Source organism: Erythrolamprus reginae, chromosome 2, assembly GCF_031021105.1.
Source record: "Erythrolamprus reginae isolate rEryReg1 chromosome 2, rEryReg1.hap1, whole genome shotgun sequence".
Classification (NCBI taxonomy): domain Eukaryota; kingdom Metazoa; phylum Chordata; class Lepidosauria; order Squamata; family Dipsadidae; genus Erythrolamprus; species Erythrolamprus reginae.
The window spans coordinates 19,258,713-19,314,309 of NC_091951.1; the positions used below are offsets into that span (position 1 = coordinate 19,258,713).

Here is a 55,597-nt window from a genome sequence, read left to right on the forward strand (position 1 = left end):
CTACTATTACTACTAGTTTTTTCTCATCATTCCTATCACCCATTTCCCCCAACATATGTCTGTATGACTGTAACTTGTTGCTTGTATCCTTAAGATTTTTACTAATATTGATTGCTTCCTCATTGCTTATTTGGCCCCTATGACAATCAAGTGTGGTACCTCATGATTCTTGACAAATGTATTTTTTTTAATGTACACTGAGAGCATATGCACCAAAGGCAAATTCCTTGTGTGTCCTATCACACTTGGCCAATAAAGAATTCAATTCTATCTTAAAATAAGATATTGATTTTGGATTGATAGAATTAAAAGTATGTATATGTAGAAACATAGAAGACTGACGGCAGAAAAAGATCTCATGATCCATCTAGTCTGCCCTTATACTATTTTTTGTATTTTATCTTAGGATGGATATATGTTTATCCCAGGCATGTTTAAATTCAGTTACTGTGGATTTTACCAACCACGTCTGCTGGAAGTTTGTTCCAAGGATCTACTACTCTTTCAGTAAAATAATATTTTCTCATGTTGCTTTTGATCTTTCCCCCAACTAACTTCAGATTGTGTCCCCTTGTTCTTGTGTTCACTTTCCTAACACTTCCCTCCTGAACCTTATTTAAACCTTTGACATATTTAAATGTTATATGTATATTATTATATGCTTTAATGTATGTGAGTGTTAACATATAAATTTCACCAGAGTGCTTAGGGAGTTGGGCAGCATACATACAAATAAAACAAACAAACAAATTGTAGAGAAAAAAAAACTTTGCAAAGAAAAAAAAGATCAGAGATCAGATGGGGCAGAGCGTGGGTGAAAAGGGCTGCTCTTTCCTGCTCTTCTTGAAGGCTGCAAGGTCACAAAAATTCCAGTTAGGCTTTTCATACATTTATTTACAATTATTCAAATGAGCCTTCTGGCCATCAGCTTCTTCCAGCAGCTCCTCCCAAGACCCCCCCTCTCAAAACTTCCCTTGTGCTTTGGAAAAAGTCTACCAAGGAGGGAGCTTCCACATCACAGCCTCTTCCTGGGCAAAATATAAAGCTTAGAAATTCTACCCATCTTTGTAAAGCAGAAGCAAAGTAAACATTAGCATTAAAAGAAAATATTTCATTGCTGACCCTTTATGCAGTTAAAAATAAAAGGATCTCTTGGGTGTTAAGAAAAAAAATGAAAATCCCGTTCATTTAAATCCTTTCTCCCCCCCCCAACCCCTCCCCTCCCCATTGCAAGGAGGTCAGTCTCTGTTACGAATCCGCACAAACGTTCTAAAGCTCCGTTTACTCCACTTTTTCCAAATGAACGTGAAGGATCTGGATGCTCGGAGATCTCCTGCTCTGACGGAACACAGAGAGAGTTTCTGGAAGAAACTTCCCACAAATCTCCTTCCCGGATCCAACCGAAGCCTCCCCCCCTCCGGGGGATCCTTGGCCGGGCGAGGAGCCCCCTTTGTCCCCCTGGAAGCTCTACTTACTCCCTGCAGGCAACGACAGAGTCGGATCTCCCGGAAAGCCCAAGAGGGGGATCCGCAGCTCCCTTCCTGCTGGCGGGGAGAAGATCTCCTGGCAGTAAGGGCGGCCTGGAGGCCAGCAGCCTTACCTGCACCGAGCGTGATCCAGTAGCTTCTCCCGGGGGATCCCGTTCCGGTCCTCCAAGGAAGCAGCAACGTTCACGGAGGGAACCGGAAATCCAGAGAGTATGAGGTGGGAGGTGAGACGCGAGGGCGGAGCTTCTGCTCTTTTCTCGGTCTCCGCCCCCTCCCCTCTTCTTCCCCTTCCGTCCCTCCTCTTTAATCTCCCCCCCTCGCCCCCCCCCCCCCAGCCAGGACCAAGTGCTCCGAAAGCTCCTCCGTTCCTTCTGATGGGCGTCAGTGTGGAGCGTTCCGCTGCCCATGGGAAGAAGAAGGTCGCCCTCTGCAGGCTGCAAGCGGGATTTCTTCATCCCCGAGACCCGAAGACAGGAAAAGGGAATGTTTGGGGGAGGAGCCCAGATCGCGTTCTTGTTCCTATGGAGACAACACGATACAAGAGGGAAACCTGGCAGCCAAGCCACTGCATAATGGAGAAATGATTTGTTTCTATTTGTATTTATCCGCCTTTGTTATTTTTGCAAGAACTCAAAAGAGAGTGAATATATGCCCCACATCTTCCTTTCCTTATTTGCCCCACAACAGCCCTCTTATGCCTCAGAGAGTGACTGGCCCAAGGACTCCCACCTGCCTTTCGTGACGAAGCAGGACTGGAAACCAGAGCCTCGAGCTTTCCTTTTATATATACAGTATATAGTTTTGCCCCATGTAATATTTTGCATGTCTATGCGACGTTTCGGTGAAATCACATTCACTATCATCAGGCTGAAGTTGTAAGCTTCGTGCTGCTGTAAATATAGTTTGTTTTCAACTGCCATTTTTTCCTTATAAATACTGGTGGGGGTGGAGATTTGGTTTGAATGTAGCAAATAGATTGGGTGGCTATGTTGTAATGATTTGATTGGTTGGTGGAATCACATTTAGTTGAAGGATTAACATGGTGATGATTATGATATGTCATACTGAGGGGGTGTTTTTCTATCTCTCTATATATATTCCAAAACAGAACACGTATATAAAAGAATAATCATGGAAGCCATAGAGATAGAAAAACACCCCCTCAGTATGACACGTCCCACCTACCAGAAATTTGCAAACCATCTTCAGGCTGGTGTTTCTGTCCTTGTTCTCAGGTGAACACAGCGAGACCTGAGCTGCCTTCCTTCTATAAATACTGGTGGCTGGGTGTGGTTTGATGGCTCAGCAATTGCCTGCTGTGTAGAAACTTCCTGGTGAGTCAGTGGGGTAACAATTGGGGTCGTTGATGTAGCTGAGGTATGCTGATTAGTTAATGGTTGTAAATTAGGTGTGATATCCTGAGTAGTTGGAACTTGGAGGCTGCTTGATTGTTTTACAATGTGTGTTCTGAGTCTGGTTTCTATGGCTGGGATATGTTTGAGGGCTGGTTTCCAGATGTCTGGTAAGCGGGAGGTATCATCCCGCTTGTTCATATTTTGGGGATGTTTTTCTATCTCGATGGCTTCCATGATTATTCTTTTGCTGTAGTGTTCTGTTTTGGAGATTAATTTGGTACTGTCAAAATCAATTTCATGTCCTGTAGTTTTGAAGTGTTGGAAAAGGGAGGAGTTTTTTTCTTTTTTCTTTAATGCATGCTTATGTTCTGCAACACGTGCATTTACTCTCCTGTTAGTTTGTCCAATATATGTGGCTGGGCAGATTTTACACGGTATTTGATAAACTCCCTGGTTTTCTAGTTGGATATTGTCTTTCGGGTTTCTTAGGATGTTGGCTATTTTTTTATCTGTACCAAAGGCTGTCCTGATATTGTGTTTGCGGAGAATTTTACTGATTTTATCTGTGGTGCCTTTGATGTAAGGGAGGAGGGCGATGCCATTGTCCTGTTCTGTGTCTTGGTTCTTGGGGGGTGTCTCTTTTTGGATTAAGTTGTTGATTGCCTGTCTTTGGAATCCATTGGAAATTAATACATTTGTGAGACTGTGTAATTCAGGTTCGAGGTGGTCTTTGTCGGCTAGGCGTTTGGTTCTGGAAATCAGGGTCTTGGCTACGGAATTGATCTGTGCGGGGTGGTGGTGGGATTTTGCGTTCAAGTAGCGGTTGGTGTGTGTCTTCTTCTGGTAGATGGTATGTCCTAGGGAGCCATCGGGTTTTTGTAGATTAGGACATCCAGGAAGGGAAGTTTGTTGTTGGTTTCTGTTTCCATGGTGAATTGTATTTGGGGGTGTAGGCTGTTGAGATATGTGAGAAAGCTGTCCAGTTTTTCTTTCCCATGTGGCCAAATTACGAAGGTGTCATCTACATATCTAAGCCAGAGTTTGGGTTTGTATTCAGATTTGTCCAAGGCATTGGTTTCAAAATATTCCATGTATAAGTTTGCGATGACGGGTGACAGGGGTGATCCCATGGGGGCTCCTTCTATCTGTTTGTATCTTTGTGGATGAAGTATGTATTCATCAGGCAATGGTTGGTCAGATCTAAGATGTGCTTCGGAGGGTTGTATTTGTTTTGGATGGCTGTCAGGGCTTCTTTGATAGGCACTTGGGTGAAGAGAGATATGACATCGAAGCTTACGAGAAGGTCACTGGGTTGTAGGTTTTGTTCCTTTATGATTTCTATGAAGTGGAATGAGTTTTGTACATAAGACATGATGGATTCTGCATAGGGCTGGAGTTGTTTGGCGAGGAATTTGGCAAGATTCTGTAGGGGTGAGCCTATGGAGCTGACTATGGGTCTGAGTGGTGTTCCTTCTTTGTGTATCTTGGGGAGGCCATAGAGCTTGGGGCATCTGGATGATTTTTCTCTGGGGATGATTCTTTGCTGGATTTCTTCACTGATGGGAGAAGCTTTTATTTTGGATTTGTTTTCGTAGATTTTCACGGGTACAGGTATGACGGTCTTGGTATATTCGGGTTTCTTCCCGTGTACGATTTGTGGTGATGAACACATCTGACTACCAAGACAAGCTATCCAACCTACTCCAAGACCCCGCTTACAAACCTCTAAGCACAGATCTTACCACCTACCTGGAAAAAACCACCAAATCCAAAATAAAACCTTCTCCCATCAGTGAAGATGTCCAGCAAAGAATCATCCCCAGAGAAAAATCATCCAGATGCCCCAAGCTCTATGGCCTCCCCAAGATACACAAAGAAGGAACACCACTCAGACCCATAGTCAGCTCCATAGGCTCACCCCTACAGAATCTTGCCAAATTCCTCGCCAAACAACTCCAGCCCTATGCAGAAGAAAAAGACACACACCAACCGCTACTTGAACGCAAAATACCACCACCACCCCGCACAGATCAATTCCGTAGCCAAGACCCTCATTTCCAGAACCAAACACGGGAAGAAATCTGAATATACCAATGCCGTCATATATATATATACCACCTCCGGACTTCTGTGTTTTTGTGATGCTGCAGGGGAATCCCAGAAGGGAAATCCCAGCATCGCAAAAATGAGCGCTTCGCTGGCAACGGAAGTCCGGAGGTGGGGTTTCCCAGTGAAGGGAGCATCAGTGAAATCGCAGCATCGCAAAAACACCAAAGTCCTCGAAATCCCACCTCCGGACTTTTGTGTTTTTGCGACGCTGCGATTTCACTGAGGCTCCCTGTTGCAACATACCCCTCCCTGGGAAACCCCACTTCTGGAATTCCGTTGTCAGCGAAGCGCCCATTTTTGCACTGCTGGGATTCTCCTGCTGGGATTCCCCTGCTGCATCACAAAAACACAGAAGTCCGGAGGTGGGGTTTCCCAGCGGCGGTGGTGGGTTTGTAAGGTGAAAATAGTTTGTAAGAAGAGGCAAAAAAATCTTAAACCCTGGGTTTGTATCTTGAAAAGTTTGTATGACGAGGCGTTTGTAAGACGAGATATACACACAAAAAAAACATAACATAACGCACAAACATGCATTGTTAAGGAATCATAATTCCTTTTTTAGAAAATATGTTTATTGAATATATACATTAAAAAGGTAAAACAAAAAGGGTATATATAATGTACATTCTAACAGTCATAATTAACTTATCTAGAGAGGATGGGGGGAGAAGAAGGGTGAGAAAGAGGAAGGAAAAGGGGAGGGAGGGATAGGGGAGAAGGGAGGGAGATATGTATGTATGTATGTATGTATGTATGTATGTATGCATGCATGCATTTATTTATTTATTTATTTATTTATTTATTTATTTTGTCCAATACACAATGAGGGTTTTAGTGGGTATACACATAGTAAAATACATGATGAAGGTTATAGAGGAGATACTCATAGTAAAATATATCTAAGAAAGAATAGAAGAGGAGTTATAGGAATAGAACATATCAATGAAAGGATAGAAGAAGAGATATAGGAATAGAAGAAAGGTATAGGGGATATAGGAGAGCAATAGGACAGGGGACGGAAGGCACTCTAGTGCACTTGTACTCGCCCCTTACTGACCTCTTAGGAATCTGGATAGGTCAACCGTGAATAATCCAAGGGTAAAGTGTTGGGGGTTTGGGGGTGACACTATGGAGTCCGGTAGTGAGTTCCACGCTTCGACAACTCGGTTACTGAAGTCATATTTTTTACAATCAAGTTTGGAGCGGTTAATATTAATTTTAAATCTGTTGTGTGCTCTTGTGTTGTTGTGGTTGAAGCTGAAGTAGTCGCCGACAGACAGGACATTGCTGCATATAATCTTGTGGGCAATACTTACAGGGCCGCCGATAGACCGGTACTACTGGGAGTGCCGTCACGGGCCCGGCCAAATTGAACAATTAGGGGGCCCCCCGCAGTCAGCGGCTCCTTGCACATGCCCAGTCTGTACCCTCCCTCTTTTGCCGGCTGCCTGCCTTTACCCCACTCACCGGCTTACATCGCTCCCACTGAAATCCCTGCCGCCGCCAGTGGCAACTTCGCCTAGCAGAACCGCTCTCCGAAGTTGACACATTTGGAGCAGGGCCCCCTAATTGGCTGGCGCTTCCGTCGCTCCGACTTGCCAAGCTCCGCCTTCCTCCGCCTTGATAGACAACCCCGCCCCCTCTTCTCGGCTTTCTCCCGCCCCGCCCCCTCCCACCCCCTCCACCGCCGCCGCTTGGAGTACACGTGGGCGCTATTGCGGCTGGGCGCCTTTTTGGGGGCCATGTGCGCTACGCCCGGACGTTCGACCCACGGCCGGCCGGGAAGGGAGAACTTCTGGCAACAGGTGGGTTGAGGTAACGCCGTCAATCAGAGCTTCCCTTCGGTAAAAGAAAAATAACCCGGATGAATGGACGTGAGGGAAACTCGAGGCGCCTTCCCAAAGCAAAAGAAGGGAGGCTTGTTGTCGTGGGGCTGGTCTTCAGAACCCGGTTGTAATTTATACAACGATAGAATTCCTGTATTATCAGAGGGTCTCCAACCTTGGCGACTTTAAGACTTGCGGACTTCAACTCCCAGAGTTCCCCAGGCAGCTTCGCTGGCTGAGGAACTCTAGGAGTTGAAGTCCGCAAGTCTTAAAGTCACCAAGATTGGAGACCTCCTGCTCTATCTACAGTGTAATCTGCCCAACGAGGTCTTTTAACTGGCCCGCCGCAGCTCACGAGATTTGAGGGACCGCTTATCCAGGTGGGCGTGGACCGGCAAGCCGCCCTCCGCTCTCTCTCTTTCTCTCTCTGTTGCTGGCGTGGTGTATGAGAGAGAGCGGAGGGCGGCTTGCCGGTCCACGCCCGCCTGGATAAGCGGTCCTGCATAGCCCCAGCGCCGGACTCCGCCGTTGATCTCCGCCCCCGTTCGGCTCTGCAGCTGAGAAGAAGCAGCCACGTCCACCCCTTCGCCCTCCCCCCGCGTCCCCGGCACCCAGCGTCTGGCCCCACACCGCCTCCACCACCCGGTAACGCGCCCGATCTCTACCTCTCTCTCTCTGCTGCTGGCGTGGTGCATGAGAGAGAAAGACAGAGAGAGAAAAAATAAGGGAGAGAGAAAGGAAGAGGAGAGATAGAAAGGGGGAGAGAGAAAGAGGGAGAGATAGAGAAGGAGAGAGAGAAAGAGAGAGATACAAAGAGAGTGAGTGAGAGAAGGAGAGATAAGAGAGAGAAAGAAAGAGAGGGACAGAGAAAGAAAGAGGGACAGAGAGAAAGAAAGAGGGACAGAGAGAAAGAAAGAGGGACAGAGAGAAAGAAAGAGAGGGACAGAGAGAAAGAAAGAGAGGGACAGAGAGAAAGAAAGAGGGACAGAGAGAAAGAAAGAGAGGGACAGAGAGAAAGAAAGAGAGGGACAGAGAAAGAAAGAGGGACAGAGAGAAAGAAAGAGAGGGACAGAGAGAAAGAAAGAGGGACAGAGAGAAAGAAAGAGAGGGACAGAGAGAAAGAAAGAGAAGAACAGAGAGAAAGAAAGAGAGGGACAGAGAGAAAGAAAGAGGGACAGAGAAAGAAAGAGAGGGACAGAGAGAAAGAAAGAGGGACAGAGAGAAAGAAAGAGAGGGACAGAGAGAAAGAAAGAGAGGGACAGAGAGAAAGAAAGAGAAGAACAGAGAGAAAGAAAGAGAGGAACAGAGAAAGGGAGAGAGAAAGAGAAAGAAAGGTAGAGAGAAAGAGGGAGAGATAGAAAGAGAGTGAGTGAGTGAGAGAAAGAGAAGAGAGAGAGAAAGAGAGGGGGGAGAGAAAGAGGGAAAGATAGAGAGGGAGAGGGAAAGGAAGAAGAGAGATAGAAAGGGAGAGAGAGAGAGAAAGGAGGAGACAGAGAGAGGGCGAGAGAAAGAAGGAGAGATACAAAGAGAGTGAGTGAGAGAAAGAGAGAAGAGAGAGAAAGAAAGAGAGAAAGAGAAAGAGAGGACAGAGAGAAAGAGAGAGAGAGAGAACTAGAAAGACAGAAGGACAGAGAGAAAGGGAGAGAGAGAAAGAGGAAGAATAAATATTAAATATTGTATTTGTTCACATTTTGTTTTTTACTTTAAATAAGGTATGTGCAGTGTGCATAGGGATTTGTTCACACGTTTTTTTAATAGTCCGGCCCTCCAACAGTCTGAGGGACAGTGAACTGGCCCCCTGTGTAAAAAGTTTGGGGACCCCTGATCTACACTGTTCAAAAAAATAAAGGAAACACTTAAACAACACAATATAACTCCAAGTAAATCAAACTTCTGTGAAATCAAGCTGTCCACTTAGGAAGCCACGCTGATTGACAACTTGGAGTTTATATTTATTTATTTATTTATTTATTTATTTATTTATTTATTATTTAGATTTGTATGCCGCCCCTCTCCGTGAACTCGGGGCGGCTCACAACAAAAAATATAAACAATCGTACAAATCCAAATAAATTCAATAAATTTAAGTATTTAAAATAGTTTTAAAAAGAACCCCACTATATTAACAAGCACACACACAAACATACCATACATAAATTGTACGTGGCCGGGGGAGGTGTTTCAGTTCCCCCATGCCTGACGACAAGGGTGGGTTTTAAGAGCTTTACGGAAGGCAGGGAGAGTAGGGGCAGTTCTAATCTCCGGGGGGAGTTGGTTCCAGAGGGCCGGGGCCACCACAGAGAAGGCTCTTCCCCTGGGGCCCACCAACCGACATTGTTTAGTTGACAGGACCCGGAGAAGGCCCACTCTGTGGGACCTAATCGGTCGCTGGGATTGTGTTGTTTAAGTGTTTCCTTCACTTTTTTTTTGAGCAGTGTACTTTGAAATTAACTTGGATACCACAGGCTCGTTCAGACCTGCGTTCACCGATGGGCGTAAAAACTAGATCGAAAAGGATATTGAGATGTGAAGCAATATGAAATTGTATTTGGTTTTTTTTTAACAGCTCCTATTTTAATACCACTGATAACTACACAACCCCCTGGATAATTAGAATAGAATAGCAGTGGGAAGGCACCTTGGAGGTCTTCTAGTCCAACCCCCTGCTTAGACAGGAATCCTACACTACTTCAGACAGATGATATTTTTTAAAAAAGTAGTTATTATGTAAACATTAAAAAAATAAGATAGTACATAATCTATCATTTTACAATATACTTATTTGTTTGTTTAAATTTTGTATTTGCATTTTATAAGACAAGCAACAAAACAACACAACATAACAAACACCACCCCCGTCCCTTTTGAACTGTTATCCTCACAGTTCCTTCTTTATATAGTTATACGGCCTGTAACATCAGCGGTTATTATATGATTATTCTATAGTTCCAGTAAAACTAAGGTCAAGTTGTTGCTATCATAATCTTATGAATGAAGTTAATTCTGGGAACATCGGGTTTTATTTACAGCTATTATCAGATGATTATCTAACATCTTCTTAAAAACTTCCAGTGTTGGGACATTCACAACTTCTGGAGGCAAGCTGTTCCACTGTCAGGAAATTTTTCCTTAGTTCTAAGTTGCTTTTCCCCTTGTTTAGTTTCCACCCATTGCTTCTTGTTCTATCCTTTTATAGAATAGCTTGACTCCCTCTTCTTTGTGGCAACCTCTGAGATATTGGAACAGTGCTATCATGTTACCCTTAGTCCTTCTTTTCATTAAACTAGACAGACCCAGTTCCTGCAACCGTTTTTCATATGTTTTAGCCTCCAGTCCCCTAATCATCTTTGTTGCTCTTCTCTGTACTCTTTCTAGAGTCTCAACATATTTTTGTATTGTGGCGATTAAAACTGAATGCAGTATTCCAAGTGTGGCCTTATCAAAGCCTTATAAAGTGATATTAACCCTTCATGTGATCTTGATTCTATCCCTCTGTTAATGCATCCTAGAATTGTATTGGCTTTTTTGGCAGTTACTGCACACTGCTGGCTCATATTTAAATGGTTGTCCACTAAGACTCAAAGATCCCTCTCACAATTGCTACTGTTGAATAATGTACCAAATATATTGTACCTGTGCATTTTGTTTTCTTTCCTGAATGTAGAACCTTTCTTTTTTCAACATTGAATTTCATTTTGTTTAAGTTTGCCAAGATCCTTCTGTATCTTGAGCCTATCTTCTGTAGTGTTGGCTATTCCTGCCAGTTTGGTGTCATCTGCAAATTTGATGAGTTCCCCATCTATCCCCTCGTCCAAGTCATTGATGAAGATATTGTAGAGTAGTGTACCTAAAACAGAACCTTGGGATATTCTGCTGGTTACTTCCCTCCATGTAGATAGATACAATTCCATTGAGCACTACAGGTTGAGTGCATAAGAACATAAGAAGAGCCATGCTGAATCAGGCCAAAGCCCATCGAGTCCAGCATTCTGTGTCACACAGTGGCCCACCAATTGTTCATGTGGATGTTGAGCAGAAAGAGAAGCCGCCCCGAGTCTCTGGAGAGGGGCGGCATACAAATCTAATAAATCAAATCAAATCAAGACCCTCCCTTTCCCCTGAACCCCAACAAGTGCAGTTGGTCAGTCAGTTTCAAATCCATCTGGTAGTGTTGCTGTATAACTCAAATATTTTTACTTTATCTAGTAGTAGGTTATGGTCTACTTGTGTGATTATGTAGCTTCTCTAACAGCCAAAACTTGTCATAACTTTCAATTGTGAAGTCAGTGTGTAGAATATTACTAGAACAAACATAAAATCAAGAATTTGGGCAATTCTCGGTGGGATAAGCTGTATTGTTTCTAGGATCAATCACCTGGGAATACTAGACAACCACTCACTGCTAACCCACACTCAGTAAAAGACCTTGGAATACTAATATCGAATGACCTAAGTGCTAAAGCCCACTGCAACTATATCGCCAAAAAAGCTTCTAAAGTTGTTAACCTGATCTTACACAGCTTCTGCTCAGGCAATCTCACACTACTCATAAGAGTGTACAAAACTTTTGCCAGACCCATCCTAGACTACTGCTCATCTGTCTGGAACCCATACCACATCTCAGACATCAACACCCTTGAAAATGTCCAAAGATATTTCACCAGAAGAGCCCTTCACTCCTCCACTCGAAACAGAATATCCTACGAAAATAGACTAACAACCCTGGGCCTAGAAAGCTTAGAACTACAGCGCCTATAACACGATTTGAGTATTGCCCACAAGATCATATGCTGCAACGTCCTACCGGTCAATGACTACTTCAGCTTCAACCGCAACAACACAAGAGCACGCAACAGATTCAAATTTAATACAAACTGTTCCAAACTTGACTATAAAAAATATGATTTCAACAATCGAGTTATCGAAGCGTGGAACTCATTACCGGACTCAATAGTGTCAACCCCTAACCCCCAACATTTCTCCCTTAGACTCTCCACGATTGACCTCTCCAGGTTCCTAAGAGGCCAGTAAGGGGCGTACATAAGTGCACTGGTGTGCCTTTCATCCCCTGTCCAATTGTCTTTCCTTTCTTTCACCTATCATATATATTCTCTTCCTTTCATATATCCTCTCCTCTAAGTTCACTTTTACCCTTATATATATTACCACATATCTATTTTCTTCCTATGTATTTGTGTATTGGATAAATAAATAAATAAATAAATTCCATCCATCCATAAACAGGAGGAAAAATGACAGTAATATTTATGGACAATTAAATATCTTTGTTGAAAATTTGGTAGACATTTATTGTTAGTCTATATAGAGATAAGGATATAAGAGTAGGGCTAGAAAGGGGCCATGAGCTTCTTGATTTAAAACCTAGGCTCTTTTTCCTGGGCCAGATTATATCTGACCATAGGCTATCAAATGCAAGAGTCCTAGTCTTGTCTACTGAGATCATGTTGCTTTGCAGGAAGTATCTGAAGAAGCAATCCAGAATTCATCCAGAAAGGTATTCCATCCCTTGCTTAAGACTCTAGATCTAGGACAGGTGTCAGCAATCTGCAGTTCCAGAGCCGCATGGGGCTCTTTGGGTCCTCTGCTCTGGCTCCCTGTTGGATGATCCTACCACTGGTTGACCCCACCCTTCGCCCTCCCCTCTTAGTCACTCTTCGCCTGGCCTGAGAAGATAAAGTCAACGGTGGGGGATGGAGAAGCAGCCAGGGCAAGGACAGAGAGATACAGAGAGGGAGGGAGAGGGAGGGGGAGGGGGGCAGAGATAGAGATGTCAAAAGGGTTTTGTGGTTCCTGATGGTTTTTAACAACCGGTTCTCTGCCGTAATGACCAGCTGGGTAGGTGTGGCTTGGGGGTCATGTGACTGGTGGAAGTGAGTGATGTATTGGCTATGCCCATCCAGGTGGACTAGTGGAATGTAAGTAAAGCTGGACATTCTAAAATGTCAGAACCTTTTACTATGATGTCTTTAAAAGCAACTGCTTTGATCTGATTTGCTTCAGTTGGGATTAAAAGGTGCTGAGTGGATTGTGGGGGTTGTCACAATCTAAGTTCTGTCCCTTTTGTATATGTATGCAGCATTGACACATAGCAAAAGAGTTAACCTGCACCATCATCTTGTAGATTTTAACCTCATCCCCAACACACATATACTCTGTAGATGTTGCAAGTTAAAAATATTATTTTTTTCAAAGTTTTTCTTCAACTCTATTAATGGAAAGGGCAGGCTGGACAAATGATGCAATTTAAGAGTTTACCCAGAGCCTGGAGAATATGGATCTGAATGAGAGTATGGATCTGGATGGAAAGAAACTGGCTACATGAGACATGAGAAATGAGTGTCTCTGAGTTTTGGGACTCTCAGATCTGAAGAATTACTGTATTGCATTTTTGACAATGTTACTGTATTGTATTTTTGACAATATGGAGATCTTCCTACACTTGGGATTCCTGCTTAAAAGAGTAGATAGCAGCCGAAATATTTGTATATGTTTACAGTTCACTGTGCTTTCCTTTATGATGTCATATTTGCACTATAGTAATAAACATACTTGACCAAAAGATTTAACAAAATGACTCATATTATTAATCTGTCAAACAAGTGTACCTTGTTGTAGTGGCAGGGTTTAAATTTTTTTTGTGAAAGGTAAATTTAATACATAATTGGTATGTCGCAAAATAAAGTAGTTTTAAAATGGTGGGGGGGCCCAGACACTTAGGCTGTACGGGCCCACAAAATTCCTGATGGCGGCCCTGAATACTTAGATCTTGTTTAAGGCGTTCTAGGCTTTCTTGGCCCAGGATTGAAACTCTAGTCTCTTAGGGTATTCTGTTTCGAGTGGAGGAGTGAAGGGCTCTTCTGGTGAAGTATCTTTGGACATTTTCAAGGGTGTTACAAGGAGAAGAGAAGAAATAGAAAAATAGAAAGAAAAGGAGAGGTAAGGAGAAGAAAGTAAAGAGCTGGGGCTTCAATGCTTTGCGGCCTGTAGTTCAAACATGTGGGTGGTGTAGATTTCCCCATAATTCCTATTTTGATTATACCACAAGATTGGTCCACATAATTTTTATATACTTATACTTTAAATATTTTTGATATATATATAAATCATTTCCATATCTATTTCTTCTATTCTGGCTTACTTTTTATCCTATTTTATATCTCTCTTTTCTGGGTTTCTTTAATACATATTCTCTCTTCTATTTCTACCTACATTTATTTATACAAATATTTTCCATTTTGTTACAATTTTATATATTTAAGATTTAAGATTTAATTGGATTTGTATGCCGCCCCTCTCCGAGGACTCGGGGCGGCTCACAGCATATACAAAAAACAGAAAATATTAATAAGCAATCCAATTAATAGTACTTTAAAACAATCCTTAAAATTCTAATTAAAAACGCTATCATTATCATTCATTCGACAATCATACTAAAAAACATTCATTGGTCGGGGGAAGATCTAAAAACCACAGGCCTGGCGGCAAAGTTGAGTTTTTAAACTCTTTTGGAAGGCGAGGAGGGTGGGGGCAGAGCAAATCTCCGGGGGAGCTGATTCCAGAGGGCCGGGCCCCCCACAGAGAAGGCTCTTCCCCTAGGTCCCTCCAGCCGGCATTGTTTGGTCGACGGGACCCTAAGGAGACCAACTCTTCATGGCACCGGGCCAGGTTATCTCCGGGACTGCCTTCTGCCGCACGAATCCCAGCGACCAATTAGGTCCCACAGAGTTGGCCTTCTCCGGGTCCCGTCAACAAAACAATGTCGTTTGGCGGGACCCAGGGGAAGAGCCTTCTCTGTGGTGGCCCCGGCCCTCTGGAACCAACTCCCCCCAGAGATTAGAATAGCCCCCACGCTTCTTGCCTTTCGCAAGCTTCTTAAAACCCACCTCTGTCGTCAGGCATGGGGGAATTAAGATATTCTTTCCCCCTAGGCTTTCACAATTTATGTATGGTACGTTCGTATGTATGATTGGTTTTTAAAATAAGGGTTTTTAGTTTCTTTAGTATTGGATTGTCGCATGTTGCTTTTACTACTGTTGTTAGCCGCTCCAAGTCTACGGAGAGGGGCGGCATACAAATCCAATAAAATGAAATGAAACTCTGTTGGAGGTAGAGTCTGGGTGAGGCTGGGCCGCATCAGGTTTTCCACAGGAAAAGCTCTTACAAAAACATTCCAATGTTATCAAATGTCTTTATTTTTTCATATTATTCTGTGTTTAAAAATAAATTAACAAATTCATAAGACAAAAATAAATAAATCAGTAATATGGGACTACCTTTGAAAAGTGTACGGAAACTTCAAATCATGCAGAATGCGGCCGCGAGAGCCATCGTGGGGCTCCCTAGATTCGCCCACATTTCTGCAAAACGCCGTGGCCTGCATTGGCTGCCGATCAGTTTCCGGTCACAATTCAAAGTGTTGGTAATGACCTTTAAAGCCCTACATGGCATTGAGCCAGAATACATCCGGAACCGCCTTCTACCGCATGAATCCCAGTGGCCGATAAGGTCCCACAGAGTTGGCCTTCTCCGGGTCCCGTCGACCAAACAATGTCGTTTGGCGGGCCACAGGGGAAGAGCCTTCTCTGTGGCGGGCCTGGCCCTCTGGAATCAACTCTCCCCAGAGATTAGAACGGCCCCCACCCTCCTTGTCTTTCGCAAATTACTCAAGACCCACCTTTATCGCCAAGCATGGGTGAGTTAAGATATTCTTTCCCCTAGGCCACTACAAGTTATTCATGGTATGTTTGTGTGTATGTTTGGTTTTACTATAAGGGTTTTTAGTTGTTTTATTAATTGGATTGTTACATGCTGTTTTTTATTATTGTTGTTAGCCGCCCCGAGTCTGTGTAGAGGGGTGGCATACAAATCCAATAAATAAAAATAAATAAAAAATAAAGAAAGAAAATGAAAATGAAAATGAAAATAATACAGCAGATATAGAAGACTGAAAAAACCCACATATAGTTGCTGACTAGAGAAATGTAATTATTATTATTCATATTCAAATGTCTGTATTAATAGTTCTTTAATATTTAACTTTCTGAACATGAACGGAACATTGAACATAAACTGTTTTGAACATGGCTTCTTCTGCCTACTTCTTGCTGCTAGAGATCTGGCAGCACTTACTCTCGCATAGCCCAGCCACATTTGTCTTAAGGGAGGAAGCAGTTGAGACCTTCAGTAGGGCTTGAAGATGCTTATAAGTAGTCTGGACCTGTAGTTGGACATATTGAAGTTCAAGGTAGAGAAGAGCTTTTCCCACAAGTATGTGCTCCCAAAAAGACACATGGTCCGCTTTAACATTCGGAAAAGCTCAGGGAAACTGGGGGGCAATTCTCTCAAAAAATGCCCGAGCTTGTCTGCTTCTCCACTCACCTCCCTGCACTTGGATTTGAGTTCAGAGTTGCACTGCAGGTCAATGAGCACCATTTGAAGCACAGGAGGGGCATCTTGCACATCAAAGGAGAAGGGGACTGCAAAAATTTGAAATGTGGCTCTGCGTCTTGAAGTCTGCAAATCTGTGATCAAACTCCTCCTGTACCTTCAAAATGACATCCTCATACTCCTCACCATTGAATGGTGTGTCTGCATCCATGAGTGCCTTGCATGCTGGGAAATGGCAAAGGTTTGTCTGAGAAAGCTGGGCTTTCCATAACATTAGTTTTGTAGAGAATGCTCTCACATTGTCATAGGCAGCACTAACAGGTTGCCCCTGGCCTTGTAACTTCTTGTTCAGTACATTAAGCTCATGTATTGATATCAACAAAAAAAACCAAAATCCATAATTCATTTTGGATCACTTAGCACAGGAACAGCAACTCCATCTTTTTCCATGAAGATTTTCACTTCCGCTCTCAACTCGAAAAATCTCTTCAATATGTTTCCCCTGCTGAGCCAAAGTATTGTATTCATAAAAACATAGAAGATTAACGGCAGAAAAAGACCTCATGGTCCATCTAGTCTGCCCTTATACTATTTCTTGTATTTTATCTTAGGATGGATCTATGTTTATCCCAGGCATGTTTAAATCCAGTTACTGTGTATATACCAACCACGTCTGCTGGACGTTTGTTCCAAGGATCTACTACTCTTTCAGTAAAATAATATTTTCTCATGTTAGAAACATAGAAACATAGAAGACTGACGGCAGAAAAAGACCTCATGGTCCATCTAGTCTAGTTGCTTCTGATCTTTCCCCCAACTGACCTCAGATTGTGCCCCCTTGTTCTTGTGTTCACGTTCCTATTAAAAACACTTCCCTCCAGAACGTTATTTAACCCTTTTACATATTTAAATGTTTCGATCATGTCCCCCCTTTTCCTTCTGTCCTCCAGACTACACAGATTGAGTACATTAAGTCTTTCCTGATAAGTTTTATGCTTAAGACCTTCCACCATTCTTGTATCCCGTCTTTGGACCCATTCAATTTTGTCAATATCTTTTTGTAAGTGAGGTCTTCAAAACTGAACACAGTATTCCAAATGTGGTCTCACCAGTGCTCTATATAGTGGGATCACAATCTCCCTCTTCCTGTTTGTTATACCTCTAGCTGTGCAGCCAAGCATTCGACTTGCTTTTCCTACCGCCTGACCTCACTGTTCGCCATTTTGAGACTGTCAGAAATCACTACCCCTAAATCCTTCTGAAGTTTTTGCTAACGCAGAACTGCCAATACAATACTCAGATTGAGGATTCCTTTTCCCCAAGTGCATTATTTTACACTTGGAAACATTAAACTGCAGTTTCCATTGCTTTGACCATTTATCTAGTAAAACTAAATCATTTGCCATATTACAGACGCTTCCAGGAATATCAACCCTATTGCACACTTTAGTCACCCTTCCTGGGATTTGATCCTGGGGCCTCTGCCTTGTAAGGCAGAGAATTAACCTCTAGGCCACCCGATCTGATCTCTTCAGCTTTGTACCAGGGAGAGGCTATATGTTTTTTCTGTTGGATCACCCTGGTATATTAAAGGAACGTCACAGCTCCTTTTTGCCTCTAGGCCCAACCCAGGGCCATTTCAAGGCAGTTAATTTATTCATAGCCAAAAAACTATGTTCTGTATGTATCACATGTTTTTGCTGAATTTTTAAAATTAAGGGAGACTAGGATAGCGCTATTTCAGCCTTGTTCTGGCCTCACCAGTTAGCCATACCCTTCCTGGGATTTGATCCTGGAGCCTCTGCCTTGTAAGGCAGAAAATTAACCTCTAGGCCACCCAATCTGATCTCTTCAGCATGCTCAAAAAAATAAAGGGAACACTCACAGAACACATCCTAGATCTGAATGAATGAAATATCCTCATTGAATACCTTGTTCTGTGCTATGTTGAATGTGCTGACAGCATGTGAAATTGATTGTCAATCAGTGTTACTTCCTAAATGGACAGTTTGATTTCACAGACAAAGTTGGAAAGATGTGATTTTCTTCCCTTTTAAATGTAATGAAGTGGATCCCATCCACTGATTAGTAAACTTGTTTCAAATATTTGTCTGTTTATTTATTTATTTAGTCAGTCAGTCCTATATGATAATAAAGTCTCATTTCTTATCATGTCCTTCATCACAATTTCAATTATTAATTAATTCATTTTGCACTTTGATTATTATCTTAAGTTAGTCTTACATTCTTCGCATGTTTATTACCTTTGGTTTTAAATAACCTTGTCAAAACAAGCAGGCAAACTCAATAATAACTGCAATTGTTATGAGCCTGAGAAACAGCTTCATGGTCAGATACTGACTTTTATCATTAAATGTCCCTTAGTATTTAGATCTGGTCTCAGGATGATAATGTAGCACTTGGGGAAGAAAATGCAGCCCAGCAGGCCAGCACCAGAAGCCAAGATGGAGAAAACCTGCACAGCCACCATGTATTTCCCTTTGGTGCTCAAGTAGGTGGGTAGGAAGGAGACCCAGACACTGCAGAAGACCAGCATGCTGAAGGTGATCAGTTTGGCTTCATTGAATGCCCCAGGCAGGTTCCTGGCCAGGAAAGCCACTGTGAAGCAAATGGCAGCAAGAAAACCCAGGTAGCTGAGAACAACATAAAACATGGTGACAGAGCCTTCATTGCACTGAAGAATGATCTCTCCAGGCTGGGAATGCATGTCAGAGTCAGGAAATGGAGGACAAACTCCCAGCCAGATTGCACAAATTACAATTTTTCCAGCAGAACCAGAAAGGATGATGGAGTTGGCCAAGCTCTTCCCTAACCATCTCCTCACTCTGTTCCCTGGTTTTGTGGCCAGGAAGGCCAGCACTACCATGATTGTTTTGGCTAACACACAAGACACAGCTACTGAAAAGATGATGCTGAACATTGTTTGTCGGAGAAGGCAGGTGACTTTCCTTGGTTGGCCAATGAAGAAAAAGGAGGACAAGAAGCAGAACAAGAGGGAAACCAGGAGGATGTAGGACAGGTCACGGTTGTTAGCTTTGACAATGGGGGTTTCTAGGTATTTAAGGAATATCACTAAAACAAGACCTGTTGTTAGAAACAAGAATACAGCAAAGGAGACCAGGATGATGCCCAGATGTTCTTTATAGGACAGGAAGGTTATTCTTTTGGGAATACATTGGATTCTGTCATCAGTTGGATATTTATCATATGGGCACTTGGTGCATTTTTCAGTATCTGGGAAAACAGTAAGTAATATTAGAAACATAGAAACATAGAAGGCTGATGGCAGAAAAAGACCTCATGATCCATCTAGTCTGCCCTAATACTATTTTCTATATTTTATCTTAGGATGGATAAATGTTTATCCCAGGCATGTTTAAATTCAGTTACTGTGGATTTATCAACCACGTCTGCTGGACGTTTGTTCCAAAGATCTACTACTTTTTCAGTAAAATAATATTTTCTCATGTTTCTTTTGATCTTTCCCCCAACTAACTTCAGATTGTGTCCCCTTGTTCTTGTGTTCACTTTCCTATTAAAAACACTTCCCTCCTGGACCTTATTTAACCATTTAACATATTTAAACGTTTCGATCATGTCCCCCCTTTTCCTTCTGTCCTCCAGACTCTACAGATTGAGTTCATTAAGTCTTTTCTGATATGTTTTATGCTTAAGACCTTCCACCATTCTTGTAGCCCGTCTTTGGACCCGTTCAATTTTGTCAATATCTTTTTGTAGGTGAGGTCTCCAGAACTGAACACAGTATTCCAAATGTGGTCTCACCACCACTCTATGTAGCGGGATCATAATCTCCCCCTTCCTGCTTGTTATACCTCTAGCTGTGCAGCCAAGCATTCAACTTGCTTTCCCTACCTCCTGACCACACTGTTCACCATTTTGAGGCTGTCAGAAATCACTACCCCTAAATCCTTCTCTTCTGAAGTTTTTGCTAAGGCAGAACTGCAAATACAATACTCAGATTGAGGATTCCTTTTCCCCAAGTGCATTATTTTACATTTGGAAACATTAAACTGCAGTTTCCATTGCTTTGACCATTTATCTAGTAAAGCTAAATCATTTGCCATATTACAGATGCCTCCAGAAAGATCAACCCTATTGCACACTTTAGAGTCATCGGCAAATAAACACGTTTCGGCCGGCCAGGAAGGACATCTCCGTGACGTCAAAGCTCCGCCCATGGAATTCCCTATTGGGATTCCCCACCTCCATTTCAGCCTCCCGACCGGCCGACAGCTCCGCGGCTCTTTTGCAAAGCTGACAGCCGGGCGGCGGAGCTTCTCAGCGTTCTCCTGAACCGGAACGCCAAACCCGAACTTTTACCGAACTTCCAGGTTCAGTGTTCGGGAGAACGCTGAGAAGCACCCGGCTGTTTAAAAAGGTGACAGCCGGGCGGCGGGGCTTCTCAGCAGCCTCCCGAATACCGAACCCGGAAGTTTGGCAAAAGTTCAGGTTTGGCGTTCGGGTTTGGGAGGACGCCGAGAAGCCCCCCGGCTGTTCCAAAAGGCGACAGCCGGTGGCGGTGTCCAGCGGAGCGCCATTTTTGCATGGTTTTTTTTTTGCACACATTAATTGATTTCACATTGTTTCCTATGGGAAACATTGTTTCATCTTACGAACTTTTCGCCTTACGAACCTCCTCGGGGAACCAATTAAGTTCGTAAGATCAGGTATTATTATATATGTATTGTGTTGATTGAAAATCGTCCTGAGCTCTTCAGATATTTCTGCAACCTATGGATTGACAATGTTGCTTTCTTTGTTGCTCTCTTCCTTGCCTGTTATGGAGGAGCTCCTGCTGGGTCAGGCCCAGTTCGGATAGCCACATGTTCTAAAGGTCTCCCCGATGTGTTTTAGGAGTGTTTTTCCTCTCTTTGCTTATAGGGAAACTTTAATCCCGGTGCTGTTCTAATAATTCCTATTCTGTGCTTCAGTGGGTAGGGAGAATCAAAATGTAAATATTGATCACTGTATGTGGGTTTTCTGTAAATTTCAATATTGAGTCTTTTGTTTTTTCTTGCTCCTTCAGCCCTAAAACTCTGGTCCTCCCAAATAAATCTTTCTGTTATGTGGCTCTATGGTTTTAATATATATTGAGTAAGTGAGTGAGTGAGTGAGTGAGTGAGTGACTGACTGACTGACTGATTCTTCAAGATTTTATTCCTTGTTATTTATTCCTTATTTATGGAATAAATTGAATATATTCAAAATAGAAATGAAGAATAAAATAGTCAAGTTCACATATGACTTTTAACATGCACTTTGATTTAGTTGAAGTTCGGGTTGAATCGCCTTTTCCTCTGGTATCACTCACCTTCCTGTGTTGAGATGGTCCCCTCTGGACAAGCAATACAATCATAGCAGCAGATTGGTTCTTCCTTCCGACCCTGTTTTACAAATCCAGGGTGACAATTGTCCACACATTTGGATTGAGGCAGAGACTTAGCAGAAAAACAAATTTGTATTCATTAAGTTTATTAAAATTAAAAAACCTGTGCATACGAAAGAAACGTCTGAGCAATAGATCATGAAAAGGTTTCTTCTGAACAACATAAAGTATTTCAAAGCTACTCCCCTTTGAAAATACTCCAAATACTTGTTCCAGTTAAGATACATTTTCAATACAGCTGCCACGCTGGTGAAATAAGACTATGTATGTATGTATGTATGTATGTATGTATGAATGTACATACATACCTACGTACATATGCATGTATGTATTTATTGGACTTACTGCCTAGTTTCAAGAATTATAGTGAGGTGAAATCATGACAACATTGTCACGGATTGTAAAAGTCCGTTTGAACTTTACAATCCATGACATGGTAGCAGGAGGATGGCTCTTAATTAATTAAGCTTGACCACCTCCAAATGAGCACGGTGATCGTCTCGTCGCTAAACAAGGACTGGAAAGAAGCTATTACAAAATGCAATAGCATACCCCTAGCTCAACGCACCACATCCAGAGTTTGCCAAATCTTAACAGAAGAAGAAGTCATTATGGAACCCAGACTTAAATCCAGAACAGCTACTTCTAGAGCTCCAGTGACTCGCAGTTACCAACAAAGAGGTAACCAACCCAGAAGAACAGATTTTCAATGCACTCAATCTGCTGATTCTCAACGCTCTCAATATCCTGCCCCGCCCAGAGGAACACATCCCAGAGGCAGCAGACGCAGAAGCTCCAGCAACTACAGACCGGCTCAACGAGGTTCAAGAGGAGAGAGATGATGAATCATTGCCAGAACAAACAATGGAACAAGCTGCCGCCCCCCTCACGGGGGAAATTCCTGCTTAAAAAGGGTATGCAAGGCTTCTTTTGCTGCAGCACATGGGACATGAATTTGATCCCTGTGTGGGAAAAGAATATTTCTGAGACCCAGTTAGGTTTTCAAGACAAGGTCCTTTCTATTGAAGAATTACACTTTTGTTGTTAGTCGCTACTTTTGTGCAACTCTTTGAGTCCCCAAGAATCATAGCACTCCAAAAACCTCTACCCTCCACTCTCTCCCAAAATTAGAATTACAATTAGATGACATGGAACGACAGACCCATATTTATTTATGACTTAAATTTGGAGAATTCTTTGTTTCAATGGAAGACTCGATGTAAATGACAATCAAGATAAGCAATTGCATTCAAGGGCTTTTAGGATGGCTTAGAAGACAGAAAGCAAATCTAAGTAGCAATTTATTATGAACTGACCCTCATTATTTCAATCGTCAAAAAGGACTTTTGGGATGAGGGCCAAAGGCAACATTCAATCTTTCATTTTTCTAGTTTAAGGCATTACCTCATATCGGACAAGTCATTGTGGTTCCATTTTGACTGAACACCTTGGATCACCTTCCTTTCAGCAGGAGGCCTATCCCAGTGGTGAAACTCTGGCCAGATACAAGCACTTTAAAAATATCCGAGCCTGCTCTTTTAGGGGTCACTAACACCAACTATAGAGACGGAAAGGTTTTCAGTATTTTCAATCACCTTGTTAAGCACCTTTAGCTGTAAAAGAGCATCCTGATTGATAATAAGCTTTTGTCTTTCAAGACTCCCCATTTGCTCTTTGATGGGATCTTTCTTGGGGAAAAGTAACCAACTTATGATATTCAGATCTGCTGCTACATTTCCACTTTGGTCCAAGTATATTTTCTCCCAGGAAAAATTGTAAAATTCATTCTTCTCCAGAAAGGGATGGAACTAGAATCGAAACATCCAAGAATTTTGAAAGCAACTTAAAACATCCTAAAAGGAGGAGCAACTTTAAAGCTCAACCAGTGTACAAGAGATGTTCAGTACCCCCTTTCACTATTTGCCTAAATAGCAATAGCACTTAGACTTATATAGATACCACTTCACAGTGCTTTTACAGCTCTCTCTACATATTTTATAGACTCAGCTTATTACCCCCAACAATCTAGTCTCCCATTTTACCAACCCTGGAAAGATGAAAGGCTGCGTAAACCTTGCACTGGTCAGGATCAAACTCTTGGCAATGAGCACTGAGTTAGACCAGTGTTTTTCAACCAGTGTGCTGTGGCACACTAGTGTGCCATGAGACATGGTCAGGTGTGTCGTGGGGAAATTAAACATGGCTCCCCAAACTACAGCCTGGATGCTGGATACGGCTTGTAGAGGCCATTTATCCGGCCCGCCGCCAGCCGCCTCCATCTGAACATAAACATTCCCCTCACAATCCCTCCAGCTATCTGCATTCTGGCCAACAAAGCAGTGTTTTTCAACCAGTGTGCCGTGGCATGCTAGTGTGCCATGGGACATGGTCAGATGTGCCATGAGGAAATTAAACACGGGTCCCCAAACTATGGCCCGCATGCTGCATACCGCTCGCGAAGGCCATTTATGCAGCCTGCTGCCAGCCGCCTCTATCCGAACATAAACATTCCCCTCACAATCCCTCTAGCTGTCAGTGACAGGAAGAGTGGAGGCACAGGGAACGCTCACTGACCAATCACCTTCTAGTATTCATCCCGGCCACTAGCGATGAACCAATAGCAGGCCGCCTCTCATAAAGCTAAAATTTGCTGATCTTCCTTTGGACAGTTTTTAGTTATCTCTTGCCAAGGAGTTCCCCATTCTGGCTAACAAAGCTATTTTGACATTAATAATAATAAGATTTGTATGCCGTCCCTCTCCACAGACATTGCTCCCATTTTTAACCATATTAGCTGAGCTTCTCAAAGTTGAGTGCGATAAAAACTAAAAACAGAGAGAGACTGAGCACTGTTGTGTGTCTTTCTACCAGAATATCCCTTTTGTGTTCATCGAAACAGGCCCAGGCTTCACACTAAGTGAGTATAAATACATTTAGAAACTATATTATCAACTATATGTATAATATGTACTGTGTTAGAGTGTCATTTTGTGTCATTTTGGTTGGTGGTGTGCCCCAGGATTTTGTAAATGTAAAAAATGTGCTGAAGCTCAAAAAAGGTTGAAAATCACTGAGTTAGACAGCAATACTTAAATTGTAACCACTGCGCCACCACTGCTAAATGCAAAGACTGAGCAGCCATCAGTCTGAAAAATTTTAATTTGATCCCTGCAGTGAGGAGGGGTAGGCTAAATTCACAGGTTTAGCTGAAATTTATGAATATAAAATTCTATCATGCTAATTACAAACCCATAAGCATGGGAATATATTTAAAATGTATACATTTTAAATAATTTTATAATAGTAGTGTTTAATATCCATATATAATTGTTGCAGTGAGGTGCTGCAAAATCCCTGAGGGGAACGATGTCTTCAGAGGGATTTAGAGCACCCCCAGCCAGGCGGGTCACTCACGAACGCCAATCCTAGAAAGAAGACTTGGACCCATTTCTCTCTGGGTGAAGTGACACAGTGTTGAGCTGTGCGTTTCCTTTTATTGGGAGCATATGCAAATGGGAATGATTGCACGTACATGTCAACTGATATGCAAACATCTAATACAACTTTCAAGTCCTTCCTATCACCATATGTCACGTAACCAATTTCCTTGAATAGTTTCCTTTGAGCAAATGTTTCTCACAACTCATTTCCTTGAGCAAATGTCCTTTCAAGTAATGTCCTTTCATGTAGCTAATTTCCTTGAGCCATTTGTCTTTATCACGGCCAATCTTCTGTTTACCATGAGCAATGCCTTTTGTCTTCAAGCCATGTATATTGCATCCTTTGACCACGTAGCCTTTCATCATTGAGTGATGCATTCTTGTTATCAGGGAGATGTTGTTGAACCGTTTTATGGTCAGTTATTTCCTTTAGCAGATTTCACCAGAAGTGCAGACTAAACTATGTGAGTTACGTGTAGTCCTGTCCTGGCTATAATGGAATCAAAAGTGAACAAGGCATATTTATGCTAGATGTACAGATATAATATTATCCTATCCTAACATAGAAACATAGAAACATAGAAGTCTGACGGCAGAAAAAGACCTCATGGTCCATCTAGTCTGCCCTTATACTATTTTCTGTATTTTACCTTAGGATGGATATATGTTTATCCCAGGCATGTTTAAATTCAGTTACTGTGGATTTATCTACCACGTCTGCTGGAAGTTTGTTCCAAGGATCTACTACTCTTTCAGTAAAATAATATTTTCTCATGTTGCTTTTGATCTTTCCCCCAACTAACTTCAGATTGTGTCCCCTTGTTCTTGTGTTCACTTTCCTATTAAAAACACTTCCCTCCTGAACCTTATTTAACCCTTTAATATATTTAAATGTTTCGATCATGTCCCCCCTTTTCCTTCTGTCCTCCAGACTATACAGATTGAGTTCATTAAGTCTTTCCTGATACGTTTTATGCTTAAGACCTTCCACCATTCTTGTAGCCCGTCTTTGGACCTGTTCAATTTTGTCAATATCTTTTTGTAGGTGAGGTCTCCAGAACTGAACACAGTATTCCAAATGTGGTCTCACCAGCATTCTATATAGCGGGATCATAATCTCCCTCTTCCTGCTTGTTATACCTCTAGCTATGCAGCCAAGCATCCTACTTGCTTTCCCTACCGCCTGACTGCACTGTTCACCCATTTGAGACTGTCAGAAATCATTACCCCTAAATCCTTTTCTTTTGAAGTATTTGCTAACACAGAACTGCCAATACAATACTCAGACTGAGGATTCCTTTTCCCCAAGTGCATTATTTTACATTTGGAAACATTAAACTGCAGTTTCCATTGCTTTGACCATTTATCTAGTAAAGCTAAATCATTTACCATATTACAGACCCCTCCAGGAATATCAACCCTATTGCACACTTTAGAGTCATCGGCAAATAGGCAAACTTTCCCTACCAAACCTTCCCCTATGTCACTCACAAACATATTAAAAAGAATAGGACCCAGAACAGACCCTTGTGGCACACCGCTTGTAACCTGACTCTGCTCAGAATACTCGCCATTAACAATAACTCTCTGATGTCTATGCTTCAGCCAGCTGCAAATCCATTGAACTATCCAGGGATTAAGTCCAATCTTCACTAATTTATCTATCAGCTCTTTATGTGGAACCATATCAAAGGCTTTGCTGAAGTCCAGGTAGGCAATATCCACGGCACCACCTTCATCCAACACCTTTGTGACATAGTCAAAGAAATCAATGAGATTAGTCTGACATGATTTGCCTTCAGTAAAGCCATGCTGATTTGGGTCCAATAAGTTATTGTTTTTTAGGTGCTGATTTATCCTCTTTTTGAGTAGAGTCTCCATCATTTTAACTACAACTGATGTCAAGCTAACTGGCCTGTAGTTACCAGCTTCTTCTCTACTGCCCTTCTTGTGAATAGGCACAACACTGGCCATTCTCCAATCCTCAGGAACTTCTCCTGTTAACAAGGATTGGTTAAACAAATCAGTCAGGGGGGTAGTAATGACAGATCTGAGTTCTTTAAGAACTCTGGGGTGGATGCCATCTGGACCCATTGCCTTATTTATCTTTAATCGTTCAAGTTCTTCTAAGACATCGGCTTCTAAGATCACTGGAGCTGAATCCGTACAGCTGGAATCCGTACATATATGCTACATTGGTATGCTACATCGCAGTGCCTGCTCTTTGGCACATAATCATGTGAACTAAATCTGGCCTCAGCTTGGCCAAAGCTGTTGGTGTTTCAAAGAATAATTTGAAATGGTTCCCTTACATAGACATTTGATTTTTTTTTTCTAAATAGAAACAAAGTTTAATGGATCCTTGTCAGGACCTCATACCTGCCATGGCTCTAGCCTTAAAGCCCCCAATCTCTCTTTCTTCTCCATTTTTCTCCTCCTAGATAATGAGGAATATGCAACGTTCAAGGCATGGGCCAGAGTCTTAACAACACTATAAACACGGTGGTCATTCTTTATCAGAATTCTGTTCTTTTTCTCTTGCATGTCCAGTGGTGCTATCTGGGTGCATCGTCTCCGGCCCTTGACAGAAAAGACATGCTTTGAAAAAGAACAGCGATAAGACTGGTCTTCAAATTTGGAATCACTAAAAAGATTGGGTTGAAAGGCATCATCATCTGTCCATTTCCTTTCCTGAAAAGAAAAGACCCAAAAACTATGCATATATTTGTGAAGTGTATGCCTTGTCATTGTCAGTTTCTCAACTGTTGTGGTGATCCAGACTTTCCCTTCAATGGGTCCTGGCAAACCTTCAATTGTTAAATGGATGTGGCGAACACTATCCATAAGGGAAAATAATTCTATGAAGTGAACAAAGACATTGACTTTTCTCCACCTAGAGATGGCATTTTTCAGATGTTCAGTAGCTCTAGCCATTGAGAATTGTTCTGAGATAACAACGCAAATTCCATTTCTGACAAGCATAGGGGTGAAAGTTCTCATGAAATTCTCTCCATCCTCTGAGTCTGTTGAAAAGAGACCAATCAAAGTCCATCTGAAATAGAGGAGGATATATACCATTCCTGAGTATTGGAATCCATTTTGAGGGAGCAGCTGATGGAAAAAAGGAATTTGACTTTTATCACTCAGAGCATCTGAAACAATTCTAAAACTCATCTGAAGAAACAATAAAGAATATTGTATTATATTTAGATCAGATGAAGTCCAAATATAAGCTTTTAACAGTGTGGTTCTCAAAAACATATTATAATAGTTTATATTTCTTAACCCTTAAACCATATCTAGATAAAGAATACAAAATGCAAAATATTAGCAAGTTTTATTATAAGCATTTGTCTAATCTGGGATCTAACAACAACAACCTGCTCACTTTACCAGATGGAGAAACACATAAACAAACCTGTGGCACTTTGTAGGTGCCTACTAATGTTGACATTTGAATGGAGATGTCATCAGGAGATCCATCAAGAACAGCTATCAGGTTGTCCCTCTTGCCACAGCTGTAATTGGGAACATTGGCTTCTCCAATTGAGAGCATGTCCAGCAAGGCATCTGAAGTCCCAAGCGTGTTCAAATAATTGTCATGGATGTTGTAACCAAGTGTGAGATTGTACAAAAGCTGAGAATTCTTGTTAACTTGTTGAATGGCAAAAATGAAGTATAGGACTGTTTCTGGATAATTAGATGAACTACTGTAAAAAATGTTCACATTAACATAATCTCTAACAATAACATGATCTTTTCATTTATTTCTCTTTCTCTCCACAAGCCCATTCAAAACAAGAAGCAAATTAGAGTCACCCATCACCATTTCATTGTTATGAGTGTTGAGAAGGAAGGATGGAGATTTAATATTTAAAATATATAATTATTTGTGATCGTGCTCATTTTTAATTTGTACAATGATCAAGATTCAAAATCATTCTATCATTAATTATTCAATCATCAGCAAAGAGATCTTATAAATGGTCCAGAAAAACAATTCCAGAAAGAAATCATTCTCTATTGCTACTAAGATCAGGAATCAAATATTAATCAATAGTTATAAAAATGTGTTGCGCAGAGGCAACTACAATTTTTTCAATAAGCTGGTTGTGATTAATTCAGGTTTGTACGAGAGGGGAAAATAATTTGGACTTTGTGGGGTAGGGTTCCTCCATCTTTGGGTCACTTAAAATAAAACCTAAGAGAGAAATACAAATGATTCAAGAAATTAATATAGGAGCAACTGAAAGAAAATGGAAAAGTGTGTTAGGACTGTAAAGGGAGAGAATGCAACTTCATCCCACAGAATGACTTACGAGGGAGATTGAGTATAAGGAGCTGTGTTGAAAGACAGCATTATATGGGATATTACTGAGGCAAAAGTGATTATACTAATGAGGTGGTCTCCTGGCCTGTAATAGCTCCGTAGGTTTTCCCCCTCATGCTCCTCCAAAGTCAGCAGGCACTTCATTCTCAGCTTCCCAGACACTGGCTGGGACATCACCAGAATCAGAAGCAAAACGAGGAGGTCCATAATTCATGGGGCTGACTCAATCCCCTTCCTGTTTCTAAGGAAGAAAAAGATAAATCAAAGTATTCAAAGAACTGTCACGAGATGGAAATGAGAGTGACTTTCTTGACTGAGAGAGAGATAAACAGAACTTCACCTGGAAAGCAGAGAAAGGAAAGGTACATTCAAGAAACACAATCCCTGAATGTCCCAAAATTTGTGCAACATGGAGTGTGACCTGAGATATTTATCCTTTTCAGATGCAAGATCCCTTTAAAGTTGCTTCAGTCTGATGTTTACATCAAAGGCAATCACTGGAGGAATATGAAGAGGGATCTCACAGAACCAGGATTGTTATAGTTACTCTAAGAAGCAGCATCTCCTCTGGGGATCCTGAACTACTTCTGGGACTCCATGTACGGAGGAGAAGCTGGAGAAAAGTATCCTTTAAAATCATAGATAGACACCTAGAGGGCATTGGTTTGAAGTGGTTGTGGTCCTTGTTTTATGGACATCTCTAGAAAATGATGCTGAAGGAAGACAGTTCGACACTCAGGAAATTTGGTGTTGTCCTTCAATGTATTCTCTTGTCTCCGTAAACTTCTGGGCAAGGTCACCCAGAACTATAGAGTTTGGCACCATCTTAGAATGGTCACAATTAATTCCAGTGCTCCTTGTCTCCTGATGCTAAGGGAGAAATCTGTAACCTTGAACCCTGCCTAATGTTAAAAAATACCACAGGAAGAACTAATACTGGAGAAAATTTCACAATGCGCAGAAATGGCTAAACTGACATTCGAACTAAGAGGCAATTAGGAATCTTAATTTTATAATTACTGGAACCTATTTTATCACTGGCTTGGTAAAAGATTAAACCCGACAAACAGTAAATTTCTAACTATGCAAAAGAAACCTATCTGGTGAAAGTCTAATCTATATAGAAGATAAAATTATGAGTAAATGATTAAGTCTATTACTCATCTTTTTTCTCTTACATCTTTTTCTATTTTTTGTTATTCTATCAGCAATTTAGATAATTAAGGTATCTATAAATTGGCGATAGAGAATGTACATAGTTTATATTAATATACAGACCTGTTGTGCACTCACCTACTTTCTATTATGTTTTTAATTTTATGTAATTGTCTTGCCTTTGGTATTGCCTTATGTATTTATTTATGTAAATAAAATTTAATAAAAAATAAAAAAATAAAAAAACCTGCCCAATGTTAAGACTAGGACCTGTTTTTGATTTACTTTTCCATTAGATTCTCCAACACACGAGCATATAATAGATTTAAACTAAATGTCAACCACTCCAAACTAGACTGCAAAAAATAGGACTTCAGCAATCAACGCCTGGAATGCTCTACCTGGCTTTGTGGTTTCTACTCCGAACCTCCAACCCTTTAAAATTAGATTATCTACATTTGACCTCTCCCCCTTTCTAAGAGGTTTGTAAGGGGTATGCATAAGCACACCATGGTGCCTACCATCCCTGTCCTAATGTTTTTATCATTAGCTATCTAATGTTTATTTGTATAAATTACCATCCTATAATTGTTTGTCAAATAAATATTTTTTTTAAAAAACTAAAAAATAAAACAAACTGCTACTATCCTATACATGTTTGACAAATAAAATAAATAAATAAATAAATAAATAAATAAATAAATAAATAATAGATCTTCATATATTAATCAGAGATGGTATTAATCTGGTTCACACTGGTTTGACCAAACCGTTTGTTAACTTTTTGCCCAGTTTGGAAATCTGGCTGATTGCACCACTTCTTGCCCTGCCCTGCCCCTCCCCGCCCAACTGGTTCCACCCCTCCCAGATCCAGCATCTCCTCCTCTTCGCCTGCTTGCACTGAGTACAAGGCAACTGACCCTGCCTAATGTTAACAATAGGATCTGTTTGTAATTTCCTTTTCTATTAGATCTCCATATACTAATCCCAAATTGAATGTGATTTTAAAATTGGTCATGCAAAAGTAAAATCTCATTTCCCCTAGAAATATCAATTTTGGAATGGTATTTGAGACAAAGGGACTGGAAATTGATAATTATCCACTCTATCTTTGGGTAAATATGGAATAGGTTAAGGGGTGGATAGAAATTGACGTCCAAGTGGAATTGAGTGGCATATAAATTTTACAAACAAACAAAAAAACAAATATGTTTTTTTCCCCTTTACACTCACCCTTCAGTATTCATGTAAGACACCAAGTACCTTTATACTTTAAAATGTCATTATTATACAGACAGCTGGCTGTGTGATGTCTCCCTTAGACAACTCCCCAGATTCTTCCTTAGAGGTCAGCTCAAGGGAGGATGAGCTCATTCCTGCCATGTCAGGAACTGGTTAATTAATGGCTCTAAACAGCTGGCCAAAAGAGTTTTAGAGGACGCTTCAGCTGGTGAAAGCTTGCAGATGATTAAGGAAAAGGAGGAGGAACTGCTTTCTCTGCTAAACCCAAGAGCACACAGGGCAGAGAACAGATAACAGCAAAAGAGATCTACCAGATTACTTGGGAGAAGACCCCCACTTGTCTTTTTAATTTTTTAAATATTTTTTCTCCACAATTTCCATTTTTATGTCAACACATATACCTTCAAATGTCAATTAGATACATATTTGTATGTTTTATTCAATCAAAAGTCAATATCCTGTTTCACACCTATTTTTATCCTGTTCATCAGACTGTTTTCATTCATTCCATTACACTCGCCTCCTTCTATCTCCTTCTCCCCCATCTACCTTATTATTCCTACACTCTCCCCTCCTACTTCCCTCCACTTCTTCTTCCCCTCTTTCACCTTTCTTTTTAAAAAAAATAAATTTTATTGAATATATACACATTAAAAAAGACATCAGGAATTTACATCTTCAAATGCATTTATGTCTTATAATACAAGATGACACATCACATCACATAACCCTAACCCTCCCCCTCCCAAACTGTAGCTCAGGACAGTTCATTCCTTGTATGTTTTCACGGCCTATAACAACAGCGGTTGTTTTCCATTTTTAAATGTAAAAAAGATAACCGTCAACAATAATGTGATACTTAACATCATAATCTATTCTAGATCTAATTTTAACTTTGTTTTGAAGTTCTAAAGTTTAACACCTTAATATACATCCTATCCTCCTATCATCAACCCAAATGTAAAATTCCTCCCAAGTGTTGTAATAGCAAGATTGGTCATTACTTTTAAGTTATTGTGTTAATTTCACTGCACAATCAAGTATTTTTCTAATTATATCTCTCTCCGTTGGTGTATCTTCATTCTTCCAGTTTTGTGCGATACCTATTCTAGTTGCTGTGATTATGTGTTGAATCAAATAATAATATTTTTTTTATTCTTAAATCTATTATACCTAGAAGAAAGGTCTCCGATTTTAACTTGAGTCTTACTTTAGTTATTTCATAAATCCATAGTTCAATTTTATTCCAAATTCTCTTAATTTCAGGGCAGGTCCACCACATGTGAAGAAAGGTTCCATTTTTGTTTCTGCATCTCCAGCAGTCAGGTCTTAATTTGGGGTAAATTTTTGCTAGTCTTGATGGTGATATATGCTAACAATAAAACATTTTTAGAAAATTCTCTTTATATGTGGTGGATTTAGTTACGGTAATTTGTAATTTTTTGTCCAAATCGTCTTTCATTAATCGAGGTATATACTGTGTCCAATGTTTTTGCCCAGCTAATCATATTTCTTTTGTCTATTTCTATTTCCATTTTGTATTCTATCAGGAAACTATATATTCTTCTTATGAATTTTTTTTCTCATCCTAGTATTAGTTTATCCAAATTTGTAAGTTTCCCCTTTCACCTTTCTATCTCCTCTTTCTCTCTCTTTGTGCTCCCTGAGTGCTTCTTATCCTATTTCATCTCATATTTACCAGATTGATGATATATGCCATACATTTTTAATTTAATGGTGCCTTTCCTATAAACCTTATACTTCTATCTTTTCTGTCTATATAACTCCTTACCCTTCACTTGTCTCCTGGGTCTACCACCAATTAATTCCCAAATTAACCGCCATAGTTTAATTTCCAGAATATTTATTGTCTCTTAAATAATAATATTTATTATTATTATTAATTGATACTTAATAGAAGGAGCCATCTTGAAAATCAATGTTACATACAATATTATTATTGCACTGATGATCACACTAATGATGCAGTCTCCTAAAGGATTGGTTTGCCTTCACTTTTAATTTCTGGTTGAAGTAAAGTGTTTAAAAGCTCAAGCACTTCACTGGCCCATAGATCACATGTTTCCTTTAAAGTAGTCATCTCGTGTTCCATTAATTAGTTTTCAAGGTTTTGTTTTTCAACTGATTAGCAAACAAGACATGTTTTTCCCACACCAGAGATTCTTTGTAATTAACTTCATACTCATTAAATCACTTTCACAAAGCATTTATAAAGTTTTCCAGAAGCAACTCTAAAATCACCTCTTTATTGTTTATTACAAAAGATTAAAAAATAAAGATTTCACAAAGTTGGAAAAAATTGATTTTCTTTCCTTTTAAATGAACTGAAGAGGATCCCATCCACTGACCAGTAAACTTGTTTCAAGCATTTGTCTGTTTATTTGCTTATTCAGTCAATCTGTTCTGTCCTATATCATAATAAAAATGAAAGGCCAGGCGAAATATCGCCTGGACGAAAATTGCCGATGGCGGGAACCAACTCGGCTCCCCCATCAGCTGGGGGGCGTTCCCCGCGATAGCGTGGGAACGCCCCTGAGCAATCAGTGGCCGCTCGGGCATTCTAGGAAAGCCGAGGGGCGGGGCATGTGCCCTTTATCAGGGCTTGCTTGCCCTCCCCTGGCTTCCCTTGCCGACGAGCTCGCTGCAAAACGGACCAGCGAGCCTTTTCTTCGCGATGCAGCTAGGAAGAAGCTGAAGACGGTGACTTTTCGGAGCCCCTGGGATCGCTAACGATCGCCAGGGGCAGCTCAGGTTTGCTTTGCTGGGGGAGAGGGGGAAGGTGGCCGGACGGCTTGCGGGGGCCGACGGCTCCCCCCCCCCTGTGTAAGTGGCGGCGGGGCGCGCAGGGACTTCGCCGGCTTGGATCCTGGTGTCTGACGGCCCGGCTGAGGACGGTCTCGGAGCTTTCCGGTGCCGGGCGGCCAGGATGAGCGCTAGGGAGGGAGCGGCAGCAGCAAGGAGGCTTCTCCCACGTGGTTTGTCAAGTTCGGAGGTTTTCGGGCGGGCCGCACACAGGGCGACGCCGGGGGGTGTGCCTCATGGCGAGCCTCTCGCACACACACCGTCCCCGGCGTGGCACGTCGCGCCTGGCTTTGCTTTTGTGCGGGGGGGGGCAAGGCCTGAATCGAGCATGCCGCCCCCTCCCCCCCTCCCTTCACTTGATGCGTCTCAAGTGGACGCTGTTCCGCGCGAGTGGTGGGTGGCTTCCAGTTCATTCCGGTTCAGTGGACAGGTAGTGGCCATGGTGTTGAGTGAAAGGAGAGATTGGCGCTCCCCTTGGTAGGGATGGAAGAGGCCCTTGTGGTCTTTACAACACGCGTACGGTTAAGGCTCTGCCACTTACTTCCTGGCATCTAACCAGTGTCCATCATTGTTATCAGCAATGCTGTTATCTTTATCCTATCTTTATCCACACCCAAAAGGGGAAAAAAAAAAGAAAAGAAAAAAGAATCATCTAAAACAAACATTCTTTGTTTGTTTATATTACCTTACATTTGATGTATTGCCCATCTCATTGGGGCAATTCTGGGCAAGTCATGATTTCCCTTCAGTCTATTTACTTCATCAGGGAGATTATTTGATGAAGTATGGAATAAACTATCATCTATTTGGTGCTATTTTAGATGGTCAGTCATAATAAGTAGGCCATAAAATTATTGCTAAAAATAAATGTTAAAATGATTTAATTTATTTAAACTGTATACTTGAAGGGGTTTAGCATAAATTGATTGGTAAAAAGATTTATTTATTATGTCAGTATAGTGAAATTGATTGAACTTGAATTGAATTATTAAAATGAATTAATGGATTTAAGTCAAGAGACTTGAATTGATCGAACTTAAAATGAATGAATTCAAATGATCTAATTTAATTTAAGCTAGTATACTTGAATGAATTGATCCTAAGAGGAATGAATTAAATGAGCTAAGTTATTGAAACGATTGTATGCGAACTGGTTGAACATAAAGTGATTTGGAAAATGATTTAGGTTATTAAGGCAGTATATGGGAATGGATTGTGCTTAATGAATTATCAGAATGGTTTAATTTATTAAGTTACTATATTTGAATTGAGTGAGCTTAAAATGAATTAATTTGAAATTAAACTGATTTACTGGGGGTCACAACACATGGGTTGTGATATTACAGCGGGGGGCAAACTCCCCCCCCTCTGCCCGCCCCACCAATTCCACAGGGCAATGGGAGCATCCCCTTAAGGCAGTTTTTAGAGTACACAAATTTGGAGAAATAAGGCTCCTGCATGCCAGTTAAATATTGGGGTAGGCCAAACAAGCCACTAGGTTATGAGCATTGGTTAGAACGAGACATAGAATTGAACCATAATGTGGTGGACATAGAAATGATATGGGGATTAAAAATTCCATATTTGAAATGCTTTTCAGCAGCCTGGTCTCACTACCATTTGATAACAGTTCTTTCATACCCAGTGGATGATGGCGAAATATCATTTCTTATATTGTCTTTCCCTAGTTTCATGACAATTTCAAATACAGTGATACCTCATCTTACAAACGCCTAATCATACAAACTTTTCGAGATACAAACCCGGGATTTAAGATTTTTTTTGCCTCTTCTTACAAACTATTTTCACCTTACAAACGCACTGCCATCACTGGGATGCCCCACCTCCGGACTTCTGTTGCCAGCAAAGCACCTGTTTTTGTGCTGCTGGGATTCCTCTGAGGCTCCCCTCCATGGGAAACCCCACCTCTGGACTTCTGTGTTTTTGTGATGCTGCAGGGAAATCCCAGCAGGGGAATCCCAGCAGTGCAAAAACGGGCGCTTCGCTGGCAACGGAAGTCCAGAGGTGGGGTTTTCCAGTGAGGGGAGCCTCAGTGAAATCACAGCATCACAAAAACACAGAGGTCTGGAGGTGGGGTTTCGAGGACTTTGGTGTTTTTGCGATGCTGCGATTTCACTGATGCTCCCTTCGCTGGGAAAAATGGGTGCTTCGGCTGGCTAAAGGGGTGAATTTTGGGCTTGCACACATTAATCGCTTTTCCATTGATTCCTATGGGAAATATTGTTTCGTCTTACAAACTTTTCACCTTAAGAACCTCATCCCAGAACCAATTAAGTTTGTAAGACAAGGTATCACTGTATTAATTTATTTATTTATTTTACACTTTGATGGTTATCTTTTCCCCCCACACAAGGTCAGCTGTGCTTTTGAAGCTGATTAGCAACTACAAGGAGCCAAGCCTGAGCAAAGCAAGCACGCATTGGCACACACTGACAACCACCGAACTAATATGCTGAAGCTGAACAGGCGAAGGATGCTGGTAGGATGAGGTGGAATTTCCCCCCTTGATTTCCTCCCCCAAAACCAAGGTGCATCTTATCCTCTGATGCACCTTGTACTCCGAAAAATACGGTAACCTTGTCAAAACAAGCAGGCAAACTCAATAATAACTGCAATAAGTAAATAATGTTATGAGTCTGAGAAACTATTTCATGATCAGATACTGACTTTTATCATTAAATGTCCCTTAGTATTTAGATCTGGTCTCAGGATGATAATGTAGCACTTGGGGAAGAAAATGCAGCCCAGCAGGCCACCACCAGAAGCCAAGATGGAGAAAACCTGCACAGCCACCATGTATTTCCCTTTGATGCTCAAGTAGGTGGGCAGGAAGGAGATCCAGACGCTGCAGAAGACCAGCATGCTGAAGGTGATCAGTTTGGCTTCATTGAATTCCCCAGGCAGGTTCCTGGCCAGGAAAGCCACTGTGAAGCAAATGGCAGCAAGGAAACCCATGTAGCTCAGAACAACATAAAACATGGTAACAGAGCCTTCATTGCACTGAAGAATGATCTCTCCAGGCTGGGAATGCATGTCAGAGTCAGGAAATGGAGGAGAAACTCCCAGCCAGATTGCACAAATTACAATTTTTCCAGCAGAACCAGAAAGGATGATGGAGTTGGCCAAGCTCTTCCCTAACCATCTCCTCACTCTGTCCCCTGGTTTTGTGGCCAGGAAGGCCAGCACTACCATGATTGTTTTGGCTAACACACAAGACACAGCTACTGAAAAGATGATGCTGAACATTGTTTGTCGGAGAAGGCAGGTGACTTTCCTTGGTTGGCCAATGAAGAAAAAGGAGGACAGGAAGCAGAGCAAGAGGGAAACCAGGAGGATGTAAGACAGGTCACGGTTGTTAGCTTTGACAATAGGGGTTTCTAGGTATTTAAGGAATATCACTAAAACAAGACCTGTTGTTAGAAACAAGAATACAGCAAAGGAGACCAGGATGATGCCCAGATGTTCTTTATAGGACAGGAAGGTTATTCTTTTGGGAATACATTGGATTCTGTCATCAGTTGGATATTTATCATCTGGGCACTTGGTGCATTTTTCAGTATCTGAGAAAACAGTAAGTAATATTATTTTTATAGTCTCTCCTTTCACATTCAAGAAAGACTTTCTTTAGATGACAGCTGATAGTGAAAGACAAGAAAACCATAGTAATTTGTAAACTGAAGTATAGATATAGATATAAAAAGATATATATATTTTTCTGGTTGCCCATCTTTAACCAGTAGACAGATTACAGTTAAATTTTTAAAAAGACACAATACATATGACTACTTTGTTGAAATCAATTTATCACAATGCCTGGAAGAACAACCTCCAGATGATTGGGGGAGGGCTGTTGGGTTTCAATGGGCAGGGTGTTCAATAGGGCAGGAGATGAAAGAAAAAAGGCAGTCCTTTGAGGTTCCACACCGTGGCATTGTTTTAGGGAACAGACCTACATACCTGTATATTGTATGCATGTACTGTAGGTCTGACTATACTGTCTTTAAAAGAGTGGCCTTTATTGTCCAAATGCAGATGGATTGCTGAATCTTGTCCCGATAGGTTTGTTCTTCTATGTTGTGCCATGCATTTGTGAAATGATTGTTTTTTTCCTACAAAGTACAGGTCTGCACATGTCTCACTGCATTGTACTGCATATATACCACATTGCTCAATTTATTTATTTATTTACTTGTTTTTTTATCAAGTCCAACTCTCTGCTCAAGCAGGAAATCCTACACCTCCCTAGCCAGATAGCAATCCAATCTCCTCTTTAAAATGTCCAGATTTGGGCCTTTCACAACCTCCGCTGGCAAGCCATTCCACTAGTTCATTGCTCTGACCATCAGGAAGTTCTTCCTTATTTCCTGGTTGAATCTCTCCTTGGTGAGCTTCCATCTGTTTATTTATTTATTTTATTTATTATTTGGATTTGTATGTCGCCCCTCTCCGAAGACTCGGGGCGGCTCACAACAAGTGAAACAAATCATAAATAATGCAATTAATTACAATATTTAGAAATTTAAAAAACCCCATAAACTAACAGACACACACACAAGCATACCATGTATAAATTAAAAATGCCCAGGGGGAGATGTTTCAATTCCCCCATGCCTGATGGCAAAGGTGGGTTTTAAGGAGTTTACGGAAGGCAAGGAGAGTAGGGGCAGTTCTAATCTCCGGGGGGAGTTGGTTCCAGAGAGCCGGTGCCGCCACAGAGAAGGCTCTTCCCCTGGGGCCTGCCAACCGACATTGTTTAGTTGATGGGACCCGGAGAAGGCCCACTCTGTGGGACCTAATTGGTCGCTGGGATTCGTGCGGCAGGAGGCGGTCTTGGAGATATTCTGGTCCAATGCCATGAAGGGCTTTAAAGGTCATAACCAACACTTTGAATTGTGACTGGAAATTGATCGGCAGCCAATGCAGACTGCGGAGTGATGGTGAAACATGGGCATACCTAGGTAAGCCCATGACTGCTCTCGCAGCTGCATTTTGCACGATCTGAAGTTTCCGAACACTTTTCAAAGGTAGCCCCAAGTAGAGAGCATTACAGTAGTCAAACCTCGAGGTGATGAGGGCATGAGTGACTGTGAGCAATGAGTCCCGGTCCAGATAGGGCCGCAACTGGTGCACCAGGCGAACCTGGGCAAACGCCCCCCTCGCCACAGCTGAGAGATGGTTTTCTAATGTGAGCTGTGGATCGAGGAGGACGCCCAGTTTGCGGACCCTCTCTGAGGGGGTCAATAATCCCCCCCCCAGAGTAATGGACGGACATGTGGGATTGTCCTTGGGAGGCAAAACCCACAGCCACTCAGTCTTATCCGGGTTGAGTTTGAGTCTGTTGACACCCATCCAGGCCCCAACAGCCTCCAGGCACCGGCACATCACTTCCACCGCTTCGTTGACTGGGCATGGGGTGGAGATGTAAAGCTGGGTATCATCAGCATATTGATGATACCTCACCCCATGTCCTTGGATGATCTCACCCAGCGGTTTCATGTAGATGTTGAATAGTAGGGGGGAGAGGACCGACCCCTGAGGCACCCCACAAGGGAGAGACCTCGGAGCCGACCTCTGACCCCCCACTAACACCGACTGCGGCCGGCCAGAGAGGTAGGATGAGAACCACTGAAGAACAGTGCCTCCCACCACTAACCCCTCCAGCCAGTGCAGAAGGATACCATGGTCGATGGTATCGAAAGCCGCTGAGAGGTCGAGGAGCACCAGGACAGAGGATAAACCCCTGTCCCGGGCCCGCCAGAGATCATCTATCAACGCGACCAAAGCGGTTTCCGTGCTGTAACCGGGCCTGAAACCCGACTGCTGGGGACCTAGATAATCGGCTTCTTCCAAGGACCGCTGGAGCTGGAGTGCCACCACCTTCTCAACAACCTTCCCCATAAAGGGAAGGTTGGAGACTGGACGATAGTTATTAAGTACGGCTGGGTCCAGGGAAGGCTTCTTGAGGAGGGGGCGCACGAGTGCTTCTTTATAGAGTGTTGGAAAAACTCCCCTCCCCAAGGAAGCGTTGGTAATCTCCTGGGCCCAGCTCCGTGTCACCTCCCTGCTGGCCGAGACCAACCAGGAGGGACACGGATCCAGTAAGCAGGTGGCGGAACTCACAGTTCCAAGGATCTACTACTCTTTCAGCAAAATAATATTTTCTCATGTTGCTTTTGATCTTTCCCCCAACTAACTTCAGATTGTGTTCCCTTGTTCTTGTGTTCACTTTCCTATTAAAAACACTTCCCTCCTGGACCTTATTTAATCCTTTTACATATTTAAATGTTTCAATCATGTTCCCCCTTTTCCTTCTGTCCTCCAGACTATACAGATTGAGTTCATTAAGTCTTTCCTGATACGTTTCATACTTAAGACCTTCCACCATTCTTGTAGCCTGTCTTTGGACCCGTTCAATTTTGTCAATATCTTTTTGTAGGTGAAGTCTCCAGAACTGAACACAGTATTCCAAATGTTGTCTCAGCAGCACTCTATATAGCGGGATCATAATCTCCCTCTTCCTGCTTGTTATACCTCTAGCTATGCACCCGGGCCTATACAATTTATGTATGGTATGTTTGTATGTATGTCTGATTAATAATGGGGTTTTTAAAATGTTTTTAAATTATTAGATTTGTTATGAATTGTTCTATTGCTGTTGTGAGCCGAGAGGGGTGGCATATAAATCTAATAAATAAACAAACAAACAAACAAATCTTTCACAATCACTGCTGCTAAATGATACTCCTCCCAGTCTGTATGCTGTCTAGGTTTTTTTTAAATCTAGATGAAGGACTTTACTTTTCTTGATGTTGGACATCATTTTGTTAGTTTGGGCCCACAGTGTTAATCTATGTCCTTCTGTATTTTGAGCCTATCTTCTAGGGTGTTGGCTACCCCCACCACCTTTGTATCCTCTGCAAATTTGATTAGTTCCCCCTATATTCCATCATCTAGGTCATTTGTGTCTGGGTATTTTATCCTTGGAGTAGACAAGCTTCTTGGGAACCCTGAAGCCTCCAACATGACCACTTCTGGGTCTAAGGTGCACTACTAGCTCTTCTGGTTTAGTGTAGTTTTTGATTTAAAGTTTAGATGTATATTTTTGGATTTAATCCATGGGTGAAATCCAGCAGATTCTGACATGTCCTGAAGAACTGGTAGCAGAAATTTTGAGTAGCTTGGAAAATTGGAAAATTGGGGTGGAAATGGAGAATTTGCAATATTTTCCGCTTGCCATGGCCACCATCCATGCCCACAGAAGCAGTAGTAAAAAAAAAAAATGGATTTCACCACTGGTTTAAAGTGTGTGTATATATTGTGTTGATTGAAAATCGTCCAGAGCTCTTCAGATATTTCTGCAACCTATGGATTGATAATGTTGCTTTCTTTGTTGCTCTCTTCCTTACATGTTATGGAGGAGCTCCTGCTGGGTCTTTTTTGGATTTGATGAAGGGCCAGTTCAGATAGCCACATGTTCTGAAGGTCTCCTTGATGTGTCTTAGGGTTTTTTTCCCTCTCTTTGCTTGTAGGGAAACTTTAATCCCGGTGCTGTTCTAATAATTCCTATTCTGTGCTTCAGTGGGTAGTGAGAATCAAAATGTAAATACTGATCACTGTATGTGGGTTTTCTGTAAATTTCAATATTGAGTCTTTTGTTTTTTCTTGTTCATTCAGCCCTAAAACTCTGGTCCTCCCAAATAAATCTTTTTGTTATGTGGCTCTATGGTTTTAATAAATATTGAGTGAGTGAGTGATTGAGTAAGTGAGTGAGTGACTGACTGATTGACTGATTCTTCAAGATTTTATTCCTTGTTAGTTATTCCTTATTTATGGAATAAATTGAATATATTCAAAATAGAAATGAAGAATAAAATAGTCAAGTTCACATATGACTTTTAACATGCACTTTGATTTAGTTGAAGTTCGGGTTGAATCGCCTTTTCCTCTGGTATCACTCACCTTCCTGTGTTGAGATGGTCCCCTCTGGACAAGCAATACAATCATAGCAGCAGATTGGTTCTTCCTTCCGACCCTGTTTTACAAATCCAGGGTGACAATTGTCCACACATTTGGATTGAGGCAGAGACTTAGCAGAAAAACAAATTTGTATTCATTAAGTTTATTAAAATTAAAAAACCTGTGCATACGAAAGAAACGTCTGAGCAATAGATCATGAAAAGGTTTCTTCTGAACAACATAAAGTATTTCAAAGCTACTCCCCTTTGAAAATACTCCAAATACTTGTTCCAGTTAAGATACATTTTCAATACAGCTGCCACGCTGGTGAAATAAGACTATGTATGTATGTATGTATGTATGTATGTATGAATGTACATACATACCTACGTACATATGCATGTATGTATTTATTGGACTTACTGCCTAGTTTCAAGAATTATAGTGAGGTGAAATCATGACAACATTGTCACGGATTGTAAAAGTCCGTTTGAACTTTACAATCCATGACATGGTAGCAGGAGGATGGCTCTTAATTAATTAAGCTTGACCACCTCCAAATGAGCACGGTGATCGTCTCGTCGCTAAACAAGGACTGGAAAGAAGCTATTACAAAATGCAATAGCATACCCCTAGCTCAACGCACCACATCCAGAGTTTGCCAAATCTTAACAGAAGAAGAAGTCATTATGGAACCCAGACTTAAATCCAGAACAGCTACTTCTAGAGCTCCAGTGACTCGCAGTTACCAACAAAGAGGTAACCAACCCAGAAGAACAGATTTTCAATGCACTCAATCTGCTGATTCTCAACGCTCTCAATATCCTGCCCCGCCCAGAGGAACACATCCCAGAGGCAGCAGACGCAGAAGCTCCAGCAACTACAGACCGGCTCAACGAGGTTCAAGAGGAGAGAGATGATGAATCATTGCCAGAACAAACAATGGAACAAGCTGCCGCCCCCCTCACGGGGGAAATTCCTGCTTAAAAAGGGTATGCAAGGCTTCTTTTGCTGCAGCACATGGGACATGAATTTGATCCCTGTGTGGGAAAAGAATATTTCTGAGACCCAGTTAGGTTTTCAAGACAAGGTCCTTTCTATTGAAGAATTACACTTTTGTTGTTAGTCGCTACTTTTGTGCAACTCTTTGAGTCCCCAAGAATCATAGCACTCCAAAAACCTCTACCCTCCACTCTCTCCCAAAATTAGAATTACAATTAGATGACATGGAACGACAGACCCATATTTATTTATGACTTAAATTTGGAGAATTCTTTGTTTCAATGGAAGACTCGATGTAAATGACAATCAAGATAAGCAATTGCATTCAAGGGCTTTTAGGATGGCTTAGAAGACAGAAAGCAAATCTAAGTAGCAATTTATTATGAACTGACCCTCATTATTTCAATCGTCAAAAAGGACTTTTGGGATGAGGGCCAAAGGCAACATTCAATCTTTCATTTTTCTAGTTTAAGGCATTACCTCATATCGGACAAGTCATTGTGGTTCCATTTTGACTGAACACCTTGGATCACCTTCCTTTCAGCAGGAGGCCTATCCCAGTGGTGAAACTCTGGCCAGATACAAGCACTTTAAAAATATCCGAGCCTGCTCTTTTAGGGGTCACTAACACCAACTATAGAGACGGAAAGGTTTTCAGTATTTTCAATCACCTTGTTAAGCACCTTTAGCTGTAAAAGAGCATCCTGATTGATAATAAGCTTTTGTCTTTCAAGACTCCCCATTTGCTCTTTGATGGGATCTTTCTTGGGGAAAAGTAACCAACTTATGATATTCAGATCTGCTGCTACATTTCCACTTTGGTCCAAGTATATTTTCTCCCAGGAAAAATTGTAAAATTCATTCTTCTCCAGAAAGGGATGGAACTAGAATCGAAACATCCAAGAATTTTGAAAGCAACTTAAAACATCCTAAAAGGAGGAGCAACTTTAAAGCTCAACCAGTGTACAAGAGATGTTCAGTACCCCCTTTCACTATTTGCCTAAATAGCAATAGCACTTAGACTTATATAGATACCACTTCACAGTGCTTTTACAGCTCTCTCTACATATTTTATAGACTCAGCTTATTACCCCCAACAATCTAGTCTCCCATTTTACCAACCCTGGAAAGATGAAAGGCTGCGTAAACCTTGCACTGGTCAGGATCAAACTCTTGGCAATGAGCACTGAGTTAGACCAGTGTTTTTCAACCAGTGTGCTGTGGCACACTAGTGTGCCATGAGACATGGTCAGGTGTGTCGTGGGGAAATTAAACATGGCTCCCCAAACTACAGCCTGGATGCTGGATACGGCTTGTAGAGGCCATTTATCCGGCCCGCCGCCAGCCGCCTCCATCTGAACATAAACATTCCCCTCACAATCCCTCCAGCTATCTGCATTCTGGCCAACAAAGCAGTGTTTTTCAACCAGTGTGCCGTGGCATGCTAGTGTGCCATGGGACATGGTCAGATGTGCCATGAGGAAATTAAACACGGGTCCCCAAACTATGGCCCGCATGCTGCATACCGCTCGCGAAGGCCATTTATGCAGCCTGCTGCCAGCCGCCTCTATCCGAACATAAACATTCCCCTCACAATCCCTCTAGCTGTCAGTGACAGGAAGAGTGGAGGCACAGGGAACGCTCACTGACCAATCACCTTCTAGTATTCATCCCGGCCACTAGCGATGAACCAATAGCAGGCCGCCTCTCATAAAGCTAAAATTTGCTGATCTTCCTTTGGACAGTTTTTAGTTATCTCTTGCCAAGGAGTTCCCCATTCTGGCTAACAAAGCTATTTTGACATTAATAATAATAAGATTTGTATGCCGTCCCTCTCCACAGACATTGCTCCCATTTTTAACCATATTAGCTGAGCTTCTCAAAGTTGAGTGCGATAAAAACTAAAAACAGAGAGAGACTGAGCACTGTTGTGTGTCTTTCTACCAGAATATCCCTTTTGTGTTCATCGAAACAGGCCCAGGCTTCACACTAAGTGAGTATAAATACATTTAGAAACTATATTATCAACTATATGTATAATATGTACTGTGTTAGAGTGTCATTTTGTGTCATTTTGGTTGGTGGTGTGCCCCAGGATTTTGTAAATGTAAAAAATGTGCTGAAGCTCAAAAAAGGTTGAAAATCACTGAGTTAGACAGCAATACTTAAATTGTAACCACTGCGCCACCACTGCTAAATGCAAAGACTGAGCAGCCATCAGTCTGAAAAATTTTAATTTGATCCCTGCAGTGAGGAGGGGTAGGCTAAATTCACAGGTTTAGCTGAAATTTATGAATATAAAATTCTATCATGCTAATTACAAACCCATAAGCATGGGAATATATTTAAAATGTATACATTTTAAATAATTTTATAATAGTAGTGTTTAATATCCATATATAATTGTTGCAGTGAGGTGCTGCAAAATCCCTGAGGGGAACGATGTCTTCAGAGGGATTTAGAGCACCCCCAGCCAGGCGGGTCACTCACGAACGCCAATCCTAGAAAGAAGACTTGGACCCATTTCTCTCTGGGTGAAGTGACACAGTGTTGAGCTGTGCGTTTCCTTTTATTGGGAGCATATGCAAATGGGAATGATTGCACGTACATGTCAACTGATATGCAAACATCTAATACAACTTTCAAGTCCTTCCTATCACCATATGTCACGTAACCAATTTCCTTGAATAGTTTCCTTTGAGCAAATGTTTCTCACAACTCATTTCCTTGAGCAAATGTCCTTTCAAGTAATGTCCTTTCATGTAGCTAATTTCCTTGAGCCATTTGTCTTTATCACGGCCAATCTTCTGTTTACCATGAGCAATGCCTTTTGTCTTCAAGCCATGTATATTGCATCCTTTGACCACGTAGCCTTTCATCATTGAGTGATGCATTCTTGTTATCAGGGAGATGTTGTTGAACCGTTTTATGGTCAGTTATTTCCTTTAGCAGATTTCACCAGAAGTGCAGACTAAACTATGTGAGTTACGTGTAGTCCTGTCCTGGCTATAATGGAATCAAAAGTGAACAAGGCATATTTATGCTAGATGTACAGATATAATATTATCCTATCCTAACATAGAAACATAGAAACATAGAAGTCTGACGGCAGAAAAAGACCTCATGGTCCATCTAGTCTGCCCTTATACTATTTTCTGTATTTTACCTTAGGATGGATATATGTTTATCCCAGGCATGTTTAAATTCAGTTACTGTGGATTTATCTACCACGTCTGCTGGAAGTTTGTTCCAAGGATCTACTACTCTTTCAGTAAAATAATATTTTCTCATGTTGCTTTTGATCTTTCCCCCAACTAACTTCAGATTGTGTCCCCTTGTTCTTGTGTTCACTTTCCTATTAAAAACACTTCCCTCCTGAACCTTATTTAACCCTTTAATATATTTAAATGTTTCGATCATGTCCCCCCTTTTCCTTCTGTCCTCCAGACTATACAGATTGAGTTCATTAAGTCTTTCCTGATACGTTTTATGCTTAAGACCTTCCACCATTCTTGTAGCCCGTCTTTGGACCTGTTCAATTTTGTCAATATCTTTTTGTAGGTGAGGTCTCCAGAACTGAACACAGTATTCCAAATGTGGTCTCACCAGCATTCTATATAGCGGGATCATAATCTCCCTCTTCCTGCTTGTTATACCTCTAGCTATGCAGCCAAGCATCCTACTTGCTTTCCCTACCGCCTGACTGCACTGTTCACCCATTTGAGACTGTCAGAAATCATTACCCCTAAATCCTTTTCTTTTGAAGTATTTGCTAACACAGAACTGCCAATACAATACTCAGACTGAGGATTCCTTTTCCCCAAGTGCATTATTTTACATTTGGAAACATTAAACTGCAGTTTCCATTGCTTTGACCATTTATCTAGTAAAGCTAAATCATTTACCATATTACAGACCCCTCCAGGAATATCAACCCTATTGCACACTTTAGAGTCATCGGCAAATAGGCAAACTTTCCCTACCAAACCTTCCCCTATGTCACTCACAAACATATTAAAAAGAATAGGACCCAGAACAGACCCTTGTGGCACACCGCTTGTAACCTGACTCTGCTCAGAATACTCGCCATTAACAATAACTCTCTGATGTCTATGCTTCAGCCAGCTGCAAATCCATTGAACTATCCAGGGATTAAGTCCAATCTTCACTAATTTATCTATCAGCTCTTTATGTGGAACCATATCAAAGGCTTTGCTGAAGTCCAGGTAGGCAATATCCACGGCACCACCTTCATCCAACACCTTTGTGACATAGTCAAAGAAATCAATGAGATTAGTCTGACATGATTTGCCTTCAGTAAAGCCATGCTGATTTGGGTCCAATAAGTTATTGTTTTTTAGGTGCTGATTTATCCTCTTTTTGAGTAGAGTCTCCATCATTTTAACTACAACTGATGTCAAGCTAACTGGCCTGTAGTTACCAGCTTCTTCTCTACTGCCCTTCTTGTGAATAGGCACAACACTGGCCATTCTCCAATCCTCAGGAACTTCTCCTGTTAACAAGGATTGGTTAAACAAATCAGTCAGGGGGGTAGTAATGACAGATCTGAGTTCTTTAAGAACTCTGGGGTGGATGCCATCTGGACCCATTGCCTTATTTATCTTTAATCGTTCAAGTTCTTCTAAGACATCGGCTTCTAAGATCACTGGAGCTGAATCCGTACAGCTGGAATCCGTACATATATGCTACATTGGTATGCTACATCGCAGTGCCTGCTCTTTGGCACATAATCATGTGAACTAAATCTGGCCTCAGCTTGGCCAAAGCTGTTGGTGTTTCAAAGAATAATTTGAAATGGTTCCCTTACATAGACATTTGATTTTTTTTTTCTAAATAGAAACAAAGTTTAATGGATCCTTGTCAGGACCTCATACCTGCCATGGCTCTAGCCTTAAAGCCCCCAATCTCTCTTTCTTCTCCATTTTTCTCCTCCTAGATAATGAGGAATATGCAACGTTCAAGGCATGGGCCAGAGTCTTAACAACACTATAAACACGGTGGTCATTCTTTATCAGAATTCTGTTCTTTTTCTCTTGCATGTCCAGTGGTGCTATCTGGGTGCATCGTCTCCGGCCCTTGACAGAAAAGACATGCTTTGAAAAAGAACAGCGATAAGACTGGTCTTCAAATTTGGAATCACTAAAAAGATTGGGTTGAAAGGCATCATCATCTGTCCATTTCCTTTCCTGAAAAGAAAAGACCCAAAAACTATGCATATATTTGTGAAGTGTATGCCTTGTCATTGTCAGTTTCTCAACTGTTGTGGTGATCCAGACTTTCCCTTCAATGGGTCCTGGCAAACCTTCAATTGTTAAATGGATGTGGCGAACACTATCCATAAGGGAAAATAATTCTATGAAGTGAACAAAGACATTGACTTTTCTCCACCTAGAGATGGCATTTTTCAGATGTTCAGTAGCTCTAGCCATTGAGAATTGTTCTGAGATAACAACGCAAATTCCATTTCTGACAAGCATAGGGGTGAAAGTTCTCATGAAATTCTCTCCATCCTCTGAGTCTGTTGAAAAGAGACCAATCAAAGTCCATCTGAAATAGAGGAGGATATATACCATTCCTGAGTATTGGAATCCATTTTGAGGGAGCAGCTGATGGAAAAAAGGAATTTGACTTTTATCACTCAGAGCATCTGAAACAATTCTAAAACTCATCTGAAGAAACAATAAAGAATATTGTATTATATTTAGATCAGATGAAGTCCAAATATAAGCTTTTAACAGTGTGGTTCTCAAAAACATATTATAATAGTTTATATTTCTTAACCCTTAAACCATATCTAGATAAAGAATACAAAATGCAAAATATTAGCAAGTTTTATTATAAGCATTTGTCTAATCTGGGATCTAACAACAACAACCTGCTCACTTTACCAGATGGAGAAACACATAAACAAACCTGTGGCACTTTGTAGGTGCCTACTAATGTTGACATTTGAATGGAGATGTCATCAGGAGATCCATCAAGAACAGCTATCAGGTTGTCCCTCTTGCCACAGCTGTAATTGGGAACATTGGCTTCTCCAATTGAGAGCATGTCCAGCAAGGCATCTGAAGTCCCAAGCGTGTTCAAATAATTGTCATGGATGTTGTAACCAAGTGTGAGATTGTACAAAAGCTGAGAATTCTTGTTAACTTGTTGAATGGCAAAAATGAAGTATAGGACTGTTTCTGGATAATTAGATGAACTACTGTAAAAAATGTTCACATTAACATAATCTCTAACAATAACATGATCTTTTCATTTATTTCTCTTTCTCTCCACAAGCCCATTCAAAACAAGAAGCAAATTAGAGTCACCCATCACCATTTCATTGTTATGAGTGTTGAGAAGGAAGGATGGAGATTTAATATTTAAAATATATAATTATTTGTGATCGTGCTCATTTTTAATTTGTACAATGATCAAGATTCAAAATCATTCTATCATTAATTATTCAATCATCAGCAAAGAGATCTTATAAATGGTCCAGAAAAACAATTCCAGAAAGAAATCATTCTCTATTGCTACTAAGATCAGGAATCAAATATTAATCAATAGTTATAAAAATGTGTTGCGCAGAGGCAACTACAATTTTTTCAATAAGCTGGTTGTGATTAATTCAGGTTTGTACGAGAGGGGAAAATAATTTGGACTTTGTGGGGTAGGGTTCCTCCATCTTTGGGTCACTTAAAATAAAACCTAAGAGAGAAATACAAATGATTCAAGAAATTAATATAGGAGCAACTGAAAGAAAATGGAAAAGTGTGTTAGGACTGTAAAGGGAGAGAATGCAACTTCATCCCACAGAATGACTTACGAGGGAGATTGAGTATAAGGAGCTGTGTTGAAAGACAGCATTATATGGGATATTACTGAGGCAAAAGTGATTATACTAATGAGGTGGTCTCCTGGCCTGTAATAGCTCCGTAGGTTTTCCCCCTCATGCTCCTCCAAAGTCAGCAGGCACTTCATTCTCAGCTTCCCAGACACTGGCTGGGACATCACCAGAATCAGAAGCAAAACGAGGAGGTCCATAATTCATGGGGCTGACTCAATCCCCTTCCTGTTTCTAAGGAAGAAAAAGATAAATCAAAGTATTCAAAGAACTGTCACGAGATGGAAATGAGAGTGACTTTCTTGACTGAGAGAGAGATAAACAGAACTTCACCTGGAAAGCAGAGAAAGGAAAGGTACATTCAAGAAACACAATCCCTGAATGTCCCAAAATTTGTGCAACATGGAGTGTGACCTGAGATATTTATCCTTTTCAGATGCAAGATCCCTTTAAAGTTGCTTCAGTCTGATGTTTACATCAAAGGCAATCACTGGAGGAATATGAAGAGGGATCTCACAGAACCAGGATTGTTATAGTTACTCTAAGAAGCAGCATCTCCTCTGGGGATCCTGAACTACTTCTGGGACTCCATGTACGGAGGAGAAGCTGGAGAAAAGTATCCTTTAAAATCATAGATAGACACCTAGAGGGCATTGGTTTGAAGTGGTTGTGGTCCTTGTTTTATGGACATCTCTAGAAAATGATGCTGAAGGAAGACAGTTCGACACTCAGGAAATTTGGTGTTGTCCTTCAATGTATTCTCTTGTCTCCGTAAACTTCTGGGCAAGGTCACCCAGAACTATAGAGTTTGGCACCATCTTAGAATGGTCACAATTAATTCCAGTGCTCCTTGTCTCCTGATGCTAAGGGAGAAATCTGTAACCTTGAACCCTGCCTAATGTTAAAAAATACCACAGGAAGAACTAATACTGGAGAAAATTTCACAATGCGCAGAAATGGCTAAACTGACATTCGAACTAAGAGGCAATTAGGAATCTTAATTTTATAATTACTGGAACCTATTTTATCACTGGCTTGGTAAAAGATTAAACCCGACAAACAGTAAATTTCTAACTATGCAAAAGAAACCTATCTGGTGAAAGTCTAATCTATATAGAAGATAAAATTATGAGTAAATGATTAAGTCTATTACTCATCTTTTTTCTCTTACATCTTTTTCTATTTTTTGTTATTCTATCAGCAATTTAGATAATTAAGGTATCTATAAATTGGCGATAGAGAATGTACATAGTTTATATTAATATACAGACCTGTTGTGCACTCACCTACTTTCTATTATGTTTTTAATTTTATGTAATTGTCTTGCCTTTGGTATTGCCTTATGTATTTATTTATGTAAATAAAATTTAATAAAAAATAAAAAAATAAAAAAACCTGCCCAATGTTAAGACTAGGACCTGTTTTTGATTTACTTTTCCATTAGATTCTCCAACACACGAGCATATAATAGATTTAAACTAAATGTCAACCACTCCAAACTAGACTGCAAAAAATAGGACTTCAGCAATCAACGCCTGGAATGCTCTACCTGGCTTTGTGGTTTCTACTCCGAACCTCCAACCCTTTAAAATTAGATTATCTACATTTGACCTCTCCCCCTTTCTAAGAGGTTTGTAAGGGGTATGCATAAGCACACCATGGTGCCTACCATCCCTGTCCTAATGTTTTTATCATTAGCTATCTAATGTTTATTTGTATAAATTACCATCCTATAATTGTTTGTCAAATAAATATTTTTTTTAAAAAACTAAAAAATAAAACAAACTGCTACTATCCTATACATGTTTGACAAATAAAATAAATAAATAAATAAATAAATAAATAAATAAATAAATAATAGATCTTCATATATTAATCAGAGATGGTATTAATCTGGTTCACACTGGTTTGACCAAACCGTTTGTTAACTTTTTGCCCAGTTTGGAAATCTGGCTGATTGCACCACTTCTTGCCCTGCCCTGCCCCTCCCCGCCCAACTGGTTCCACCCCTCCCAGATCCAGCATCTCCTCCTCTTCGCCTGCTTGCACTGAGTACAAGGCAACTGACCCTGCCTAATGTTAACAATAGGATCTGTTTGTAATTTCCTTTTCTATTAGATCTCCATATACTAATCCCAAATTGAATGTGATTTTAAAATTGGTCATGCAAAAGTAAAATCTCATTTCCCCTAGAAATATCAATTTTGGAATGGTATTTGAGACAAAGGGACTGGAAATTGATAATTATCCACTCTATCTTTGGGTAAATATGGAATAGGTTAAGGGGTGGATAGAAATTGACGTCCAAGTGGAATTGAGTGGCATATAAATTTTACAAACAAACAAAAAAACAAATATGTTTTTTTCCCCTTTACACTCACCCTTCAGTATTCATGTAAGACACCAAGTACCTTTATACTTTAAAATGTCATTATTATACAGACAGCTGGCTGTGTGATGTCTCCCTTAGACAACTCCCCAGATTCTTCCTTAGAGGTCAGCTCAAGGGAGGATGAGCTCATTCCTGCCATGTCAGGAACTGGTTAATTAATGGCTCTAAACAGCTGGCCAAAAGAGTTTTAGAGGACGCTTCAGCTGGTGAAAGCTTGCAGATGATTAAGGAAAAGGAGGAGGAACTGCTTTCTCTGCTAAACCCAAGAGCACACAGGGCAGAGAACAGATAACAGCAAAAGAGATCTACCAGATTACTTGGGAGAAGACCCCCACTTGTCTTTTTAATTTTTTAAATATTTTTTCTCCACAATTTCCATTTTTATGTCAACACATATACCTTCAAATGTCAATTAGATACATATTTGTATGTTTTATTCAATCAAAAGTCAATATCCTGTTTCACACCTATTTTTATCCTGTTCATCAGACTGTTTTCATTCATTCCATTACACTCGCCTCCTTCTATCTCCTTCTCCCCCATCTACCTTATTATTCCTACACTCTCCCCTCCTACTTCCCTCCACTTCTTCTTCCCCTCTTTCACCTTTCTTTTTAAAAAAAATAAATTTTATTGAATATATACACATTAAAAAAGACATCAGGAATTTACATCTTCAAATGCATTTATGTCTTATAATACAAGATGACACATCACATCACATAACCCTAACCCTCCCCCTCCCAAACTGTAGCTCAGGACAGTTCATTCCTTGTATGTTTTCACGGCCTATAACAACAGCGGTTGTTTTCCATTTTTAAATGTAAAAAAGATAACCGTCAACGATAATGTGATACTTAACATCATAATCTATTCTAGATCTAATTTTAACTTTGTTTTGAAGTTCTAAAGTTTAACACCTTAATATACATCCTATCCTCCTATCATCAACCCAAATGTAAAATTCCTCCCAAGTGTTGTAATAGCAAGATTGGTCATTACTTTTAAGTTATTGTGTTAATTTCACTGCACAATCAAGTATTTTTCTAATTATATCTCTCTCCGTTGGTGTATCTTCATTCTTCCAGTTTTGTGCGATACCTATTCTAGTTGCTGTGATTATGTGTTGAATCAAATAATAATATTTTTTTTATTCTTAAATCTATTATACCTAGAAGAAAGGTCTCCGATTTTAACTTGAGTCTTACTTTAGTTATTTCATAAATCCATAGTTCAATTTTATTCCAAATTCTCTTAATTTCAGGGCAGGTCCACCACATGTGAAGAAAGGTTCCATTTTTGTTTCTGCATCTCCAGCAGTCAGGTCTTAATTTGGGGTAAATTTTTGCTAGTCTTGATGGTGATATATGCTAACAATAAAACATTTTTAGAAAATTCTCTTTATATGTGGTGGATTTAGTTACGGTAATTTGTAATTTTTTGTCCAAATCGTCTTTCATTAATCGAGGTATATACTGTGTCCAATGTTTTTGCCCAGCTAATCATATTTCTTTTGTCTATTTCTATTTCCATTTTGTATTCTATCAGGAAACTATATATTCTTCTTATGAATTTTTTTTCTCATCCTAGTATTAGTTTATCCAAATTTGTAAGTTTCCCCTTTCACCTTTCTATCTCCTCTTTCTCTCTCTTTGTGCTCCCTGAGTGCTTCTTATCCTATTTCATCTCATATTTACCAGATTGATGATATATGCCATACATTTTTAATTTAATGGTGCCTTTCCTATAAACCTTATACTTCTATCTTTTCTGTCTATATAACTCCTTACCCTTCACTTGTCTCCTGGGTCTACCACCAATTAATTCCCAAATTAACCGCCATAGTTTAATTTCCAGAATATTTATTGTCTCTTAAATAATAATATTTATTATTATTATTAATTGATACTTAATAGAAGGAGCCATCTTGAAAATCAATGTTACATACAATATTATTATTGCACTGATGATCACACTAATGATGCAGTCTCCTAAAGGATTGGTTTGCCTTCACTTTTAATTTCTGGTTGAAGTAAAGTGTTTAAAAGCTCAAGCACTTCACTGGCCCATAGATCACATGTTTCCTTTAAAGTAGTCATCTCGTGTTCCATTAATTAGTTTTCAAGGTTTTGTTTTTCAACTGATTAGCAAACAAGACATGTTTTTCCCACACCAGAGATTCTTTGTAATTAACTTCATACTCATTAAATCACTTTCACAAAGCATTTATAAAGTTTTCCAGAAGCAACTCTAAAATCACCTCTTTATTGTTTATTACAAAAGATTAAAAAATAAAGATTTCACAAAGTTGGAAAAAATTGATTTTCTTTCCTTTTAAATGAACTGAAGAGGATCCCATCCACTGACCAGTAAACTTGTTTCAAGCATTTGTCTGTTTATTTGCTTATTCAGTCAATCTGTTCTGTCCTATATCATAATAAAAATGAAAGGCCAGGCGAAATATCGCCTGGACGAAAATTGCCGATGGCGGGAACCAACTCGGCTCCCCCATCAGCTGGGGGGCGTTCCCCGCGATAGCGTGGGAACGCCCCTGAGCAATCAGTGGCCGCTCGGGCATTCTAGGAAAGCCGAGGGGCGGGGCATGTGCCCTTTATCAGGGCTTGCTTGCCCTCCCCTGGCTTCCCTTGCCGACGAGCTCGCTGCAAAACGGACCAGCGAGCCTTTTCTTCGCGATGCAGCTAGGAAGAAGCTGAAGACGGTGACTTTTCGGAGCCCCTGGGATCGCTAACGATCGCCAGGGGCAGCTCAGGTT

The 55,597-nt window shown here is 40.8% G+C and overlaps 4 protein-coding genes and 1 non-coding gene across 5 annotated transcripts; 1 reads left to right on the plus strand and 4 right to left on the minus strand.

The window, feature by feature from the left end:
- Positions 1-18,532: 18,532 nt before the first annotated feature.
- Positions 18,533-21,289, minus strand: LOC139159857 (vomeronasal type-2 receptor 26-like). Its single transcript, XM_070737283.1, has one exon. It carries the CDS (start codon positions 19,466-19,468, stop codon positions 18,533-18,535), a length of 936 nt encoding a protein of 311 aa, XP_070593384.1. The 5' UTR covers positions 19,469-21,289.
- Positions 21,290-27,423: 6,134 nt separating this feature from the next.
- Positions 27,424-28,606, minus strand: LOC139163201 (vomeronasal type-2 receptor 26-like). The gene is made up of 2 exons (XM_070744162.1): positions 28,469-28,606; positions 27,424-28,224 (listed from the first exon to the last, which is right to left on the minus strand). The coding sequence occupies exons 1-2, from the start codon at positions 28,604-28,606 to the stop codon at positions 27,424-27,426; spliced, it is 939 nt and encodes a 312-aa protein (XP_070600263.1).
- Positions 28,607-35,042: 6,436 nt separating this feature from the next.
- Positions 35,043-35,167, plus strand: LOC139163286 (U6atac minor spliceosomal RNA). The gene has a single exon (XR_011558450.1). It is a non-coding gene; the product is annotated as a U6atac minor spliceosomal RNA (small nuclear RNA).
- A 2,109-nt stretch (positions 35,168-37,276) lies between these two features.
- On the minus strand, positions 37,277-44,934 carry LOC139163203 (vomeronasal type-2 receptor 26-like). The gene is made up of 3 exons (XM_070744163.1): positions 44,698-44,934; positions 42,581-42,707; positions 37,277-38,181 (listed from the first exon to the last, which is right to left on the minus strand). Exons 1-3 carry the CDS (start codon positions 44,932-44,934, stop codon positions 37,277-37,279), a joined length of 1,269 nt encoding a protein of 422 aa, XP_070600264.1.
- A 3,534-nt stretch (positions 44,935-48,468) lies between these two features.
- LOC139163204 (vomeronasal type-2 receptor 26-like) lies at positions 48,469-49,651 on the minus strand. The gene is made up of 2 exons (XM_070744164.1): positions 49,514-49,651; positions 48,469-49,269 (listed from the first exon to the last, which is right to left on the minus strand). The coding sequence occupies exons 1-2, from the start codon at positions 49,649-49,651 to the stop codon at positions 48,469-48,471; spliced, it is 939 nt and encodes a 312-aa protein (XP_070600265.1).
- Between the last annotated feature and the right edge of the window lie 5,946 nt (positions 49,652-55,597).

Coding starts and splice junctions, on each gene's coding strand:
- LOC139159857 (XM_070737283.1), bottom strand. CDS start 19,468: ATGTTTCTAATATTACTTACTGTTTTCCCAGATACTGAAAAATGCACC.
- LOC139163201 (XM_070744162.1), bottom strand. CDS start 28,606: ATGCTCTCAATTGGAGAAGCCAATGTTCCCAATTACAGCTGTGGCAAG. Junction 28,225..28,468: donor GCACCTACAAAGTGCCACAG/GTTTGTTTATGT, acceptor TTGTTTCTTCAG/ATGAGTTTTAGAATTGTTTC.
- LOC139163203 (XM_070744163.1), bottom strand. CDS start 44,934: ATGGAGGCGGCTGGCGGCGGGCCGGATAAATGGCCTCTACAAGCCGTA. Junction 42,708..44,697: donor CTTTCATCTTTCCAGGGTTG/GTAAAATGGGAG, acceptor TTTTCTGCTAAG/TCTCTGCCTCAATCCAAATG. Junction 38,182..42,580: donor GACCATCTCAACACAGGAAG/GTGAGTGATACC, acceptor CTGTTTTCTCAG/ATACTGAAAAATGCACCAAG.
- LOC139163204 (XM_070744164.1), bottom strand. CDS start 49,651: ATGCTCTCAATTGGAGAAGCCAATGTTCCCAATTACAGCTGTGGCAAG. Junction 49,270..49,513: donor GCACCTACAAAGTGCCACAG/GTTTGTTTATGT, acceptor TTGTTTCTTCAG/ATGAGTTTTAGAATTGTTTC.